This window comes from Girardinichthys multiradiatus, chromosome 18 (genome assembly GCF_021462225.1).
Source record: "Girardinichthys multiradiatus isolate DD_20200921_A chromosome 18, DD_fGirMul_XY1, whole genome shotgun sequence".
NCBI classification, from domain to species: Eukaryota; Metazoa; Chordata; class Actinopteri; order Cyprinodontiformes; family Goodeidae; genus Girardinichthys; species Girardinichthys multiradiatus.
Window position 1 is genome coordinate 19944254 of NC_061810.1, and position 72089 is coordinate 20016342.

The following is a 72089-nucleotide window of genomic DNA, read 5'->3' on the forward strand; positions in this document are numbered from 1 at the left end:
CAATGTTAGAAATTTGGAGAGAAAATGGCACTCTACAAACCTAGAGGATTCCTGCTTAATCTGGAAAAATAGCCTACTGTTGTATAAAAAGACACTTCGCCAAGCTAGAACAGCTTATTTCTCATCATTAATAGAAGAGAACAAGAATAATCCTAGGTTTCTCTTTAGTACAGTTGCTAAACTTACACAGTCATAGCCTTCCTCCCTCCCTGTTGGAGGGAGTAAGGGGGAGTCAGGTTTAGCCTAAACCGGCTCAGTTATGGTTGAGGTGCAAACACACCCTCCATTTCTGCTACCTGTATGACCCCTTCTCTTTTCCAATGGTTATAATCAGTCTGACAGAGGGAGGTATCCCAATCATTGTGGTTTTTAGTATAACAATGACCATCAGTGGGACCCTTTGTGAGGTGCCTTGAGACGACATTGTTGTAAATAAGCGCCGTTTAACTAAATAATCTGAACTGAAACTATATGTGTAGTTATGCTGCTATAGGCTTAGGCTGCTGGAGGACATAACGACCACTTTCACCCTCTTCGCTACATTCTCACACTACTCTCCAATTTTGCATTGTTTGCTGTTATTTCAGCTTTTAACCTTGTTCTCTCTTTTCTCTTCCAAGAAGCTACACCTGGCCTGGCTCTGTGTCTGCCTGTGACACCTTTCTGGAGAGGGGAATTGTCCGAGCTTCTGCTGGCAACAACTTAATGCTCACCCTCTACCGATGATCCACATAGCCCTGTCTTTTAGTGTTTAACCCTTTCTCTCTCCTAGACATGGAAATTGACTGAGCTTTTACTGTAACTAATTATATGTGCTCTCTTTCAGACTCTAACCTTGAAAACTGGCTCAGAGTTTATCTGTTCTTTCTTTCTAGGTGAAACGACTAAAGGAGCTACATCCATTAACATTTACTTTTCCTTCCCATAGAAAGTACTTCTGGATCAGTGCTTCTATGTTCTTTTTGTGTCTCTGCTCTGTTCTCTCAAACCCCCAGTCGGTTGTGGCAGATGGCCGCTCACACTGAGCCTGGTTCTGCTGGAGGTTTCTTCCTGTTAAAAGGGAGTTTTTCCTCTCCGCTGTCGCTACATGCATGCTTAGTATGAGGGATTGCTGCAAAGTCAACGCCAGTGACTGTCCACTGTCTCTACATGCTCATCCGGGAGGAGGGAATGCTGCAAGTCACTGACTGGATGCAATCTGCTGGGTTTCCTTAGATAGAAAAACTTTTTATCCAATTTGAATAAAAAGCTAACTCCGACTGCACTGTTCAATTGTTAGGATTAATTGGAATGTATGTACCTGACTGTTGTGAAGTGCCTTGAGACAACATGTGTTGTGAATTGGCGCTATATAAATAAAACTGAATTGAATACAAATAAAACTGAATTGTCAGTGTATCAACCACCCAGTCCTCTCAGGTCTTCTACTCTGCATACCCAGAACCAAACATGGAGAAGCAGCTTTTAGTTCTTATGCTCCGCTAATCTGGAATAAACTCCCAGAAAACTGTAAAATCGCCGAAACCCTAAATTGCTTTAAATCAAGATTAAAAACGTATTTGTTTAGAGTGGCCTTTGACTGTGCCATCTAAACATTATTAGTTACGTTTTCAGTTCAATTTTCCCTTCATTTTCTTATCCATCATTCTATTCTCTTTATTTTATTTTTCACTACCTCTGTTGTTTGATTTTCTGTATCATTGTAATATTTTTCAGTATGTACAGTGCCTTGAGTGCCTTGTTGCTGAAAAGTATTATATAAATAAACATGACTTGACTGTACTTGACTTTGGTCGCTTATTACCACCACCTACTGGACTGGAGGTGTAGTGTTGTTATCTTCAAAACTTCCCTAAACGTCATCAGGCTGATTTAAATAAATGTTCCGTGGCCTTTCAGAGCAGTGGAAACAGAAACCACACAAATTACCCAGATTCCTTTTAGCTGGGTAAAAAAAAAAAAAAAATCACAGGAATCCTGAGACTTTTGGTGAAAAAGGGGAAAATGAGTTTGTTCCTATGAAGTTTCAGACAGTTGTACTGTAATTACTGTAAAGACCATATTTTTTATCACATGGTTCTTTTCTATTGATTAACCCATGGGTACAGAGATGAATCAGCTTTTTCTTTGAGTTTGACACATTTAGTTGTGTTCAAGCCAATTTACTCTTATCAATCTTGATTTGATATAAAGTTATCATGTTAGAGTGGTATATTTGGAAACCAGTAAATAAGATGTCTCACATTGGTTACCACAGTTTTTCTGTTTTTCCAGTTCATCAGTTTTTAAATAAATTTCCTGCTCCAGCTCTGTTTTCTACCTTTCTCCCTCCCACCAACTGAAAATAGTTATGCCTGGATATAGCAAACACTTTACTCTCACTGTGAAGGTTATAGAAACCAAAATGTTTTAGAATTTTTTCTTGGTTCACATGTTGAGAAAGGCTGAGTTGAGAATACCTCTTAATGGTTTGATAGTAGTAAATGAGCAGGCTTTTACTCAAAAAATGAATTCAATGTTATTTTTCCCTGTGTTTTTTTCTTAACTTCCTATGCTCTTCCTTCATAACAGCAGATTGACATTAAAGGGACATGGGTGAAATTAACTTGTATGTTTGGGGGTTACATTTCACTACACAGCCTATTCTGAATATGCTGGAATGAGAGACATTCTCTCAAAGCCTCCCATCAAATGCCTGTCATTTCTTCCTTTAACCACCTAATCCCTGATGGTGTGTGGTTAGGATGGAGATGGTCCTGTTTTGCATTTCAAACAAATTGTCTCCTTCATCTCTATCTGTTTTTGGGTCTCTGTCTCCGTCTGTCCAATCATTCAACCTTCCTGCTGGGTTGTCCATGACAAAAAAGCCAAAACTCCCATAGACCCAATTCATATTGGTTGATGTCCAAGGTTGCATGCTGAAAGATGTAGAGACCTCTAGAAAGACATGGACAAATGCACAGAGTTGAGTAAAAGATGGAAAGCATAACCATGGAATCAGAACAATGTTCTCCTGGAACAGAATTGACTTGAGTCTATCCGGTGAAATTTAACATGCTAATTAATCTGACAAAAACATACTGATTCCTGTGTTCCTAACTTAATGTAATTTAACATTGCATCAGTAAGGAACATTTGGTTTATTTTTTATTTACATTTGAATTTAAAATACTATACATATATATAAAAGCAGTACTGTGCTGTCAAAAAGTATTTCCCCTTTTCAGTTTTGTTCAGCTATGTTGTAGGATTTTCAGGCATGAATGGCCTGTTTGAGGTCACGCCTCAACAGATCAATTGGTCTTAAGTCTGGACTTTGACTTGGCAACTTCAAAACATTTATTTTGCTCTTTTAAGTAATTCAAAAGTGGGCCTCCTGGTGTGCTTTATGTCACTGTCCTACTGCATAACCCATGTGGGCTTCTGTTTAAGGTCACAAGCAGACATTCTGGACATTCTCCTTCAGGATTTTCTGGTAGTCAGCAAGATTCATTGTTCCCAGTCACCCACATTCTAAAGCAGCAAAGCAGCCCCAGATCATCACACTATCACCACTATGTTTGACTGTAGGTATTATGTTCTTTTCTTAAATGCTGTGATATTTTTATCACACCTTATGTAACACCTTTAAAAAAGTAAAAATCTCTTTCTTTACTCCACAGAACATTTTCACAAAAGTTTTGGGGATCATCAAGATGTTCTACTGGTAAACGTGAGACAAGCACTCGTTTTCTTTGTGGTCAGGAGCGGATTTAGCCTTGAGCACTTCCCTGTTTGCTCAGTCTGACACATTAAGGTGTGGTAAAAACAGAATACAAATACTTTTTCACAACACTGCATATGCTTAGGACTACACAGGCAAAATATATCAACTTGTATACTTACACACTCAACACTCAAAATTCCCAAGAAGTTTATCTTTTTCTCCAGCTTTGCTATCTTGTTTAGCAGAAAAGCCAATCAAAGATAATTATAAAGCCTCAGAAAAAATAAGCACAGAGTAGCATGAGAAATAAACAACAGATTCAAGCAGGAAACAGGATATTCACTGTTAAAAGTTTTTTTTCCTTGGAGGTCACTGAAGGAATGTTTGTAAAAACAACTTTGATATTTCAGGTTAACACGATGATAGTTTTGCAGAGTCAACAATAATGTAATCTCAAACCCCCAAACAAAGTATGATTTTAACTACTTTTTTTTTTACTTCAGAAGGAAGTAATGTTGTTGTTCATTAGGACTGGACAGTAGGGTGTTGGTAAGCACTCACTAAACAGCAATTATTACCACATTTTAAACCTTGCAAGAGGCCTTTCTGTGTTGAGTTGGAGTACATGCATACTGTTTTTTCTGGTTCTCCTCCTTCTTTCTATAGTTCAAAACATGCGTGTCACAGTTCATGTAATATCTATGTAATATATAACTTTGATTTAATTTATTAGAATTTTATGCAACAAACCAACATATCTAACATATTTTGTTGAAGTATGAGGAAAACCATGGACATTTTTCCATTATTTTTGAAAAGTATCTAAAAAATATGTACTTACTTCCCCTGACTGAATTTTATTATCTCGTATATATAATATGAGATATATAACATAAAATATGCTATGTTCAGTCAAATTTGAGCAATTTTAAATTCTTGGTATATATTCTCAGTTGGATTTATCTCTGAACTGAGACAATTTTAACACACAGGTAAGCTTTGACCTGCAGCAAGGTGAACCTACACGCCAGTCTCAAGTCCTCCACAACCTCCACCAGTGTTTTTGTCTCACCTAATTTCTAATTTCCTGACCTGCATGCAGAATCACTGACAGAATACTGGTAGTAGAATACAAGGAGAATTTGTTTACAAGAACAATTTTGGAACGGAACTGGGAAGTGTGGGAACCTGGGAGCTCTGCAGGGTCTGGAAAGGAGAAGAACAGTTATGACAGGATATGCAGGTTCCGGCACAGGGACACTATGATATAGCAGGAAAAAAGGGATGAGCTTACTGCTTGGCGGTTGGAGCAAAGCAATGAAGGAGGGGTTGATGCTGAGTCTGTATTGCTGATGATTTAGCATGGTTTGTCTTGTTCCAGGAGGAGTTTGGGATGATTTGAGTGGGTGAGTTTTTTGTTTGCAGGAGTGAGCAGAGAGCTAGTGAGCCGGCAGGGAGATGTGAAAAAGGAGCTGCATGGGATGACCGTGGAGCAAGGAAGATTCTTGGACCGAGCGGTCATGGTGGTGACACGAAGGTAAAAGGTAAAGTAATATCCAGGACTGATGAGGTAACTTCAACCTGAGGAGCATGAAGAACATGGAGGAAGGCTGAATGAAGGTAAGTAGCACAGCAATACAAATAATCACAAGGAGTCCCTACAGAAAGCTTACGCTTAAAGGCTAGAATATACCAAATATATTGGACCATCAAGCAAAGAATGGTTGTACTGCAGCTCCATATATACATAGCAGCAGATGAGAAGAATTAGGAACTGTTGCGCTATCTGCAGCCGGCTGGCCACGCCTTCCAGGAGAGATTCTCTGCTCACAAGAACAAACAAACACATCAGGAACATGACAATGTTTACCTCACACCATCTTCCCATCAATCTTAATCCAGCTCCCCTGCCCTTAACCATAGACAAACCCCCCGCAACATGATGCTGGCACCACCACTTTTGTGTCCAGAATGATTTGTGGTGATTGTTTCCACCACACAAACAGCTTTTTATGCAGACCAAGACAATCCAGTCTGGTGTCATCTGACCACAGCATTTTCTTCCACGCTTACTTTGTCACTTTCCTGGTTTTCAATAAACAAAAAATTGAACATTATGACTTTATTTTAAAAAAATGCTTGTTTATTTAAACTTTTACATGAAGGCCTGTTTTGTGAAGTACCTGACTAATGGTTGTTGTAACTTGTTTCCATGGGCCTCTTTGCTGCTTCTCTGATTAACCCTCTCTTTGCCTGGCCTGTAAGTTCAAATACACAAACCATGTGTTGGGTTCACTAATAGGTGATTCCTGAAGGTAGCTGCTTGTACTACTGAGTAAAGGGTTCTGAATATATTTGAACCCTACACCTTTCAAATTTTGAAAAATCATCACAGTAAAATTCACTAAGGTTTCTGACAATATAGGAGAAGGTTCAAGGAGCATCAATGCTTTTGCAACGCACTCTTAATGAAACATGTGACTGTAAATCAAGGGTGTGTGTTAGCATGCCTATTGTTTTGCCTTGTGTGTCATTGTGTTGGATCTGTGATAAACTAGTGACCTGTCCTGGGTGTACCCCATCTTCTACCAACTGACTCAAGGGATAGACTCCAGTGTGCAGCATTTCTGATCTGAAATGACACAGATAAGAGGAGTGTACTAAGAACAAAACAAAAAAAAGTAAACATGAATGTGCATAACGAGGCGTTATGTTCTGTGTTCTATTTGGCTACATTTTAGACCAAATAAGTTACTAAAGAAGATGCCTTTGTGATGAGGATATACCTGTGGCAATGCATCAGAGGCAAGCAAATGCCTTTTGTATTATATTTTTGTTATAAAATGAGTATTGACCTTGAAAATATGTATATTGGAGGTAACATATATTCAATAATAATAATAAAAAATAATAATCAGTAATAAAAATAAACACTTATATTTTTTTTATTATTTGAAATTACTTTTTATGTTCTCTGTTTTCCCCAAAGTTACACACGGCCTGATGTTTCTTTGTTTAACTGCATGTCCTTCCTGGAAAGATCCATTAACTGAGTTATCGTTATCAAAAACATAAAATTCTTTGTAGTGGACACATTTTGTCCTGTCATTCTGTCTTAACCTTGTGTCTTTCCTGGACGAGGCAATTGAAAAAGTTACAGACTATATATACAACAAACTATATGTGCTCTCTTTGTCATCCCATAGATAGTATTGACTGAGCACTTAACTGTTGTGTTGTGCTTCTTTCATCAATCAAGCCACTAAAGAAGCTAATGCTGACATTAACTTCATTATATGTATTCAGATTTTAGTTTCTTATAAGTACTCCTGGCCCCGTGTGTTTTTGTGTGTCTCCTCCCTTCTCCCTTCAATCCTAAATTGGTCACGTCAGATGGCCGCCCATTCTGAACCTGGTTCTACATAAGGTATTTTCCTGTTAAAAGGGAGTTGTTCATCCCCACTGTTACCTCATGCTTGGTAAGGTAACTGTGGAATCAGCTGGGCTTCCTTTGATAGACAGCTTTTTACAATGCATTGTACTATAACTAGGATTGTGAGAATGAATTTGCTCTGTCTGTCCTTTAAAGTGTTCTGAGGGTGCATTTGTTGTGAATTGGCACTATAAAAATAAACTGAAATGAAATGAGTTGATCATTCATTTATTTATTTGTTTCTTTTATTTGTTTAGAATAAGTGACTAGATATGGTTTCATGCACGGTAGGTCTTTTCTGTCTTAAATATCAGTGTACACACACTCATGCGTGGCTGCAGCTGTTGTAGTCATATCATGAGAGGCGTTCAGGGACAGAGGGTTTACATGCCTTCCTGATCCCATTAAGGCTGTGTCCTGACTCACTACAGACACAACTTACTAATAACAAGGTAAGACAGGACTTAAACTTCATATAAATCAACTAATCAAGTTGCTGTGCCTGTATTTATAACATGCGTCTGCGGGCGGTTTTACGTCTTTAATGTGCTGTAGTATGCACAAGAAATATCCGTCACGACGTCGGAGTTTACCGATATCTTAAGTTTAAAGACGATGCAGAAGTACGAACACTGCCGCTGACGGTGCGGGGCGAGGGAGGAGAGGGGTGCAGTTTGACCCGCGGGACAATTGTCCCGGATCCAAGTTAGGGGAGCGGGGCAGAACTTGGCCCTCCAACTATCAAATTGTGGTCAATTTTATTTTATTTTATTTTTGTTAGTAAATTAAAATGTAGGTTTAATAAGTTACATAAACCTTTTTAATAAAATTATTTTATTTAAGTTTGGCTTCCTACTTGCCCTTGTAGTAGATACTGGTCAAGAACCACCCTCTCAACTCCCCATGAGCAGTCGGCAGACAGATAAAAATACGCAACTCCGATCTGTCCCTCCGCTCTGGATCAGGAGCCGCTCTGTCACTCATAAAAAAGATAAAGGTGCGGTGTCTGTCACTTCGGAATACGCCTCAAACTGCAGGTAAATCCTACAACAGGTTCGGTCCCCAATCCACTATCACCAACTTTACCTCTTTCATCTCTGTTTCCACTGCGCTAACAGACTCAGCAGTTTCTGTCAGAGGCGTGCTTTGTATTTTTGCTAATGGAAGTTAGAATTAGAACAGGTGTCCGACAGCTAACGCTTGGAGGCTGGTTAACGTTGATGGCTGCGCTGTTTCGTAACTTCCTCTAGATTATCATTGCTACCAGGCATGTCCTCGTCGCTGCACCTGCAGGATCTGGGCTGGAGGTGAGCGGCCGTGAATGGAGTAAAGATACTGCTATAGAACCTCAACGGCTAAAGGAAGGCTCTGCCCACGGCATTTGGAGCTCAATTCTTAACATGTAACACATGCAGTAGCCTAAAATCAGCAAACACCTAGTAAGTGTGGAAAGCCAAATGTGCAAAAATTCGCAAGATTAAAAAGTCCCAAAATAGTTTCCAATATGTGTTAAAAAAATAACATATCTTTATCTTAAATATCTTAAATAAATGTAAAAATATTTTGTATGTAAATTGTTTGCAATTATTTCATAAATTACAAATCAAAAACACAGCTAACATACTATTAAATAGGTGATTGGTCTGCAGCTGAGTTGCTGTGCAGGTTAACCAATCAAATGTTATGGTTTATTAAGTTAAACATAGCTGTTTAAATAGTAGTATATCATCAGGCACTTTAGCACAGTAGGCAAAAAAGTAATTTAGAAAGAAAGTTATTTTTATTATGATTTTAATATGTATTTAATTTAAAATTTAATTACTTCTTGTAGTAATATATTGACATCTTTAAAATATATTGAATATTTATTTGAGATGTATAACAATGTATTAAAAATGTATTAATTCTAGGGTTTACATGTCACAGTTAGCCTTCAATAGAATAATATTATCTAGAACCTGTTCTACAAAGGAAAACTAGTATGGGGCAGATAGGAGGGGGAAGAAAGGAAGAGGAGAGTAAGAGAGAATATGGAAGGAGAAAGAAGGAGACACAATACAGTGTCAGTAATGTCTTTAAATAGGAATTTATTTTCTATTAGTTATATAATACCATGGGTGGGGGCCCAACTAAGATTATTTTTTCCCCGAGGTCAGGCAAGGCTGTCAGCTGATCTGAGTAGTAGTACACCTGCTGCAGAATGGATCCTCTCAACTGGCTATGTGCCTGTGAAATGCACAGTACATGCCATTCACTCTGCCCACTTTCCCCAGGGTGAGGAGGCTCTGAAAGTAAGCTGGTTAATATGATAAACTATACGATTAAATTTGCTTGACTCTAAAACAAGAAGCATGGGTGTGTGTAATGTGTTCCAAAATCAGTAATGTAAGGCATAAATTACTGATTACATAATCTAACCCTAATTGTTTGTATTTAAAGTGAATGGCATGTGCTGTTTTACAAATATTTATTTGACTGTTTATCAAAAGACAAAAAAGTCTTGATTGAATAGCAAAGGATTTCACTTTCTTTGCCTTGTCTTTCCAAGATTTCCAATGGCAACTGCCTTCCAGGATTCACATGCTGTCAATTTGCTTCTGTTGCTTCCCATCCTGACTGCATCATTTGCCACTCAAGATGACCTTGTAATCAGCACCACATATGGGAAAGTTCAAGGGAAGCTATTGTCGGTGCCAAATGGTGAAGTTCGAGCATTTCTTGGAATTCCATATGCAAAGCCGCCTCTTGGAACACTGAGATTCCGTGCTCCAGAGCCTGTAGAGAAATGGGAAGGTGTGAAAGAGGCCAAGAAATTACCCAATTCTTGCTACCAGTTACCAGATACCACCTATCCAGGTATGACTCAGGTATATATAAATCAAGATATTTCAAACTAAGTTTAATTCAGTCTTATATTTATTAATTGGCTAATATCTCAGTAAACAAATTATTTATTGTTTAACATTGTGATGTGGTGGGTGTTCTGTCCTTTATATTGAAGAAACACATGAGAGTTAAACAAAAATAAGAAACAACAAAAAAGTGACCTTCTGTTGTTTGCAAGGGGGATATTTGGTCCTTAGATCAGTAAAATGTATTTGGCAAAGCTGAAGCAAACAACAAATTCTCAATTCGGCACAGTAATACCTACTCTGTTAGCCCAAACCACCTGCCTGCTCTATTTCAACCTGTTTATTATGCCAGTGTTGTATTATGGTGAAGTTGTATTAGACCCATGTGGAGAGCAGAGCCGAGGAGCATAATGGTGAGCAAAAAATGGTTTTAATAATAAATCTTTCAGCCAGGCTTTCAAAAGCACAATGATGAGCAACAGGCAGGTACATAGATCCGGGCAGGAAACCCCACTAAGAAACGGGGAGGTAAACATCAGGGTAGAAATCAGGAGGAACCAGTCAACTATAAAAACCAGAGAGGATAAATACTGAGTGAAGTGGAGAATGGACCAATGAACTGAGGAGGCTAATCAGGGAGAGGATCAGGAGCAGCTGGTGGAAGGGAGCGTAAAGAATTCTGAGGGAGAATGACTAATTAACAAAAATAAGCAGGGAGTGCAGGGAGGTAACCGAAAAACATCTAAATGACCTGAAGCAAGTAAACAATGAGAGTAAATAAAGAACATTAACAAGAGGGAACCAGATCTATAAGGAAAATATAAACTAGCACATCTAACCAGGAATGTAACAAACAACAGAATTAATCTAACAAACCTGAATGAACTAAAATAAAGCAAGTGCAGGACCTGGCACCGAAGAGAAGTAGAACTCAAAATTCAAAACACAGATATTACCACAAGACTCAGCATATGACATGAAGTGAGGGTGAACTTCCAAAGCTTGTAATCTGCCAGTCATATCCACAAGTTAATGTGTCTAATTAGTGTTGTGGAAATTAACTATTGTTTTGATATGAAATAATCATACCCTTTGACACAACATTGAGGTAATGTTAATTCCCATTTAATTGTACAAATGGAAATAAGTCATTGAAAACTACATTTAAAGTGAGTAAGTATGTATCATAAACAAAGCCTTACCAGTTTGCATTTGCTCTTAAACGTATACACACTGCTGTAAAATGCAATGGTGTGGTAACACAAAAAAATGTTTCCCACATACAATGTGACACAATGTGACATATCCAGCACAATTCTGCTGAAAAACAAGAAGGGAAAAATGTAGAAAAGAAAAAGGAGCACTAAAACACCAATTGCAAACCCTTATACTAAAACGGTTTGAAGCACATTCCAGCTTCTGCCTTCATTGTTATGGTCAGTCTTTTGACAGTCTCATTGAGTAGTTTTATCATTTTTCACATTTATTCTACTAACAGATTTGTTAGTTTTTCTAAAGTGTTGAAGATAATTTATCTTACATCTAGGTGGAAAAAGTTTTGAAATGATTTAGCATGTTCACATTTTTTATATTACAAAAACATAGGTGTGAACACATTTGATAGTCCCTGACAATGAAAAAGACATACAGTGACTTTCAAAAGTTATAATACCTCTTTTCGCATTTGGTCACACAATAATTATAAAACATTTTGTTGGTGGCTTTTGTGATAGACCAACACAAAGTAATACATAATTGTGAAGTGGAAGAAAAGGGATTCATGAGATCAGACAATTCTTTATATAATACAATTAAATTCATAACGTGCATATACAGGGGTTGGACAATGAAACTGAAACGCCTGGTTTTAGACCACAATAATTTATTAGTATGGTGTAGTGCCTCCTTTTGTGGCCAATACAGCGTCAATTCGTCTTGGGAATGACATATACAAGTCCTGCACAGTGGTCAGAGGGATTTTAAGCCATTCTTCTTGCAGGATAGTGGCCAGGTCACTACGTGATACTGGTGGAGGAAAACGTTTCCTGACTCGCTCCTCCAAAACACTCCAAAGTGGCTCAATAATATTTAGATCTGGTGACTGTGCAGGCCATGGGAGATGTTCAACTTCACTTTCATGTTCATCAAACCAATCTTTCACCTGTTTTGCTGTGTGTATTGGTGCATTGTCATCCTGATACACGGCACCGCCATCAGGATACAATGTTTGAACCATTGGATGCACATGGTCCTCAAGAATGGTTTGGTAGTCCTTGGCAGTGACGCGCCCATCTAGCACAAGTATTGGGCCAAGGGAATGCCATGATATGGCAGCCCAAACCATCACTGATCCACCCCCATGCTTCACTCTGGGCATGCAACAGTCTGGGTGGTACGCTTCTTTGGGGCTTCTCCACACTGTAACTCTCACGGATGTGGGGAAAACAGTAAAGGTGGACTCATCAGAGAACAATACATGTTTCACATTGTCCACAGCCCAAGATTTGCGCTCCTTGCACCATTGAAACCGACGTGTGGCATTGGCATGAGTGACCAATGGTTTGGCTATAGCAGCCTGGCTTTGTATATTGACCCTGTGGAGCTCCCGACGGACAGTTCTGGTGGAAACAGGAGAGTTGAGGTGCACATTTAATTCTGCCGTAATTTGGGCAGCCGTGGTTTTATGTTTTTTGCGTCCACAGTTAATCCTGTTGGATGTGGTTCGTCCTTCTTGGTGGTATGCTGACATTACCCTGGATACCGTGGCTCTTGATACATCACAAAGACTTGCTGTCTTGGTCACAGATGCACCAGCAAGACGTGCACCAACAATTTGTCCTCTTTTGAACTCTGGTATGTCACCCATAATGTTGTGTGCATTTCAATATTTTGACCAAAACTGTGCTCTTACCCTGCTAAGTGAACCTTCACACTCTGCTCTTACTGGTGCAATGTGCAAACAGTGAAGACTGGCTACTAGGCTGGTCTCATTTAGCCAATGGAACCTCCCACACTAAAATGACAGGTGTTTCAGTTTCATTGTCCAACCCCTGTATCTTCAGCCCCTTTTACTCTTACAGTTGCCTTCAAAAATCCATTAATAAGTGACCACCTGTGTGTTATTCAAAGATAAATATACATAAGTATAAATTCAACTGTACTATAAGGCGTCAGACCTTTGTTAGAGAACAAACGGTAACATGAGGATTAAACAACACATCAGATTGGTTAGGGATAAAGTTATGGTGGTGCTTTAAGCAGGGTTACATTATAAAACAATATCCTAAGTTATGCACATTTGAGGGATCACTGTTTCAGAAATTGATATATTATATGCAAAACTGCAAACCTACCACTGCCATCCACCTAAAAGACGGGCTGGACAAAGGCCAGTATTAATCAGAGAAGGCAAGAGGCTCTGGGGTAGCTGCAGAGATCTATTGTTTAGGTAAGACCCTCTTGACAGGACAACTATTAGTCATGCACTCCACATATCTGGCCTTTATGGAAGTGGCAAAATTATTGACTTGTTAAAAGAAAGTTGAAAGAATTACCCCTTCTAGTTTGCTTCAAGAAATTTGGAGATACAACATGAGGAAGAAGGTGCTCAGGTCAGACAACAGCTAAATTTAGCTTTTTCGTGTAAATTTAACAAAGTGAACTCACAATGTCGGTCATGCCAGCATCAAGCTGCTGTATTGAATATTTTCTTCAGCAGGACAGGAAAGATGGTCACAACTGATGGTAAGATAGATGGAGCTTAATGAATGGCAATCCTAGAAGAAAGCCTGACAGAAGCTGTGAAAGACTTAACAACTGGGTGGAGGTTCGCCTTTCAGCAGGACAAAATCCCTGAAAATTAAGCAGAAATTAAAAAGATGGATAAAAGCAGATGAATATGTTAGAATTGTCTAGACTGTCTAGATTGTCTAAATGAGAAAATTTGGCAAGACCTGAAAATTGAAGTTTCAATACTCCTTTCATCCAGTCTGACTCACCTTATGCTATATTTGCAAAGCATAATGGGGGAAAAATGACTGTCTATGTTGACACATAGCTCATAGAGACATATTCCACAAGACTTGCAGCTTTAGTTGCATAAGAAGGTGGTTCTACAAACTAGAAAATCAGAGCTGAACAGATATGCACACCAGACAATATGTTGAAAATTGTGGTTGTTACATTAAAAAATGTAAAAACATGTTCAGGCAGTATGAACACTTTTCCAAGGCAGTAAAATTTTTCTGAATTCATAAGATCAAATAAACAAACTCAAATAATGAAAGGCATGTTGTTGCCCCTCACCCAAGAGATGAACTGGGATCGGATGTTGGTATGTAACTATTTATACAAACAGGCATCTGTCAGGGACTGTTAGATGCCAACTTTAACCAAGGCACCAATATCTATAACCAAGGCATAAAATGTTTAAAGGCAATCTAAACCAAGATTTCTCTTACAGCAAATTGTGCACCATGTACCTAAAAAATGTGTCAAAACAGTTCAAGTAGACTTAAGATGTGTCAGCCATACATGTAAGAACAAGCTACTGCAGATGAGCAGTAAATTATGTCTTAAAAAATTGAATACATTTCAGAAAATAACTAACATTAAGCCTGAGAGCATCATATTTTAGTTGAATTTCTGCTGTATGTGACATTTATCACCTTGTGGTCCAGGAATCACATTCCTTTGAAAATAGTTAAAATGAACCAAAAATGACTGTGTTGAAAGTAATTGATAAAGTATCCAATGTCCAAAGAAAAGATTTCAAAGACATTCTAATAATGTATAGGTACATTGCTCAAGACTAATAACTTCCACCTCATATCCTCCTGGTTTGCAAAAGATAAAGAAAATAAGGAGTGACCAATATTTTTTTGTAAAACTGGCCTTTAACCTTAAGATAATTATATCTAAGAGCTAGCTCAGCATGTCTAATCTATAAAATGCTTTGTAATAAAGTTAAATGATGAACTGGGCCCAAACGTTAAAACAACTATCAGCTGTTGTTCTTGTAATCAAACTTTATTGTTAATAATGTTTTTTCTTTTGTTGCAGGGTTCAAAGGTGCAGAGATGTGGAATCCAAACACCCCTATGAGTGAGGATTGTCTGTACCTAAATGTTTGGTCACCTAATTTCAACAAAACCAAGTCGCCAACTCTTGCTCCTGTACTGGTTTGGATATATGGTGGTGGCTTTGTCACAGGAACGTCCTCCCTGGATCTCTACCAAGCCCACTTCCTGAGTAAAGCTGAGGGTGTTGTTGTGGTATCAATGAATTATAGGTCAGAGTAATTTAAGTTGAAACAACTAGTGTTACCCAATCCTAGTCCTTGCGACACACCACTACTAGTGTTACTCAATACTCGTCCTTGCGGCACACCTATGTTTGTTAAAAAAATACTAGTTTCAAAGGAATAAATTATATCAGCAGAATCAAGTTTCCAGAACTGCGGTCTAATGACTCATTTGTTCAGACATGGGAGTCTTCTGAAACACGCAAGGCAATATTGTGCACAAAAGACCAGGATTGAGGAAACACTGTTAAATACAGTAGCCATTGCCTGCCTGTTTGACCTTATAGAACTGGTTATATCACAATTTATGACCACCAGTCCAACAACTTAGAGAAATTAAAATGAACTTCCTGTTCCTGTTCACAGCTTACAACTTGAATTAGCCAAATATGTAGTCCCAACTTGAACTAGTTGATGTTTATTCATATGCTATATAGCCAAAGTCTTCATATTAAACAGGGAAGGCAAGTTTATTTGTATAACACATTTCAGCAACAAGACAATTCAAAGTACTTTACATGATGAACATATGAGAAAAGAAAACATAAGCAGTGTTCTGTAGAAGCTGCAGCTGTCTGACTGACTTTTTAGGCAGACCTGTGAAGACACTGTTGCAGTAATCATTTAAACTAAAGGTTTTGCATGGATACGTTTTTCAGCATCCTACAGGGAAATTGTTCCTTTAATCCCAGAAATGTTCACTGCAATTAGAAAACTATTGCAATTAGAAAACTGATAACTTTTTGCATCTTTTTGTTCCTCTCTTTGTTAGCATAATTGATCTAATTAGCGCTACATTTTCAATAAACTCTTCTCTAACATTGCTTTATCTACAAAGAGGATAACAATGGTCAGTTAGAGCACAAGATAGAAATTGCAATAAAAATGTGTAGAGCACAGCACAGACATATGTTGAATGCTTCTAGTACCTTTCTTCATTTTTATGGTCATGGTTTATAGAGTGGGAGCATTTGGCTTTCTGTCTCTTCCTGACAACAAACACATCCATGGAAATGCAGGTCTACTGGATCAGCGTTTGGCACTCAAATGGGTAGCCAATAACATTGCTGCATTTGGAGGTGATCCTTCCAAGGTAAAACGATTTTGTCCTTATCGTTTTCTAAAATCAAAGGACAACAAACAAACAAATTAATCTTCTACATTTGTACTTGCCTTTATTTCCAGGTGACAATATTTGGGGAGAGTGCTGGGTCAGCATCTGTGGGGTTTCACCTGCTCTCTCCAGGCAGCCATAGCCTCTTTCAAAGGGCTGTGATGCAGAGTGGCTCCCCTAATGCACCATGGGCCACAATAAGCCAGAGTGAAGTCTGGGACAGGTATTTGTGTTTAAGTATTCAGTTAGTTGGTCTGGGTTACTTCGTGTAGACAATTACATGGATTCCAGTGAACTAGTACAGTTACTTTTCAAAATGTCTTATGGCCATATAATTAAAATGGTTTGATACTGATCTGTAATTTTGGTCATGTTTGAGAGGAGGCCTGATACCTGGTACTGAAAGCAACTTTGAAATTAGGCCATAGAGAATATATTCACTGGAAGTTATTCTTTTGATTCTAAATATCCACACATATACAGGGCAGTGATTGGCAAAAAAAACTAGCATTTTAAAAACAAAATAGGTCTTGAAAAAGTATTTGTGCCCAACAGCTTTCTTTTGTTTTTTGGTTTTGTCACACTTAAATGTTTTTGTTCATCAAACAATTTTTTATATCAAACAATGACAACATTAGTAAATACAAAAAAAAAAAAAGTTTTCAGGTGATGATTTCAATTATTAAGGGAAAAAAGGTATTCAAACCAACTTGTCCTTTGGTTAAAAACTAATTGCCTGCATAAAAACCTAATAATTGGTTTTGCCACCCTTGTGTGTAACAACATTTCTGTCAAACATTTGTAAAAACTGGCACTAAAACGTTTACACCACACTCCCTTTCTGTACATCTGTCACCTATTTAAGATCCTGCCACAGTATCACAGTCAAATTTAATGATCTTCTCACAGTTATGTTTTTCACCACAACCACACAGCAAATACAAGTGAACAGGAACAATAAAATAAAATGAATACACATCTAAAATATTAGTTTAAGAAAAGTTTAGTTGATCAAAAACACATTTTTTGATTGCATTTTAAGCGAGATGTCGAAAATGCTCACCCTTAACATATATGGGAGATTATGTTGCAGGACAAAAACCTATGTTGCTAGCACTGTGAGATGTATGGAGGGTGTGTGATTTATTTCATTACCATCCACAAAATCTTTTTTTAGTTTGCTTTTATGTTTTGTTATAAAAAGGCCAAAATGTTGCACTGCACAGTTATGCAGTGTAATGATGCGGTGCGAGGTTGGAGAGAGCCAGTAACCTGTTATCCACCTCCTTAATCCAAAGAATTTGGCACAACTCACTGAGGAGGTTCCACACGGTCTCTTTATTAAAGCTTCTTATACGTTACAGAGAACTCATGCCTTAGCACTGCACCATGACTTATCCAGCTCTCTCTAAAAACATCAAAGAAAACTAAGAGCAGAAGAAGAGAAAGAAAAAAAGAAGGGGAGGAGGCGCCCCCTTGTGGTTGCATATAACCATCTCTAGGAAGTACAGGGGTTGGACAATGAAACTGAAACACATGTCATTTTAGTGTGGGAGGTTTCATGGCTACATTGGACCAGCCTGGTAGCCAGTCTTCATTGATTGCACATTGCACCAGTAAGAGCAGAGTGTGAAGGTTCAATTAGCAGGGTAAGAGCACAGTTTTGCTCAAAATATTGAAATGCACACAACATTATGGGTGACATACCAGAGTTCAAAAGAGGATAAATTGTTGGTGCACGTCTTGCTGGCACATCTGTGACCAAGACAGCAAGTCTTTGTGATGTATCAAGAGCCACGATATCCAGGGTAATGTCAGCATACCACCAAGAAGGACGAACCACATCCAACAGGATTAATTGTGGACGCAAGAGGAAGCTGTCTGAAAGAGACGTTCAGGTGCTAACCCGGATTGTATCCAAAAAACATAAAACCACGGCTGCCCAAATCACGGCAGAATTAAATGTGCACCTCAACTCTCCTGTTTCCACCAGAACTGTCCGTTGGGAGCTCCACAGGGTCAATATACACGGCCGGGCTGCTATAGCCAAACCTTTGGTCACTCATGCCAATGCCAATCGTCGGTTTCAATGGTGCAAGGAGCGCAAATCTTGGGCTGTGGACAATGTGAAACATGTATTGTTCTCTGATGAGTCCACCTTTACTATTTTCCCTACATCCGGGAGAGTTATGGTGTGGAGAAGCCCCAAAGAAGCGTACCACCCAGACTGTTGCATGCCCAGAGTGAAGCATGGGGGTGGGTTAGTGATGGTTTGAGCTGCCATATCATGGCATTCCCTTGGCCCAATAATGGGCTAGATGGGCGCGTCACTGCCAAGGACTACCGAACCATTCTTGAGGACCATGTGCATGCAATGGTTCAAACATTGTATCCTAAAGGTGGTGCCGTGTATCAGGATGACAATGCACCAATACATACTTACAGCAAGACTGGTGAAAGATTGGTTTGATGAACATGAAAGTGAAGTTGAACATCTCCCATGGCCTGCGCAGTCACCAGATCTAAATATTATTGAGCCACTTTGGAGTGTTTTGGAGGAGCGAGTCAGGAAACGTTTTCCTCCACCAGTATCACTTAGTGACCTGGCCACTATCCTGCAAGAAGAATGGCTTAAAATCCCTTTGACCACTGTGCAGGACTTGTATATGTCATTCCCAAGACAAATTGACGCTGTATTGGCCGCAAAAGTAGGCCCTACACCATACTAATAAATTATTGTGGTCTAAAACCAGGTGTTTCAGTTTCGTTGTCCAACCCCTGTAAGTACTGACTGTTACATATGCCCCCCTTGTAGATAAAGGCTGTCCTCAGCCATACACGACAATAGACACTTCCACAAAACTTACCAAAGCTACACATTGCCGTAAACTGCAGGTATATAAGGGAAAAGGTACCGGATCACACCAGGATACATATAGGTGGAAAACCAGAATATATAGCCAGTTTACTATTCAAAATACAAATCTAAAAACAGTGTGGAACACTTTTTCAAATTTTTTTTTTCTTCAATAACACAAACCTAGCAATGAACACACGAAGAACATTCAACAAAAATTCCACAAAAAGAAATGAAGATGGCTCTAAAATTACCGCCAACCTAACCCATCAGAGAAAACGTGCTGTTAACCTCAAAACTGACACAAAGCATAATGCATGTAAAATCACTTAAACATCATTCGAAAACTTATACTCTTTTAAGTCTGTCAGTATGATAACTATTTGTCCATTTATGATCTGCCCAACCAGTCGTGATTCTAGGGTGACGTGGGGCTCTCAGATTGTACTGTCCAGCACTACCTGAAGCACAATCAGGTTCAGCCACAGCAGAGTGGGCGTCAGCTACATCGGCAGGTGTCTGTGAGTGGCTAACGTCATTCGGCATGTCACAAAACGCATCAACTGAAGGGAGGTCAGGAATAACATTCTGAGAATTACTGTTGTTAAGGTCACTTTCCATGTGATCTGTTTGTGCAGCTGCACCAGCCTTTCTGTAACCGACAGAGTCCCAATTATGGAAAGGCTGCATTTTCACAACATGAAAAACTCCAGCATCCTTTCCATTTTCAACATCATTCAGTCTGTAATTCATGTCGCTGAGTTTCTGACTGACACAGAAAGGGCCTCTGAACAGTGGGGCCAATTTAGCTGTAAAATTAGCCAGTGCATCCGACCTTGGGTGAGACTTAACTCGAAGAAGATCACCGATCTCAAAGGCAGAATGATGGCGTCTCAAGTCAAAGTAGTGTTTCTGTCTTTTGTGGCTGAGGTCCAATGCAGCTCAGGCGTGGAGATGAGCATCCCTGAGGGTGGCTTTCAGAGTCTGGATAGGGCAAGCTCGGGTCATCCATGCCACCACAGCTTGGCTGTGTGATGAGGTCAAGAGGTGTGTCCAGCTCATGTCCATACAACATCATGGATGGGCTGAGACCAGCGCTATCATGTGGGGCTGTGCAAAGTGCAAAATAGATTTGCGCTAGAAACCTGTCCCATGTTGTGTGTTTGTCACCCACATAGGCACGGATAGCAGTTTTGAGTGTCCTATTTACACGTTCCATTGCATTCGTTTGCGGATGATAGGCTGTAGTTAGCCTGTGAGTTGAGCCTAACGCTGACACAACATGTTCAAATAACTCACTAACAAAGGGGACCCTCTGTCTGAAATGAGACATGTGGGACTACCATGCCTGGCAAATATTTCGCTTAAAAACTTGCCAGCTGCAACCTGAGCTGTGGCCTCTTTAACTGCGTACACCTCAATCCACTTAGAAAAATAGTCAATAAAGACCAGCAAATAAGCATTTCCTTACTGAGTGCGGGGCAAAGGACCCACAAAATCCACTCCGGTGTACTCACAAGGTTTTTGAGGCGCAATAGGGACCATGAGACCAGCTTGTTTTTGTTGGCTTGGTTTTGTGAGCTGACAGACTGAGCAAGATGCAACATAACGTTTAATGTCACCTGACACGCCAGGCCAAAAAAACCTGTGTCGAAGTCTCATCAGTGTTTTAGAAACACCAAGATGGCCAGCAGTGGGATGGTCATGATAGTAGCTCAACAGTGTTCCACGAAGAGATGTTGGGGCGAAAAGTTTGATACCTTTCAACGGGTCCAAACCGCACGTAGCCTTTGGGTCTTTGTAGTACAGCAAACTGTCATAGACAGCATATTGGTCTTGGTCTTTTTCGTTCATTTGAACTTGTGAGTCTGATTCCATAGCTTTGAGGAGCTGCACTGTCACAGGGTTGTCCGTTTGTAGCTGCCTCAAATGTGACCGATCTGACAGTAATACTGGGGGCAGGGAATGGAGGTCCAAATTGCCTATAACTGCATGTTCTGGCAGAATATCAATGGTGTGTCACTCACATTTGGCAAAGGATTCCTGGACAGACCATCAGGAATGGCGTTATGCGTTCCTGGCTTGTGGACTATTGAAAAGTCAATGTCTTGTAGTCTCAGAGACCAACTAGCCAGCCGGCCAGAGGGGTTCGGACGGGACATAAGCCACCTAAGGCTGTTGTGGTCTGTGAAAACAGTCACGTGAAAGCCTTCAACATGTGGTCTGAAGTGTTCTAAAGCCCAAATGACAGCCAAACATTCCTTCTTTGAGTACGGTTTTTCAGCCTTGTGTAGAGAACGACTTGCATATGTGACCACAATCTCTCGGTTCTCCTCATCTTTTTGCATCAAAGCGGCACCCAATCCAAGGTCACATGCATCAACATGAACATAGAAAGGTCGTCCAAAGTCTGGAAATCTATGAACGGGCGCTGAGGTGATCCGTTCTTTCAAAACATTAATGGCTTGCTGACACTTGTCTTCCCAGTGAAAGGTTGTGTCTTTTTGCATGAGTTTGTGAAGTGGGTCGGCATGTCTTGCATAATTTTGAACAAACCGCCGATAATAGCCAGCGAGTCCGAGAAACTGTCTGACCTGTTTCACTGTGGATGGCAACTGAAAATCAACGACAGCTTTAATTTTATCTGGGTCAGATTTTATCCCAGCAGGCATGATGCGATAGCCCAGAAACGTGAACTCACTCAGACAAAACTGACACTTTTTCAGTTTCACAGTGAGGCCAGCCACTTCTAACCTGCTCAAGATCTCCTCCAAATCTTCCAAATGCTGTTCAAATGTAGGAGAGGCCACCTCAATGTTATCAAGGTACACAGCACAAGTGTTATAAATCAGACCAGCCAGTACAGAGTTCATGAGCCTCTGAAATGTTGCTGGTGCATTACATAAGCCGAATGGCAGTACACAGAACTGGAAAAGTCCCCAGTGAGACACAAGAGCTGTCTTTTGTCAGGATTCTTCTGAAACAGAGACTTGCCAATATCCTCGAGCCAGATCTAGAGTAGAGATATACTTTCCTCTTGCCAAAAAGTCGAGGGATTCATCAATTCGTGGTAGTGGATAGGAGTCTTTTTGTGTCACTTGGTTCAGACCTTTATAGTCCACACAGAACCTTGGATCAGAACCAGGCCTGTTTACAATCACCACTGGAGCAGCCCATGGACTGGTGGATGGTTCAGTTATGTTGTCTTCCAGCATTCGTTGAACTTGTTCCTCAATCAAGCGCTTTTTAGTTGGTGATGTACGATAGGGAGGTAGGTTTATGGGTTTCGCAGTCCCAGTGTCAATCACATGTTCCGCCATTGTGGTGTGTCCAAGATGGCCATCGAAAATAGAGCTGAGTTGGGAAACTGTTCCAGAGTGTGGTCCTCATACTCGTCCATCACAGGACAGGCACTGTCATCAATAAAAACTGACCTAGTCCGTATATGGATAGTTACAGAGGCTCTCATCATAAAATCCATCCCTAAGATGAAAGGAGAAGACAGGTTTTGGATCATTGCGGAACGCTGATAGAAGCGCTTATTCATTGAGCCGATAGTCAGCCAAGTCATACCATCAGGAAGGCAAGGAGCATTGTCAACTAGATACACTGGAGGCCCAGCCACTGATGTGTTTTTTGTGGACAAACTCCATTACCTTTAATGAGATCAGCACGTACAGCCGAAAGCGCTGCATCTGTGTCCAGGGTCGCCTCAATGCAGGTTCCATTACAGTTCAGCTTAGTTTTAAATGGAGTGTTCCAGGGAGCTGTAGAGTCATTGTCCTCCACATGTCCAAGAATGTGGCCTTGGGGCTACAGAGTCTGCTGTCGGACTGAAGTCTCGATTTCCTATCCCAGCTTCAGGTTTGTCCATAGAGGTAGCAGGATGGAGTTCATTATGAGACTGAGCTGACACATGTCTATTAATGCGATCTTGGTTACAGCTGGGACAAGTTTTAGATGTATATCCAGGGCGTGAGCATTTATAACACTGTGGCTCAGCTCTCTGTTGCTTCCAGTGTGTCTTTGGAAGGTCCTGGTGACTATCAGCTCCCAGCACTGCGCGTAATTCATGAGTCCTTAGCAGCACCTCAGTCACAGAAGACATGGGTGAGCCATACAGCGCCACTCTGTATTTTTCAAGTGAATGTTTACATATTATTTAAATACGCTCCTGTTCAGGTGGTGGGCTCCTTGACTTGTTGAACTCACACAGCATATGAGCTACAAATGTCGGGAGGGGTTCATCAGCTGTCTGGACGCGGTCGAGTATGCCTCTAAAGATTCTTTCTTGGTTGTCAGTGGGTAGAAAAACTGTCCTGAAAAGTTTGCAGAAGTGTGTCCATGAACTGATGTGTGAACTGAGGGTCTTAAACAACTTACTTGGGTCTTTTTGTAGAAAATGGGGCAACTCATTCAGAATCTGTATATCAGTCAAATTCAGAGTGCTCATGTATGTTGACAAAGCCTGCAACCACTCTTCTGCATGCACTTCACCATCTCCAGCAAATACTGGGGGTTCCAGTTTAGCGTGATGTAGTGCAGCAGTAATCACCCTAGTGGTGTTAGTCAATTCAGTTGAATGAGCCTGTAGGAAAGAGCTATGTTGGGCCTCTTGAGTTCCAGGAGAAAGGCACGTGGTAGTTGATCGTCTCCCCCCAATCTCCCATGGGGGCACATACGGCGTCGAGGTGGCCACTGGAGACTGTTGTGCAGGGGTGTCACCCGGCCCACAGGAGTTTATTCTGTCTAGATGATCCATCATTTTCCGCTGCAGGGTCAAAGTGTCCTGAAGGACATCTTTTAGTTGTTTGACATCTTCTTTTAATTCCTTCACCTCCTGTCGGAGGGCTGAATCTCTGTGATGCTGTGCCACATATTGAAGTGGGTCAATGTCCATGATAGAGTCAAAAATAGGAATATCAGGTTCTAATGCCATCTTATCGTTCCAACTCTTTTGGAAGCATCCAAAAATGGTATAGATCCACAGTAAAAAAATTGTGCAAGCAGAAAAACTTATTTTGCGAAACACCAGTGCTGTTCAAAAATAATGCTGTATAAAAGATAGCTTATAGGAGATTAAATGTCCAAATACGGAACGTTAAGCGCTCGTAAATAGCAAAGCAAACGGCTTGATGATGATCCTTTTCCCTCTCTGCCATGCAAAAAGACAAAGATCCACAAAATAGTGGGTGTCTATTGAGTGTCTATTGAAAAGCAATCTCAAAAACTCAACAGGTCCTCCAGGAACAACAAATATATTGCGGCCTTGTCATTCGAGTATATCTTCTCCTCAGCAGATTATCATATGTACAGCACATGGGAACAATAATATTCGACAGGGACAGCTCACCATGGACTCCAATAAAATGCAGGCAAGGGTAGCTCACGTGAACTCCGACTCTGCTCATAAAGGGATCTCCGTAGAAACTATATGTCTCCCGGTACATCGACATCCACAAAAACTGGAAAAAAGTCACTTTTAAGGCCGGAAAAAAAACGGTAGTCCGGAGGAAAGGTCCAAAAATATGTTCAGGCGCCAATTGTAATGATGCAGTGCGAGGTTGGAGAGAGCCAGTTGTCCACCTCCTTAATCCAAAGAATTTGGCACAACTCACTGAGGAGGTTCCACACGGTCTCTTTATTAAAGCTTCTGATACGTTACAGAGAACTCATGCCTTAGCACTGCACCATGACTTATCCAGCTCTCTCTAAAAACATCAAAGAAAACTAAGAGCAGAAGAAGAGAAAGAAAAAGAGAATGGGAGGAGGTGCCCCCTTGTGGTTCTATATAACCATCTCTAGGAAGTACAGGGGTTGGACAATGAAACTGAAACACATGTCATTTTAGTGTGGGAGGTTTCATGGCTACATTGGACCAGCCTGGTTGCCAGTCTATGGTAATATGGTACAAGCACAATTACTGAAGTAAACAATCCGTCATGATACACTTCCAACAAACATTAAGTAGGAAGGGTCAACGGGGTGAGTGACATGCAGCCGCATTAGCAGGGAAAAAAAGAAGCATGGCGTTGCTCTTAACGGACTGGCTAACACATATGTGATAAGGTAAATTAGCCGCTTCATTCAGTTATTTTATAAGAAAGGACAAAGGACAGTAATCTTTCTCAACCTATTACCGTTAGATTTGTAGTCATAAAGGCCAAAGTTAAGGAGCATGCTGCTCTGGTAGACAACATGCATTTACATTTATATGAGCGTTCCTCAATAAAAAAAATGATCAGTTCAAATATTAATAAACATAAAAACACCACAGAAAATATATTTATTTCCTCAACACCAACAAAACCCTAATTTCATCTTACATAATAACCAAAATTGCTACAAATGATACAACATGCCAGTCTGGTTCACCAGACGCCAACTGCTCAGTCAGCTCATTTTTCCTAGTTTTTGCTCTTCCACCCCCTCATGTCCAAATAATAATATTAATATCTTCCTAATTAATTGCTTCTTTTCTGTCTCCAAATAAAATCCCTATGACATCCTGGCTGTACTCCTCATTATTGGTTACTTTTCAGCAGAAAGCCCTTATGCTGTCATATCAACAGTTCACCTCTCTTCCTCCTGCTGCACTGCCACCTGATGGGGAGCTTATACAAGTCCTTCTCAAAATATTAGCATATTGTGATAAAGTTAATTATTTTCCATAATGTCATGATTAAAATTTAACATTCATATATTTTAGATTTATTGCACACTAACTGAAATATTTCAGGTCTTTTATTGTCTTAATACGGATGATTTTGGCATACAGCTCATGAAAACCCAAAATTCCTATCTCACAAAATTAGCATATCATTAAAAGGGTCTCTAAACGAGCTATGAACCTAATCATCTGAATCAACGAGTTAACTCTAAACACCTGCAAAAGATTCATGGGGCCTTTAAAACTCCCATCCTGGTTCATCACTCAAAACCCCAATCATGGGTAAGACTGCCGACCTGACTGCTGTCCAGAAGGCCACTATTGACACCCTCAAGCAAGAGGGTAAGACACAGAAAGACATTTCTGTACGAATAGGCTGTTCCCAGAGTGCTGTATCAAGGCACCTCAGTGGGAAGTCTGTGGGAAGGAAAAAGTATGGCAGAAAACGCTGCACATCGAGAAGAGGTGACCAGACCCTGAGGAAGATTTTGGAGAAGGGCCGATTCCAGACCTTGGGGACCCGCGGAAGCAGTGGACTGAGTCTGGAGTAGAAACATCCAGAGCCACCGTGCACAGGTGTGTGCATGAAATGGGCTACAGGTGCCGCATTCCCCAGACCTGGGCTACAGAGAAGCAGCACTGGACTGTTGCTCAGTGGTCCAAAGTACTTTTTTCGGATTAAAGCAAATTCTGCATGTCATTCAGAAATCAAGGTGCCAGAGTCTGGAGGAAGACTGGGGAGAAGGAAATGCCAAAATGCCAGAAGTCCAGTGTCAAGTACCCACAGTCAGTGATGGTCTGGGGTGCCGTGTCAGCTGCTGGTGTTGGTCCACTGTGTTTTATCAAGGGCAGGGTCAATGCAGCTAGCTGTCAGGAGATTTTGGAGCACTTCATGCTTCCATCTGCTGAAAAGCTTTATGGAGATGAAGATTTCATTTTTCAGCACGACCTGGCACCTGCTCACAGTGCCAAAACCACTGGTAAATGGTTTACTGACCATGGTATCACTGTGCTCAATTGGCCTGCCAACTCTCCTGACCTGAACCCCATAGAGAATCTGTGGGATATTGTGAAGAGAACGTTGAGAGACTCAAGACCCAACACTCTGGATGAGCTAAAGGCCGCTATTGAAGCATCCTGGGCCTCCATAAGACCTCAGCAGTGCCACAGGCTGATTGCCTCCATGCCACGCCGCATTGAAGCAGTCATTTCTGCCAAAGGATTCCCGACCAAGTATTGAGTGCATAACTGTACATGATTATTTGAAGGTTGACGTTTTTTGTATTAAAAACACTTTTCTTTTATTGGTCGGATGAAATATGCTAATTTTGTGAGATAGGAATTTTGGGTTTTCATGAGCTGTATGCCAAAATCATCCGTATTAAGACAATTAAAGACCTGAAATATTTCAGTTAGTGTGCAATGAATCTAAAATATATGAATGTTAAATTTTCATCATGACATTATGGAAAATAATGAACTTTATCACAATATGCTAATATTTTGAGAAGGACCTGTACAGGTTTTCAGACATTTTCATTTCCCTGCCAAATATTATGGCTAACATGTTACTTTTTAAAAGCTGTGGTTTTGCCCAGCCTTTTTCTTCCTCATTGAATCATGTGCATTGAACCTTTCTGATGTATGTAAGGTGTGCAGTGCCATAGATGTCATTCTGGATCCCTTTGTCTTGAATAAGACATTGATTTGCACTTGGAGTAATTTTTGTAAATGTTGCACTGCCGGGACGTTTCACCACTGTTTAATGTTTTGTTTCTATTTGTAAATACCAGCTTTCAGTGTGGTTCATCTGAGTCCCAAAGCCTTACAACCGGTTTCGTAATCCATGGCAAACTGATTGATGGCAACTTTGTTGTCAAATGTTCTATAGATTGGGACATAATGTGTTGCTTTTGATATCTTTTATCCTACATCATCTTATGAGATCGTTTCTACTTAAGTGATTTCCTGATTCTACATATCAGGCAGCAGTCAGGTCTGGGTGTACCTACTGAATGTGAAGAGATTATTTCATTCATCATTGATGAATGAATTCATCTTTTAAAAACTGCTTTTTGTAGATATCCTTGTCTGTGGTAAAACTATTTACTAACCTGAAACATGTAAGTGTGATAAAAAAAGCAGCAAGAGGGAATCTGTAAAGAAGCAAATACATATTCACAGCAAATTCGTTATCAAAAAATTATTTCTAAAGTATTTCCACAATTTTGGTGAAAAGCTTGTTGATAAAGGGGAAAGGTTACCTTCAATTTGTTCCCCCAAAATGGGCAAAATTTTCTATTGATTCCTGGCTTTAATACCTCATGTATGACTAGGCTTTAGTCTCTACTATAAGTAGTAAATCCTGCTGTACAAAAGGTACAAAAGGTAGAATGAGCAACTTTTTACAGACCATTACAAACTACATCATTTAAGCATGTCAGTTTAAAGCAGAATTTTAATTTATAGTTAATGTTTCACATTCATAAAAACCTGATAATTTATCATTAAGGTAACCCCTGAACGTTTAGTTTTGGGTTCATTCAAAATGTGTCAAAGATATAGACTGCATTTTGTTAGCTGTCCAGTCATCACAACTAATAGTTTTTCCTCTTTATTTTTTTATGCTTACTGTTTTTCCAGGATTTTTTAAACTTCATTTGTGGTATTTACTTTACTACTTAGTGTTGCCATACTTCCTTGATGCTCATTTTATAAATTGCTTTATTGGCCTTCTTTTCCACAAACAGGTCCTTAATGCTAGCAAAAGTGCTGGACTGCCCTACGCATCATTCTGCTCATCTGGAAACTTGTCTGCAGCAGGCTGAGCCTCAAAAGATCTCAGTCAAACAATATGAAGTTATTTTACAGCCTTCAGTATTTTCCTTTCCTTTTGTCCCTAATGTTGATGGGAACTTCTTACCTGCTGAAGTTGAAGTAAGTTTCTAAATGTTTCTGTAACTGGTTTCTTTGGAAAGTGAAAATGTTGCACATAAATAGTATGTTTTAAACATAAAAGACACTATTGGACTTGTGTTAAATTGCTATTAGAAAAATTTGGTCAGCTATTGCTAAAGACCAGTAGAAAACCTTGGTTATGTGACCAAGACCCTCTAACCCTTACCTGTCATATAGAATCCCAAAACTAGAAAAGAAAAAGAAAATTGTTTTGCTGAAGTATGTTTAAAAAAAAAAATACAATAAATATGTACATTTTGTGTTAAATTCCGACATATAATTAAGCATTTGCAATACACAAACATAAAAAACAACGCAGAGACCAACAGCCTGACCCAATCCAAAGCACATTTTGGTATGAAAATCTGTCAGTTTAAAACTTTTAGGTTTAAGTTATATATTGCACATCAATTTACCAGAGACTCGGTGAGTTGTAAAAACATATTGTTTACTCAGAAATAAAAAAGTACAGTTTTTTGCTGTACCTATGGAGGTCTCCATGAATGTTTTAATTGTCTAGTGGGCGCAGAGCTGTTTCCTCAAGGGCTATGGTCATGATTACCAGGCCAGCAGCAGCATATAATTCCAGGAATTTTAATAGTGACAAGTTAACTTGAATACTGTTTATATAAGAAAAAAAACCATTATTAGACCAAAACATTCTGATGTCTCAAAATTACAGTTTACTTAATCAGTCCAATCCCACCTTGAAGCAATGCATGTTGGAGAGCTCAAAAGTCTCTAAAGAGCCATCTCTTTCTTCTCCCAATTTTGTTCTGTGCTAGGTCTCGTTGTAGCACTATAATCAACTTTGCATTAAAACTTCATAGTAAGAATGATACCGCAGGCTAATCAACTACCACATCTTTCTTCCTGTAGATAACATCTCTGAGCACGGCAGCTAGCAGCTTCTCAGTCAATCCAGCTAACTACAAATAAAACATACAGGCTAAGCTCTGATTGGTGGTTCCTACAGCAGTTGGGGTTTTTCATAAACCTTATAATTACAAAATGTGTTTTGATTTGTCCTAAAATATCTCAGTAATTTCTTAGGCCTCAGACAGAGCCTAGAAGTCCCTAACTTTTCCATTTGCAAAAGACTAATAAAATAAAAACAAAAACAGCTGAAGGAAAGAAATGGTAGGGAGCCCAAAACTAGGGGTTATTTTTGTGAAATCGAATTCAAATAATAAATAAATAGCCTTAAAATTGTAAAAAATTAAGTAATTGCTTGTGATGTGGTTGTAGCAATGATGTGCTGTCTGGAAAGTCCTGAATCATATTTGAACTGATTTTGCTAGAGCTGGCACTGCATTGATGAAACTAAAGGAGTTGGCTTTTTAACAGTTGTGGGGAATTAGTATAAGCAAAATGTTGACAAAAAAGACACGGTTCATAATTTTATTTACCCTATAGCAGACAACATTTTGTTCATGAGTTAAACAAGTTAACCCCTGTTAATACTGTACTCACTGGGGAAGTGAGGTTCATGCCCAACACATTCCTAATATGATTTTAATACTTAAGTATTTTAATCACATCTTTTTTTTATCTACAGGTGATGCTTAATGGCAGTAACCTTCCCAAAAAAGAACTGATGATAGGCTTGAATAAAGATGAAGGGACCTACTTTCTTCCCTATGGAATGCCTGGGTTCAGCAACACTGGTCAGAGTCTCATCAGCAGAAATGACTTTCTGAAAGGTGTGCCACTAGCAATGACTGATGCAAGTCTTGTTGCTAGAGAAGCAGCTATTTTTCACTACACTGATTGGACTGATGAGAACAATGGGATGAAAAACCGGGCCTCACTTGGTAGTTTAGTTGGAGATCAGCATTTTTTTTGTCCTACACTGGACTTTGCTCACAGGTAAGTTTCAAGTCTCAAGTTAATTACGTCATATGATTGGCCTAATAGCAAGTTTGTGATACATTGTAAGGTTTTCATAGATTTTTAGAGATACAAAAAGATGTCTAATGTCTAAGTGTGGTATACATGTTTTGATCCCTGATAGTAATACCAAACTTTGAAACTCATCCAAAGTTACCATGGGAATCTTCGTTATCGTCTTTGTTGTGTTCCACTTCATCCGGAACTGAGTTGCGGCAGCAGACTCAGTAGAGTCAGACAAGCCGAGAGACATCCCTCGGTCCCTCGGGCCTACTCCTGGTGGGACGGACCTGGAACACCTCCCGAGGGAGGCATCCAGGATGCATCCGATACAGATGCCCGAGCCACCTCAACTGGCTCCTCACGATGTGGAGGAGCAGAGGCTCTACTCTGAGCTCCTCCCTGGTGGGCGAGCTCCTCACACTATCTCTAAGGGAGTGCCCAGCCACCCTGCAAAGGAAGCTCATTTCAGCCGCTTGTATACGGGATATCGTTCTTTCAGTTATGACCCAAAGTTCATGCCCATAGGTGAGGGTAGGAACGTAGACCGACCATAGAATCGAGAGTTTCGCTTTTCAGCTCAGCTCTCTCTTCACTACAACGGACTGGCACAGAGTCCTCATTACTGCAGCAGCTGCATCGATCCGTCTTGTCAATCTCCCGCTCCTTTCTTCCCTCACTCGTGATCAAGACCCTGTGATACTTGAACTCCTCCACTTATGGCAGGAACTCCCCTCCAAGGAGTGCAAGCCACCCTTTTCCTGTCGAGAACCATGTCCTCGGACTTAGAGGAGCTGATTCTCATCCTAGCCGCTTCACACTCCGCTGCACACCACCCCAGTGAATGCTGTAGATCTTGGCTAGAGGGAGCAAGCAGAACCATATCATCTGCAAAAAGAAGAGACTAAATTCACTGGTGCCCAAACCAGACCCCCTCTGGCCATTGGCTGTGCCTAGAAATTCTCTCCATGGGAATCTTGGCTATATGCATTTCTCTGATTAATACTGTTCTTACCTGGCCTGTCAGTTTAGATGCATGGCCATAGCTCGATAGGTCTGAAGTTGTTCCATACTTTTTCCATTTTCAGATGACAGATTAAACAGAGCTCAGTGAGATGTTCAAAGGTTGGGATATTGTATTATAACCTAACTTTGCTTTACAGTTCTCCACAAATGTATCAGTGACCTGTCTGCTGTGTTCCTTGTTCTTCACGTTCCTGGTTGTTTAGTTTTGTTGCCTAACAAACCTGTAAGGCCCACGTACAACAGCTATATACTGATTAACTATATATTTACTAACTAGGTGACTTTTATAGGAAAATAGTTGCACTGGAATTTAGGGGTGTCATATTAAAGCAGCCTGAATACAAATGCATTCTAAACTTTTCAGATTTTCATTCCTAAGAAAAAAAAATAATCCGTGCATTATTTTCTTTCAACTTCAGAACTATTTACTACTTTGTGTTGGTCTGACATAAATTCCCAATAAAATACAGTCATGTTTAATAAATTGGAATATGCGTTCAGATGTATGATTAAATGTACCTTTTGAAAATAACAACAAAAATATAGAAGGCACTGAATGTTTCCTGATTTTTCCAAATATATTAGCCAAACAAAGGAAACATTTTCTGTCTAGCCTACTTACAGTAATGTACATATTACAGAATATTACATAACTGTAAAAAAATTATTGAAGTCAAAACCCTATAGAAGACAAAACTTTATTTAATGCAATCAATGAGTGAAATATGCAAATACATTATGATGGATGTTTTAATTCAATTTAGTTTATTTATATATCGCCAGTTCACAACACATGTCATCTCAAGGCACTTCACAAAGGTCAGGTACATACATTCCAGTTAATCCTAACCATTGAACAGTGCAGTCAGATTCAGTTATTTATTCAAATTGGATAAAAAGTTTTTCTGTCTAAGGAAACCCAGCAGATTGCATCCAGCCATTGACTTGCAGCATTCCCTCCTCCCAGATGAGCATGTAGAGACAGTGGACAGTCACTGGCGTTGACTTTGCAGCAATCCCTCATACTGAGCATGCATGTAGCGACAGTGGAGAGGAAAAACTCCCTTTTAACAGCACGAAACCTCCAGCAGAACCAGGCTCAGTGTGAGCGGCCATCTGCCACGACCGACTGGGGGTTTGAGAGAACAGAGCAGAGACACAAAGAGAAAAAAGAAGCACTGATCCAGGAGTCTTTTCTATGGGAAGGAAAAGTAAATGTTAATGGATGTAGCTCCTTTAGTCGTTTCACCCAGAGAGAAAAAACAGATAAACTCTGAGTCAGTTTTCAAGGTTAGAGTCTGAAAGAGAGCACATAGAGTTAGTCACAGTAAAAGCTCAGTCAATTGCCATGTCTAGGAGAGAGAAAGGGTTAAACACTGAAAGACAGGGCCATGTGGGTTATCGGTAGAGGGTGAGCATTAAGTTGTTGCCAGCAGAAGCCTGGACAATGCCCCTCTCCAGAAAGGTGTCACAGGTAGACACAGAGTCAGGTCAGGTGGCCAGGTGTAGCTTGTAGGAAGAGAAAAGAGGGAGAACATGAAGTTAAAAACTGAAATAACAGCAAATAATGCAGAATTAGAGAGTAGTGTGAGAATGTAGCAAAGATGGTGAAAGTGGTCATTATGTCCTCCGGCAGCTTAAGCCTATATCAGCATAACTACAGATAGCTCAAGATAACCTAAGCCACTCTAACTATAAGCTTTACCAAAAAGGAAAGTTTTAAGCCTAGCCTTAAAAGTAGACAAGTTGTCTGCCTCACAGACTAAAAGTGGGAGCTGGTTCCACAGGAGAGGAGCCTGATAACTAAAAGATCTCCTTCCCATTCTACTTCTAGAGACTCTAGGAACCACAAGTAAACCTGCAGTCTGAGAACAAAGTGCTCTGTTAGGAACGTATGGAACAATCAGATCTCTGATGTATGATGGAGCTAAATCATTAAGGGCTTTATATGTGAGGAGGAGAATTTTAAATTATATTCTGGATTTAACAGGGAGCCAATGAAGGGAAGCTAAAGTAGGGGAAATATGATTTTGGCAATGTTCCGGAGATGAAAGAAGGAAATCCTAGAAACCTGTTTAATAGGGGATTTAAATGACATGTCCTGGTCAAAAATAACACCAAGGATTTTTACTTTATTATCGGAGGTCAATTTAATGTCATCCAGGTTAAGTGATTGACTAAGCAGTTTCTTTTTTAAAGACTCCAGTCCAAAGACAACCACTTCTGTCTTGTCTGAATTTAGAAGCAGAAAATGTAAAGTCATCCAAGTTTGTATGTCTTCAAGACATGCTTGTAGTCTATCTAACTGGTTGGGCTCATCAGGATTCATGGATAAGTAAAGCTGAGTGTCATCAGCGTAACAGTGAAAATTGATTCTATGCTGCCTGATAATTTTACCTATTGGAAGCATATATATAGTAAAGAGAAATGGCCCAAGTACTGAACCCTGTGGTACTCCACAATTAACCCTGGAGTTTAAAGATGATTTATCATTTACATGAACAAACTGGAACTTGTCAGACAAATAAGATTTAAACCAGCCTAGCGCTGTTCCCCTGATTCCTACAGCATATTCCAGCCTTTCTAAGAGAATATTGTGATCGACTGTATCAAATGCAGAACAGGACAAGTACAGACACAAGTCCATTATCTGAGGCAATAAGAATATCATTAGTGACTTTCAGCAGAGCTGTTTCAGTGCTTTGATGAACTCTGAAGCCTGACTGAAACTCTTCAAACAGGTCATTGCTGTATAAATGCTCACACATTTGATTAGCACATTTGATTTCAGATGCTGCTTGACGGACAGACAGACAGACAGTGTCTATGATATCCAAAAAAAATAGATCTGATGTGGCTCAATGCATTTCTTTTAGTACCATGACATTCTGGATATGGCGTGTTGCTGTAAGAGTGGGATGCAATCTGAATTCTTGAGTCCTATTTTGAGGAAAGAGTTTCAATTGCCTAAGGCTTTATGAGCCATGAAATAAATGAGTCACCTCTGAACTTTTTAGTACTGTGACAGTAATTCTAACTTTTATCGCTACAAAAAAAACAAAAACAAAAAAACAATCAACTTATATCAACTGTCTTTTGCATCTGTTTAGGCTAGCAGTAGTGCCTACTGCAAGGTAAAACATTTTTTTTGTAAATTTGTTATATTAATGACTTTATGACTTTTTTAGGTACTCACAAGGTGGAGGTAAGACCTTTCTATATTTCTTTGACCACATGTCATCCATTAATCCCTGGCCAGTCTGGATGGGCGTAATGCATGGCTACGAGATAGAATTTGTCTTTGGAATGCCTCTGGATGCTTCCCTTGGATACACGAACAATGAACGAAACATGACCAAAAAGTTTATGAAGCACTGGGCTAACTTTGCCCGCACTGGGTAAGCTAAACAGGATTAGTTATGCAGAGGTTCTGAAAAACTTGAAGACACTTCTGTGAGTTTTATTTTATCTTTTCAGGAATCCAGGGATTGATGGGTCTGCTTGGCCAGTATTTACCGCCGAACGTCAGGAGTACATCACTTTGAACTACAATCATCCAGAACAAAAGAGCATGATGAGAGCTAAAGAATGTCATCTCTGGAAGAAATTGCTGCCTCGAATTCAGAAGACCTCAGGTTAGAAATGAACGTCCATAAGTCCCTTGGAACACACTGACAACTAAATCCACAAACACACTAAGTTCCATGTAGAGCATCTTTAGTTGGAAACACTCCCAAAGAGGTGTTTTGCCTGTGGACACTTGCCATTCTGGTTTGTGCCCAAATTTGTTTACAACAAATGTTGGTTCAAATTAGGTTCATATTCAAATAAGCCAATAGTGCAGTTTTGTACATTTAAAGAGAATAGAGAAAATAGGATATAGAGAAAAACAATGACAGAAGTATACATTCTTATATATAAATTAATGATTTTTTTGCTGCTAAAAATTTTAAGATATTCTTTATACGCAAGGCGTCTTTATGTTCTCTTCCTCAATATGATTGACTACTGCTAGTAGCTGTGAGTCAACATAAACATTTCTTTGACAGAACTTGGTTCACTGATTAAAAGGCAGTATGAAGCCCTGACCTCAACTAAATCAAGAACATGTACAAACATATCTAAATTTATTTGAACACAGTAATTTCTAAAAAATTACTCATAGCAAAATCTGTAGCAACTTCATGTAAATTTGAAAACCCATCTAGGTGAAGCTTGCAAGGCTTTGTTCATCCATTTTGATTAATGAGAATTACCATTTGTTGTACCTTGTTTACTCCAGACAACCTAAATATTAGAGAAATCTTTGCATCAGATTGTTTTTCTAAGAAAGATGTGGGTTCTATAGCCATTTTACTGAAACAAAAATTCTGCTTAAAGAAGAAATTATAGCATGTAACTAAAACTATCCCTTGTGAAAAATTACTTCACTATCCCTCTGCTGTTTTTCTTTTACAGATGAGCTGCAGTCATGTAACGCAAGTGGGATTATCATCCGCTGTAGTTGGCTATTCATTATTTTATTAGCTATAAGTTTGTTGATGTAAAAGGTGGTTACCAGTTGCTCTTATATCTGACAAATGTTATCAGACCACCACCTGAAGCCAATAGCTTGTTTTTCAAATCAGTTCTGGCTTACTACCATTGTAAGATCCACCTATTTAATTATCCACAGATATAAAACAGAAGTAACTTACTGCTTACACAAAGCAAGCTTACATTTCTGAATTAGCTGGATACAAACAGTATTGTTAGTAATACTTACTATGTAGCTACAATAGTTGCTTGGGTGAATAAGTAAAAAAGTCCCCTTATATTTGAGTTCTGTAGTTCCACTTAAGGGCTCAGCTGAAACATGTTTTAAAAAAGGCCTATATTTATGTGGATGCAAAAAAAAATTTTTACACTGATTGAGTTACTTACTATACTAATTAGCAATGACCATTGAATGAAAACTAAATATGTTAATGTATGGTTGTAAAATGGTAGGTTATTATTAAAACAAGTTTATTCTGTGTCCTGCTTTGACTGTTTTTTTTATTTGTCACTTATTCTTTCTAATCTGTTTTGTATATGCCTTGTTAACTCTAGATTTTAAACACCAATGTGAAATTGAAGGATTAACAACAGAATTGGCCAATATCTTTAAAAAAAAATCAGATTTAAGCTGATGGTCAGTACTTTCACTACAATACCAAACTCATCTCTAAGCTCTAAGTCCTGTTCTCCTCATGTCAAGCTGTACGTTTTTGCCTGTTTTTTATCATGAAAAATTATTCAACTCACTGTACTGCTCCTGCATTCCTGTCTGCACTTGAGTCCTACTCCAAAAGCAGTACATCTTTACAGGATGTATTATTTTTTACACTTTTCTTTTGATTTTAAATAACATTTTAATTTAGGATCTGGTTATTGATCTGCTGTGTTGGAAAAAGGTTTTAAAAAATACATTACCACATCATAGTTACATAAACAAAAAAAACAAACAAAAAAAACAATCATTGCTTTACTGGTACCAACTATTAAGAACAAAGCGTGATCTGCAGAGTTATAACTCTTTCTTCCCCACCTATTTTGCTATTTTGTTTCATTCTGACCTGCAATTTAAATGTTTTTCAATCTTGTTTAATGTAATGGGTATGAACAAAATAGTCTCAAGTTAGTGCAGTAAAAAAAAAATATATATTATATAGAAAAAAAAAAGAAAAACATTGAAAATTGTCATGTCCATATGTATCCACTGTCATACTGGCTTGTGTTTTGAGTTTGTGTTTTGTTCAATTATTTGGTCTAGTCCTTTGTTCTCTGTCTCGCTGCACCCCAAGCCCACACCTGTTCTGTGTTTTTCCCAGATTCTTTGGTCACGTTTGTCATTGTTTCCCCCTGCTGTTCAGTTTTGTATTTAAGCCCCTTTGATTCCGTTGTTACCCGCAGGTTCCTTGTGCGTGTTTGCGTGTGATTGCTACCCTGTCTGTTCCTACCATGAACATTAAAGTCTCGTTTTACCTGCAAACCTTGAGCTTCAGGAGTTCATCACTGCATATTGGTCAATCAAAAACCCATATTATGACAAAAGGAACCAGCCAACGGGACCAAGTAGGGAGAATGGAGAGGGAATTCAAAAGGGGTGAGATTCTGGTCAAGTTGTTTTCTCACCTAGTGACCTCTCCCATCTCACAAGCAAACAAGATGGCGCCGCAGATGGTCGCCTCAGCGTGTTGGTGCGCATTGTTTTGTTTTGTTTTTTGCTTTAAAACGGTCTTCTGTGATGGTACCCGGAGCTCTCTCACCAGAGAAGAACTCATGAACATCAGGGCTACTACACCAGAGGAGTTATTTCCCACTTTTCTGCCTACTGCTCTGGAATTTTTGGACATTCTGGTCAAAGGTGCGCTCACCTTTGTTCACGCGGTGAAACGCCGGAAGAGAGGGAAACGGGCTGGGGTGCTGGTACGACTTCGCCAGCATGGACTACGAACACCGTTACCTGGAATATTTCTCTCTAACGTGCGCTCACTTCCCAACAAAATTGAGGAACTACAACTGCTGTTGGGGAAAAACAGGGACTTTTATTCATCGGCAGTTTTGTGCTTCACGGAGACGTGGCTGTGTGGATTAATACCGGACTCTGCGCTGCAGCTGGCAGGATTCCAGCTCTACAGAGCAGACAGAGACACAGAACTCTCCGGCAAAGCAAAAGGTGGAGGAATCTGTTTTTACCTCAACAGTGGTTGGTGCAACGACGTGACAGTGATTCAGCAGCACTGTTCTCCAGACCTGGAAGCCTTCATCATAAACTGTAAGCCTTTCTATTCCCCCCGTGAGTTCGCTTCGTTCATCCTGGTCGGTGTTTACATCCCGCCGCAAGCTAACGTGCAGGTCGCACAGCGCATGCTCGCCGACCAGATACTGAGTGTGGAGCGGACCAACCCGGACTCCTTAGTAATCGTCGTTGGTGACTTTAACAAAGGTAATCTGACCCACGAACTCCCCAAATATAGACAGTTTATAAAATGTCCGACCAGAGAGGACAACATTCTGGATCACTGTTACACCACCATCAGAGACGCTTATCACGCCGTCCCACGTGCTGCACTGGGCCAATCCGACCACATAATGGTCCACCTGATTCCTGCATACAGGCAGAAACTAAAGCTCTGCAAACCTGTTGTGAGGACGACAAGGAAGTGGAGCAGTGAAGCTGTGGAGAATCTCCAGGCGTGTTTAGGCTGTACAGACTGGGATGTGTTCAGGACTACTACCAACAGTCTGGACGAGTACACAGAGGCTGTGACTTCCTACATCAGCTTCTGTGAGGACAGCTGTGTACCATCATGCACCAGGGTGAGTTACAACAACGACAAACCCTGGTTCACAGCTAAACTCAAAAGGTTAAGACTGGATAAGTAAGAGGCCTTCAGGAGTGGGGACAAAGACATATACAGAGAGGCAAAGTACAAGTTTGGCAAGGCAGTGAAAGAGGCCAAACGACTGTACTCTGAGAAGCTCCAAAACCAGTTCTCAGCCAACGACTCTGCGTCTGTCTGGAAAGGGCTCAAGCAAATCACCAACTACAAGCCGAAAGCCCCCCACTCCATCAACGACCGATGCCTCGCCAACGACCTGAACGAGTTCTACTGCCGCTTTGAAAGACAAAGGGACAGTCCTGCAACCATCCCCCACGACACCCCCCAACAGCTGCAGCCACAATCCACCACCCCCATCTCTCCAACCTCAAGAGGGGCCTTGGCACCTCCAACCCCCACCCTGAAGTTCCCCCCCACCAGCCCCCTACCCACGCCGAGGACGGCTCTTTCCATCCAGGAGAGGGACGTAAACAAACTCTTCAGGAGACAGAACCCCCGGAAAGCTGCTGGTCCGGATTCTGTCTCACCAGCCAGCCTAAAGCACTGTGCTGATCAGCTGTCTCCAGTCTTCACAGACATTTTTAACACCTCACTGGAGACATGTCATGTGCCAGCCTGCTTCAAGTCCTCCACCATCGTCCTTGTTCCCAAGAAGCCAAGGACCACAGGGCTTAATGACTTCAGACCCGTCGCCCTGACCTCTGTGGTGATGAAGTCCTTTGAGCGCCTTGTGCTCTCACACCTAAAAGACATCACCGACCCCCTCCTGGACCCCTTGCAGTTTGCCTACAGAGCCAACAGGTCTGTAGACGATGCAGTCAACCTAGCCCTTCACTTCATCCTCCGGCACCTGGACTCCACAGGAACCTATGCCAGGATCCTGTTTGTGGATTTCAGCTCTGCCTTCAACACCATCATCCCAGTTCTGCTACAGGAGAAGCTCTCCCAGCTGAGTGTGCCCGACTCCACCTGCAGGTGGATCACTGACTTCCTGTCTGACAGGAAGCAGCGCGTGAGGCTGGGGAAGCACGTCTCTGACTCCCTGACCATCAGCACCGGTTCCCCCCAAGGCTGTGTTCTCTCTCCTCTGCTCTTCTCCCTGTACACCAACAGCTGCACCTCCAGTCACCAGTCTGTCAAGCTTCTGAAGTTTGCGGACGACACCACCCTGATCGGACTCATCTCTGATGGTGACGAGTCCGCGTACAGATGGGAGGTGGACCATCTGTTGGACTGGTGCAGCCAGAACAACCTTGAGCTCAACGCTCTAAAGACAGTGGAGATGGTTGTGGACTTCAGGCAGAACCCAGCCCCACCTGCCCCCATCACCCTCTGTGACTCCACAATTGACACTGTGGAATCTTTCCGCTTCCTGGGAACCATCATCTCCCAGGATCTCAAGTGGGAGCCAAACATCAGCTCCCTCATCAAGAAAGCCCAGCAGAGGATGTTCTTCCTGCGGCAGCTGAAGAAATTCAACCTGCCGAAGACTATGATGGTGCACTTCTACACAGCCATCATTGAGTCCATCCTCACCTCCTCCATCACCATCTGGTACGCCGCTGCTACAGCCAAGGATAAGGGCAGGCTGCAGCGTGTCATTCGGTCTGCTGAGAAGGTGATTGGCTGCAGTCTACTGTCGCTCCAGGAACTGTACACCTCCAGGACCCTGAAACGGGCAGGGAAGATTCTGGCTGATCCCTCCCACCCCGGTCACAGACTCTTTGAGACTCTCCCCTCTGGCAGGAGGCTGCGGTCCATCCGGACCAAAACCTCACGCCACAAGAACAGTTTTTTCCCATCTGCCACCAGCCTTGTTAACAAAGCCCGGAAACCCTCTCTCCCCCCCCCCCCCCCCCCCCCCCTCCCTTTTTTTTTTTGCTGACAGGACACTTGTAACCTGTAACTCTATGCGTTACATTAACGCTCAGCTTGGACTCCTGCTTTACTTGCACTGCCATACTTGCACACTGATCATCTGCACTGTTGTATTGCTCTTGCATCTTATACTGCTCTACATTTACTCTCACTCACTTAAAACTGTGCACATATATTTATATTATATTGTAGATATGTTTATACTGTTTAATTTGTATTGTATTGCACCGACTACGCCAAAACAAATTCCTTGTATGTCCAAAAACGTACTTGGCAATAAAGCTTTTCTGATTCTGATTCTGATTCTGATTCTGATGAAGGAGTTGGAAATAGCTGGCACCCTTCAAGACTGGATGGAGGCATGGAAGGATTATTTTTTTTCAAGATCCTCGGATCCACCACACCATCGAGGCCCAGCGTCAAATGGCCCTGGGTGAAATCGCCACATCTATGAGGAGGCCTCCTGCTCCCTCCTCCCCTCGCCTCTCCACCGAAGCTCGAGGCGACTTTTCAACTCATTGCTTCGCTCCTAAGAAGCCATCGCCGCTGCCCCCAACTCCTAGTGCTGTTCCTGGTCCTATTCCGGAGGAGTTCATGGATGAACTGCCTTCATACCCTAATCCTGTTCCTGGTCCTGTTCCAGAGGGGTCCCAAGCTGAGCCGCCCTCACACTCTGTTCCTGTCCGTGAGGGGCTCGTGGATGAGCTGTCTCCACTTCCTGTTCCTGTCCCTGAGGGGTGCAAGGATGCACCTTCTCTGCCTGCTGTGCCTCGGTGGCTCCACCGAAGATCTCCACGGCCTCGCCAAAGATCCCATTGGTCTCTGCACCACTCACCTGGGTTCCAGCGGTTTCCGCACAGCGCCTCTGAGCTCCACCGTGGGTTCTCTTGGTCCCGCCGCCAGCCTTCTGATCTCCAGCTCCTGCGTCGCTGGCCTGCAGACCACCATCTCCTGCGTCGCCGGCCTGCAGGCCGCCAGCTCCTGGGTCAGCGGCCTCCTGATCGCCTGCTCCTACGTCGGCAGCCTACTGATCAAACCTCGAGCTTCAGGAGTTCTTCACTGCATATTGGTCCATCAAAAACCCATATTATGACATCCACCCCCTTTGTTATTATTGTTATATATATATATATAACAATATATATATATATATATATATATAACTATATATATATATATATATATATATATATATATATATATATATATATATATACACAGGGGTTGGACAATGAAACTGAAACACCTGGTTTTAGACCACAATAATTTATTAGTATGGTGTAGGGCCTCCTTTTGCGGCGTCAATTTGTCTTGGGAATGACATACACAAGTCCTGCACAGTGGTCAGAGGGATTTTAAGCCATTCTTCTTGCAGGATAGTGGCCAGGTCACTACGTCATACTGTTGGAGGAAAACGTTTCCTGACTTGCTCCTCCAAAACACCCCAAAGTGGCTCAATAATATTTAGATCTGGTGACTGTGCAGGCCATGGGAGATGTTCAACTTCACTTTCATGTTCATCAAACCAATCTTTCAGTTCAGTTTTCAATTCAGTTTTATTTATATAGCGCCAATTCACAACACATGTTGTCTCAAGGCACTTCTCAACAGTCAGGTACATACATTCCAATGAATCCTAACAATTGAACAGTGCAGTCGGAGTTAGCTTTTTATTCAAATTGGATAAAAAGTTTTTCTATCTAAGGAAACCCAGCAGATTGCATCCAGTCAGTGACTTGCAGCATTCCCTCCTCCCGGATGAGCATGTAGAGACAGTGGACAGTCACTGGCGTTGACTTTGCAGCAATCCCTCATACTAAGCATGCATGTAGCGACAGCGGAGAGGAAAAACTCCCTTTTAACAGGAAGAAACCTCCAGCAGAACCAGGCTCAGTGTGAGCGGCCATCTGCCACGACCGACTGGGGGTTTGAGAGAACAGAGCAGAGACACAAAAAGAACACAGAAGCACTGATCCAGAAGTACTTTCTATGGGAAGGAAAAGTAAATGTTAATGGATGTAGCTCCTTTAGTCGTTTCACCTAGAAAGAAAGAACAGATAAACTCTGAGCCAGTTTTCAAGGTTAGAGTCTGAAAGAGAGCACATATAATTAGTTACAGTAAAAGCTCAGTCAATTTCCATGTCTAGGAGAGAGAAAGGGTTAAACACTAAAAGACAGGGCCATGTGGATCATCGGTAGAGGGTGAGCATTGAGTTGTTGCCAGCAGAATCTCGGACGATTCCCCTCTCCAGAAAGGTGTCACAGGCAGACACAGAGCCAGGCCAGGTGTAGCTTCTAGGAAGAGAAAAGAAAGAACAAGGTTAAAAGCTGAAATAACAGCAAACAATGCAAAATTGGAGAGTAGTGTGAGAATGTAGCGAAGAGGGTGAAAGTGGTCGTTATGTCCTCCAGCAGCCTAAGCCTATAGCAGCATAACTACACAGATAGTTTCTGTTCAGATTATTTAGTTAAACTGCGCTTATTTACAACAATGTCGTCTAAAGGCACCTCACAAAGGGTCCCACTGATGGTCATTGTTATACTAAAAACCACAATGATTGAGATACCTCCCTCTGTCAGACTGATTATAACCATTGGAAAAGAGAAGGGGTCATACAGGTAGCAGAAATGGAGGGTGTGTTTGCACCTCAACCATAACTGAGCCGGTTTAGGCCAAACCTGACTCCCCCTTACTCTGTCCAACAGGGAGGGAAGAAGACGGAGGTAAAAAATAAGGAAGATAGCTCAGGATAAACTAAGCCACTCTAACTATAAGCTTTATGAAAAAGGAAAGTTTTAAGCCTAGCCTTAAAAGTAGACAGGGTGTCTGCCTCACGGACTAAAGCTGGGAGCTGGTTCCACAGGAGAGGAGCCTGATAACTTTCACCAGTCTTGTTGTGTGTATTGGTGCACTGCCTTCAGGATACAATGCTTGGATGCACATGGTCCTCAAGAATGGTTTGGTAGTCCTTGGCAGTGACACGCCCATCTAGCACAAGTATTGGGCCAAGGGAATGCCATGATATGGCAGCCCAAACCATCACTGATCCACCCCCATGCTTCACTCTGGGTATGCAACAGTCTGGGTGGTATGCTTCTTTGGGGCTTCTCCACACCGTAACTCTCCCGGATGTGGGGAAAACAGTAAAGGTGGACTCATCAGAGAACAATACATGTTTCACATTGTCACCCATAATGTTGTCTGCATTTCAATATTTTGAGCAAAACTGTGCTCTTACCCTGCTGATTGAACCTTCACACTATGCTCTTACTGGTGCAATATGCAATCAATGAAGACTGGCCACCAGGCTGGTCCAATTTAGCCTTGAAACCTCCCACACTAAAATGACAGGTGTTTCAGTTTCATTGTCCAACCCCTGTATATATATATATGTATATATAAAAATCGTACTTCTGCTTTATCCGGGACCGGGTTTCAGGGGCAACAGACTCAGCAAAGATGCCCAGACGTCCCTCTTCCCAGACACCCTCCAGCTATTCCGGGGGAGCCCAAGGCGTTCCCAGGCCAACCGAGAGACATAGTCCCTCCAGTGTGTCCTGGGCCTCCTCCCGGTCGGACGTTCCTGGAACACCTCCCGAGGAAGGCGTCCAGGAGGCATCCAATATAGATGCCCGAGCCACCTCAACTGGCTTCTCTCGATGTGGAGGAACAGCGGCTCTACCCCGAGCCCCTCCCGGATGGCTCCTCACCCTATCTCTAAGGGAGTGCCCGGCCACCCTACGGAGGAAGCTCATTTCAGCCACTTGTATCCGGGATCTCGTTCTTTCGGTCACGCCCCAAAGTTCATGGCCATAGGTGAGGGTAGGAATGTAGACCGACCGGTAAATTGAGAGGTTCGCTTTTCGGTTCAGCTCTCTCTTCACCACAATGGACCGGCAAAGTGCCCCCATTACTGTGGCAGCCACATCGATCCATCTGTCGATCTCCTGCTCCATTCTTCTTCCCTCACTCGTGAACAAGACCCCGAGATACCTGAAGAGGACAAGCCACCCTTTTTCGGTTGAGAACCATGGCCTCGGACTTGGAGGAGCTGATCTTCATCCCAGTGACAAAGGGCAGCCCTGCTGGACTCCAACATGCACCGGGAACAGGTCAAACTTAGTGCCGGCAATGCCGACCAAACTCCTGCTCCTGCTTGTACAGAGACCGGATGGCCCCTAATAAAGGGCCCCCGATTCCATACTCCTGGAGCAACCACCACAGGGCACCACGATAGACACAGTCGAATGCCTTCTCCAGGTTCACAAAACGTGGACCGGTTGGGCAAACTCCCATAGACCCTCAAGTACCCTCTAGAGGGTATAGAGCTGGTCCAGTGTTCCACGGCCGGGATGAAAACCACATTGCTCCTCCCGAAGCCGAGGTTCTACTATCGGCCGGACTCTCTTCTCCAATACCCTGGCGTAGGCCTTACCAGGGAGAAGGAGGAGTGTGATCCCGCTGTAGTTGGAACACACTCTCCGGTCACCCTTCTTATGAAGTGTGACCACCACCCCAGTCTGCCAGTCCAGAGGCACTGTCCCCGACTGCCACGCATTGTTGAAGAGTGTCAACCATGACAGCCCTACAACATCCAGAGGCTTGAGGTACTCAGGGCAGATCTCATCCACCCGCGAAGCCCTGCCACAGCTGAGCATTTTGACCACCTCGGTGACTTCAGCCTGGGTGATGAAAGAGCCTAACCCCCGAGTCCCCAGCCTCTGTTTCCGTCAGGGAATGCATAATGGCAGGGTTGAGGAGATCCTCGAAGTACTCATTCCGCTGCCCGATAATGTCCCCAGTCGAGGTCAGCAGCCTTCAACCCCCACTGTAAACAGTATTGGTGAAGCACGGTTTCCCCCTCCTGAGGTGCTGGACGGTTTGCCAGAATCACTTCGAGGCCAACCGGTAATCCTTCTGCATGGCCTCACATAACTCCTCCCAGGCCCAGGTTTTGCCTCTGCCACTGCCCAGGCCACGGCACGCTTTGCCTCACGGTACCCGTCAGCCGCCTCAGGAGTCCCACAAGCCAACCACAGCCGATAGGATTCCTTCTTCAGCTTGACAGCGTCCCTTACCCAAGTGCACTGATGAACACGCTTATGCTTGAACATGGTGTTCATTATGGACAATCCGTGACTAGCACAGAAGTCCAATAATGAAACATCACTTGGATTCAGATTGGGGAGGCCATTCTTCCCGATCATGCCTCTCCAGGTGTCACTGTTGTTTCTCATGCGGGCGTTGAAGTCCCCCAGAAGAATAATGGAGTCCCCAGGATGAGCACTATCCAGCACCCCCGACAGGGACGCCAAGAAGGCCGGGTACTCCGCACTACCTCCCGGCCCATAGACCGAAACGACAATCAGAGACCTGTCCCCAACCTGAAGGTGCAGGGATTCGACCCTCTGATCCACTGGGGTAAACCCCAACACGAGACAGCTGAGCTGCGGGGCAACAAGCAAACCCACCCCAGCCCACCGCCTCTCCCACTCCAGAGTAGAAGAGAGTCCAGCCTCTCTCGAAGAGATGGGTTCCAGAGCCCACACTTTGCGTGGAGATGAGCCCAACTATTTCTAGTCGATATCTCTGGCCACATTTTATTGTCATACGTACATTGTGAATTCACAATACTTTTGGGTGGGAATGTAGAAGGGACAAAATGACCAAGGAAGAAAAAAAAGAAATTGGAAGTCCACTCTGTTACATAGTATTGTCAAATTGCTGCCTGTGATATTGTTTCCAATAAAAAAAATGAAACAAATCATCAGTAACACCTACAGTGATAACAGAGGTGCAGTCAAGTCATTGTACCACTAAGCACAGTCACAGCAACTGAGCTTATAAAACTACACAACCAGTATGAAGAAACTCAATGGTAAAAAAGACCAGCCCACATTACAAACCTTGCTTAGATTTTCATTGAAAACCAGTGGTATTTCTGAACAGTCAACAAATCCATAAATGTGGTTTGAAGAAATCAAATTCAGTTTGATCAGCTCAAATAGGTTTAAATGTATTTGGACTGAACCTGAAGAAATGAGTGGATAATGTATAGGTCAATTGGTAAAAATTTAAGGTGCAGCATGACAGCAGATATTGAAATACCAAGTTTAAAAGTACTGGCAGCCAATGTGAGAATCCATATCCAGAGGTTAAAGAATCACCAAAACATCCATGCCCGATTTGAAGGATGGGTCGTGAGTATCCTTCGCAGCCCATCATTTCCCATCATTCATTGCGGGTCGAAGCGGATTGGTCAAGCGGGAAGCCATGGCGGACCATAGCAACAAAAGCTGTGAGTAAATTGTGGAAAATTACACTTTCTGTGACAAAAATTAATTTCTACAATGTTTTTAGAGCGGGAATATAATTATGCAGACGTGAAATATCTGCTTGATTTATCTAGACATCACTTAATTTCAAACGTGGTCCGACGTGTTCGAAGTTTTCCGTTCCCGGCGTAGTAACTGGCTCGCCTCGCCAGCCCTACCGGCGGTGAGGCGAGCTAAACTTGGGAGATATCTGACCGGACTCCCGGCACTAAGCTCCCGCTGGCAGTCATCACAGTGAACGTTTAACACAAGTAATTTCTAACAGTTTATGTTATTATTTTAATTGTTACTGAAAATCAATTTGACATTTCAGGTGATAATAAGGTTAACCAGAATAAATGGACAGTTTTATGTAATCCAACTGTATTGCTGGAGAGTGTGATTGAGAATAAATAAGCTTTTCAATATTAAATTTTAATGAAGAAATGTGCTATACGTTTTAAAAGTTTATTTATAATTCAGTTAGCATTATAATTTCTGATTCCAGGTAAACCCGACGAGGAATACACCTCCAAATGTAAGTGAATTTCAGTAAAGAAGTGAAAAGTTTTAAAGATCTTGTTTTAGACATTTGCATAGAAATATTTTAATATTTTCTTCAAATTAAGACAAATGTAAAATTAAAAAAGGCTTTATTTTTGCTCTGATATTAAGCAATATGTTTTTTTTGGGGGGTATTTTCACATTTTTTTTAGGTACAAAGGAGCAGACGCGCCAGTTTATTAAGATCAGGGATGAGAACCACCACCTTTTTACTGGAGCTAAAACTCAGCCACCGTGGTTTGGAGGTACAATAACAACATTCTTTGCAGTCAGTTTCTGTCCAGTTTCAATAACTCCTATCTTTCTAACTTTCATAAATATCCATCCAGTGATTAACATACTTCTTTCGGTTTAGGACAATTCTGGAGAAGATGGACAAACAGGGGAAGTTTCACCCCCTTTGCAGGCCAAAACAATGTGGGACAATTTGAAGAAAAAAAAAGAATTTAGATTATGTTCAGAACTTCTCATGTCACACACAAATAAAAAAATATTTCTAAAAGTCTTGTTGGTTTCTCGGTTTAGTCAATTTTTTTTTTTTTATTCCATCTAACTTTAGGATTCTAAGTATCCAGGGTCAGGAGAGGGAGTCAGTGAAAAGCCCACTGCTGCTATTGGCCCTGGTTTGTCCTTATGGATGAGGTGTTGGGTCAGAGGTCTTCCACAACACCTCCTGTCCTAATTGCCTCCATCCCTGAGGACACTCCAGGGCCAAGCGGAGCGGTGGGCAACCAGATGGAGAAGGAAGACAGTGAGCCAGCAGGAAGGGGTCAGAAAAGAAAGAGGGACAGAGATGATGGAGTTGATCAGAGAGGACATGATGGCACAGAGAGAAGCAGAGGAGAAGAGGGTACAGAGAATGGACAGACTGTTTTCCAAAGAATGGCACCAAAATAAGATGCTACATAAGAAATATTAAGTTTTGTTCAGATTGTTTCTTAAAGTTTTAAGGTGTTCTAATAAATTTCAAAAGTGTTTTTGTCACTAATGTTATTTACATTTGATCTAACAATACATCAACTTCATTTAAATTTATAAACAGAATTTATAATGAAAAATACAAACAGCACTTTAAACAGAATGGGGGAAGAAAACATTCAAACAGATCAAGATTACAAGACAAAAGGCATAAAATAAAACTATGTACAAGTATTTACAATGGCAACAGCAGGATCAACTTGAGTGATGGTCACTCAGATGTCTTTCTGAACAGAAAGTCTCTGGCGATGTGGCTAAATCTCTCACAAGGTCAGAGACTTGGATGGGATGCTGCAACTGAGACCTGTGGTTAGTCTTTCTGGATGGTGAGCGAAGCATCACACAGGTGGTCTGCAGATGTTTATGATGCCTCTCTCCGCTGTCCACGGTATCGTCCATCAAGTGGGTTTAAAGGGCTGGCTGAATTGACGGCTGCCACATTCTGGTAATTGGAAAAATGCAGAATTAGAAGATGGTGCTCACAAAATATTACAATTAGTTATACCCCTCAAAAATTTATCACTTCTATAATATTATACTTGGCTGACACAGTAGTCATGTTCTGGTGGTACCTTCTCCAGGGCAGACACCTCAGCTGAAAGCTGGTCCCGCCAGAGAGCAACGCTGACTGTCTCAGTCCCGACCTCACCCTCATCCTCTTCTACAGCCTCCTCTGGGTCATCCTCTGGGGCCATGACATCCCAAGCACCAAGGCAGATGTTGTGGAGGATGGCGCATGCTGTTATGACCTGAAAACAATTTAAAAGAGGGTGCACATATGTGTATGTGTATATATTGTGTATAATGTATATATAAAATGGATCTAGGTCAAAACCTACGTGAGGTACAAAGGTGTCGTGCACCTCCAGCGCTTGCAGGAAGATGGCCCTGAATCTGGTCTTCATCATTCCAAAAACACGCACCCACAGGTTTAAGAAAAGCTCTGTGGCGTGCCAGCCCTGCAAACTCACGGGACACTGCCTTAAGTCCTAATGGGTCTTTAGAAGGTAGATGACCTGGTGACGAATAGCCACGATCTCCTCTGTAACTCTGTGGACGATGCGATGGACAGTAGAGCGAGGCATCCCAAACACTCTGCAGACCACTCTGTAGGATGTGCCACTTGCCAGCCAGAAAAGAAAAACCAAGGTCTCAATAGTAGCACCCCATCCATGTCGCCTGTCCTGGTGCAAAAGATTAAGCAGCACTGCCAGAGACTCCCTGCTCAGCCGAAAATCAGGCCTGGTGTCCTCCTGGTTGAAGAAGCGTTTCAGGACTGGGACACTCAGGTTGATCCTGCAGTAAAGGAGTCTGGTCTAGAAAAGGGAAGAATGGAGATGGAAAAACACTTTATTTTTAAGGCATGCTTCTGGATATTTTAAGTGATCAAAGCAAGAAGATACTAATACACCAAAAACACTGCATTATTATATAATTATCTAAGAACAGCCAGAAGGAATCAAATACTTTATAATTCCCATCTATCTTAAAATTGAAAGTTGTTGTTTATATACATATATAAAATATGTCGACATACATTAGCCATAAAGTTGCTATCTCTTTGTTTATTGGCTAGTTAAATCAAACATCTTTTTTACCTGAACATGATTGTCTCTGGCTTGTACCTGGAATCAGAAATTATAATGCTAACTGAATTATAAATAAACTTTTAAAACATATAGCACATTTCTTCATTAAAATTTTATATTGAAAAGCTTATTTATTCTCAATCACACTCTCCAGCAATACAGTAGGATTACATAAAACTGTCCATTTATTCTGGTTAACCTTAATGTCACCTGAATGTCAAATTGATTTTCAGTAACAATTAAAATAATAACATAAACTGTTAGAAATCACTTGTGTTAAACGTTCACTGTGATGACTGCCAGCGGGAGCTTAGTGCTGGGAGTCCGGTCAGATATTTCCCAAGTTACTACGCCAGGAACGGAAAACTCCAAACACGTCGCAGCACGTTTGAAATTAAGCGATGTCTAGATGAATCAAGCAGATTTTTCACGTCTACATAGTTATATTCCCGCTCTAAAAACATTGTAGAAGTTCATTTGTGTCACAGAAAGTGTAATTTTCCACAATTTACTCAAAGCTTTTGTTGCTATGGTCCGCCATGGCTTTCCCTGCTTGACCAATCCGCTTCGACCCGCAATGAATGATGGGAAATGATGGGCCGCAAAGGATACTCACTACCCATCCTTCAAATCGGGCACATTTGTCGGACACATTTGTCGGCCGCATTTGAGGGAGTCATGATTCATGAATTGGGACAGCCTTCGTCGCCGCGCTGTAACGTAATCGGCCTACAAATACGGCCTTCGAAGGATGCAGCCTCTGAGGCTGACTTCCGGGTCAGCCTCGGCGTTGGTACATTCCCTTTCCAGTTGATTTTCTGAAATGTAAAAGTGTTTTCTGAAATGTAAAAGTGTTTTCTGAAATGTAAATTTGTTTTCTGAAATGTAAAAGTGTTTTCTGAAATGTAAATTTGTTTTCTGAAATGTAAAAGTGTTTTCTGAAATGTTAAAGTGTTTTCTGAAATGTAAATTTGTTTTCTGAAATGTAAATTTGTTTCGCATCTTGTTAAATTGTTTTCTGAAATGTAAATTTGTTTTCTGAAATGTAAATTTGTTTTCTGCAATGTAAATTTGTTTTGGTACTTGTAAAAGTGTTTTGCACCCCCTGGCTACCGTAGTAAGGGGTCTGTCGATGCTCCAGCATCTGTTCTTGTTGGGGTCCGACCTGACGCTCCAGCATCTATTCGCGCTGGGGGTCAGTTGATCGCAAAAGCTCTGGTTCTCACTGGAGATCGACCAGACCTCTCAGAAACAGCTCCATCGCCATCTTCTGCTCAGCTACCGAAGAACCCAGCTCAGCCGGCTCATCTTCTGGGGTTTTTATGGGTCGTCCTTTCTGAGGTTTTCAGCCTGCCATCCCAAGCCTCTGCTGGAGTTCAGCCGGACACTCCAGCCTCAGTTCCACCAGTCCGTGTCAAGGGTCCGAAAACGGTCTGAGGGAGGACTGCCCCCCAGCCAAGTCTCTATGTTTCGAGAGGGATCCAAGGATGGACCACCTCTCATCCAGTTTCCTGAGTTTCAAGAGGGGTTCGAGGACGAACCGCCTCTACTCCCTTTTCTGGAGGGGTTCGGGGACCCAGGGCCCACTGACTGTGCTCCTGGTATGATTGACTCTGGCCAGATGGACTCCTGAGCCGACCGACGGTGTTCCAGGGCCGACTGACTCTATTCCTGACGACTCTACTCCTGCCGACTCTACGCCTTCCAGGCCTCCCTCTGCCCACCCTGGTTGGGTTATTTTGTGTTTCCGGCTTACCTCCAGTTTCTCAGTTTCCTTTAGTTCATGTTTATTCTTGATTCTATGTTTTATTTATTTTGGTCTATAGTTTTGCTTAGGTCTGTGTCTCTTTATTATTTATTAGTCCCTTCGCCCATGTTTTAGTCTATGCATTAGTTTCACCTGTTCCTTCAGCTTCCCTGCCTCCTTGTCACACCTGTTCCTGGTTCCTTTGATTACCTGCCCTTTGTTACCCTCTGTATATTTGTTAGTCTAGTTTCTTTGTTCTTTGCTGGTTTGTCATTTGTCTCTTCGTCTCCCTTGGTGTTACCTTCGCTACGTCTAGCTACTTTGTTTAGTACTTTGTTCTGACCTGGATGCCTAGATGTATTTGTCGCATCCTGCTTGCCTGCTTTGATTTTTGCCTAAGTCTGGATTGAAATAAATCATTGTTCTGCTCACCATGCCGTCTCCTCGCCTGCATCTGCACTTTGGTCCGCAACAAAAACCTCCACATATGACAGATACCATAAATGTGTGGTATTTTACTCAAGGTCAGCTTACCTTGAGAATCTTATACCACTGCCAAAACAGCTCACAGTTTTCAAAAAACATTAAACTATAGCTTTTACATTTACTCAACAATCTTCTGTGTAATTTATTATGTATTGTTTAGCAATAATTTTTACTGGCTGTATTGTGGCACTCGCAACCGACATGGCAATTTAAAAAAGACTACAATTGGGTAGTTGAATGGTAAGGTAAATTTCAGACATCTCTTAAAGTTAACTGGGAAATCCCATTCAACACCACAGCATAGCAGAAATCAACCTTGACCTCCATTGTCAGTTGAGACAAATAGCCCCATCATTCAAAAGAGACAGGCAATCAGGAAGAGGCAATTCCAAATAGCTCCACAGAAACAGGAAGCATTAAAAATGTAGATTTCAGAGAGGAAGAAAGGAAAGATGATGATGGGTCGTGAAAATCATTTAAAAGCAACTGGTTTTGGTTCAGATGCTGAAAGTTTGAAAAAAAACGGGGAGGGTGTGATCAGTGTTCCCACAGAAAGTGACTGAAAGGTGGTAAGAGAAGGAACATCAGTTGTTTTCACAACTGAGTAAGAAAATATGTACAAACACAAATATCTGCGTGCCAATAAAAAAAAAAAGAAAAGAAAACATCAATGTACGAAGACTGCTGAGTTTATAAAATGAGATCAGATTTTATAACTGAGGGATACATGAACTTGCTTCCTTTCATCAGTCCACTGATGACTTCAGGCAAAGAAATATAAAAGTGATAGTCAAAGAAAATTTTAAAAGGCTCGGATTTTTTTTTTTAAACAAACTGTATAGTTTCCTGTTTTGGGGCAGAAAAGACAAATAATTTCTGTAAAAAGCAAATGTGAAATACATTTTGTAATTTTGTTAAGGTCTGCACACATGAATTATTGCAGCCAATGTTCCCTCTAATTTTTCCTGTTTTCATACACACAAGCTACTCGAGCACACTGAGGACCATTGTTAGATACATCAGATGTGTACGCTGTGGCCACACACCAGTATCAAACCTGTTCAAAACCTGGGATCATAGCAAGTTACATGGCTTATTAAAAGAATCAAATTACAACAGTGATTTTCATTAGTTTACTTTCAAAGGATTTGGCCCACTTAAAATGCGCCCTACCGCAGTAAAGCACCAATCCCCTTTCCCATCTTGAGTCTTTGTACAATTGTGACAGCTTTCAAATAATGTGACGCTTGAGGTAGTCCAACTTCCATTGAGTCCACATTAAAAATCTCCTCCAGTTTCATTGTTTGATCTTCTGTTTGCACATACTCCGATATCCATTCCATTTCATAAGAACTGCATTTCTTTTTTACTTGGGTTTGGTAAATAGATGTGTGACTGTCCATTCGTTTTGCCATTATAAGTTGGTTAGCGCTTGCGTCTCTTAACTCCACCGCACTGCTAACCAAGCTAACCTGCACGGTGCATATGGACAGGGCACATATGCAAGCATTGTCAATGCTATGATTGGCTGCGTAGCGTAAGTGAACGGTGTCGTGTCATTGGCAGGACACGTGTCACTCACTGACTTACGTTGCAAAAGGGTACAGAAAAAGGTCTTATATGTCCATTGTACCTCTTTTTTGTTGCAATTTCATGTGTTATAGTCCATAGAAAAAAAAATTATTCAGCCAGAATCAGAATTAGTTGGTCAGAAGGGAAAGCCTCATCAGTGTAGCTGTAGATATTTCCAAAATATTTCTTGTTAACATCCAGACTTTATTTCAAACCTTTCCTCCATGTAGAAAATAAGGATTTTTAATCCCAAAGACCAAGGCCACGTGAAATGGAAAGCTACCAGCCCCTGGTGGCATGAAAACAATGTGTCCATAATGAGTATGAATACAATTGGTTAAAAAGGGGAGCACTGATAGCTCCAATACCCCCCAAAAACCCAAGTCTGGCAATGCAAGACAATATTTTACTTTGGCTATACAGGAACCTAATATAGTTCACTTCTGGAGCACCCTCCACAAGACAAGACAAATAGCATGACATAAATCTCGTACGACTAAAACACAAAAACAATAATTGGTTAGGTGAACTCTCACTTAAATATTTTTGAAGGTGTAAAGTACTTGTCCAGAATTCCACTATAGGAAAGAAAGCTACATTTCCACCCTAACTAACCCTAAGGGAATTGACTAAACTGTAGTTTCTACAACTCTTGCTAAAACAAACGTACAGAAATTTAGTGTGATCTCCTTTGAGGTATTACAAACTCTTCTAACTTCTCGTTTTAAAAAAAGGACGAGAATCCTCGTCACTCCAACCGCACTGCCTGTAACCTCCAGTCAACTGTAATCGATAATGGAAACCAACTCACCCGGCAAAAACACGCACACAAGAAGAACGTTACCCACCTGTGGGACCAAGCCACCACAGATTATTAGTACTTAGGCAACTGAAGGCTATTCAAAAAGCAAGATTATTTTCCCTAATTCCCCATTTTCTATATCCATTATATCAGTTGAGAAGATTCTCTCAAGTATTCCTTACATCTGAGGTGCATGTCCAAAGTTTGGCTCAAGAGGTTTTATCTAACCTCTAAATTGGAAGAATGATTGTATAATTCTCCCACTTCCAGTAGGGAGAACAATTATTTGATACACTGACGATTTTGCAGGTTTTCCCAGTTGCAAAGCATGTAGAAGTCTTCAATTTTTATTATAGGTACTCTTCAACTGTGACGGAATCTAAAACAAAGACCCAGAAAATCACATTGTTTGATTTTTAAGTAATTAATTTGCAGTTTATTGCATGACATAAGTATTTGATACATCAGAAAAACAAAATTTAATATTTGGTAGAGAAACCTTTGTTTAGAATTACAGATGTCAGGCATTTCCTGTAGCTCTTGACGAGGTTTGCACACACTGCAGCAGGGATTCTGGACCACTCCTCCATGCAGATCTTCTCCAGATCCTCCAGGTTTCGGGGATGTCGCTGGGAAATACGGACGTTCAGCTCCCTACAAAGATTTTTGATTGTGTTCAGGTCTGGAGGCGTGCTAGGCCAGGACCTTGAGATACTTTTTATGGAACTACTCCTTAGTTGCCCTGGCTGTGTGCTTCGGCATGTCATGCTGAAAGACCCAGCCATGACCCATCTTTGATGCCTTTGATCCATCCTCCCCTCAATATGCTGCAGTTTTCCTGTTGATTTAGCAGAAAAGCATCCCAAAGCATGTTTCCATCTCCATGCTTCATGGTAGGCATGGTGTTCTTGGAGTTGTACTCATCCTTCTTCTTCCTCAAAACACGGCGAGTGGAGATTAGACCAAATAGCTCTATTTTTGACTCATCAGACCAATTTACCTTCTCCTGTTCCTCCTCTGAATCATCCAGATGGTCATTGGCAAACTTCAGATGGGCTGGCTTGAGCAGGGGGACCTTATGTGCGCTGCAGGATTTCAATCCATGGCGGTTTAGTGTAGGACTAATGGTCTTCTTTGAGAATGTGGTCCCAGCTCTCTTCAGGTCATTGATTAGGTACTGCCGTGTAGTTCTGAGCTGATCCCTCACCTTTCTCATGATCATTGATGCCCCACAAAGTGAGATCTTGCATGGTGTTGTGATTATTAATCTGAGAATATTATTTAATATTTAATATCAATATTTTAATATTTTATAAAATAATATTTCGGTCTGTTGAGGGTTATCCTGTGAATACCAGCCCAGTAAGGCGATGGTATTAGGACAAAATAGAAAGGTGTGAGATGAGCTCTGACATTATTGAACAGCATAAACTCTGCACACACATGGAATGAATTCACACAATTTCTTAAAATACAAGAATTTATTAACAAAAATAAGTCAACTCAAAGTCAAACATATTTCAATCAACAAACTCTTTATTATGCTAAAACAATCCAACTAAACTACCAAGCAGAATGAAAGAATAGGGAAGATTAATGGGCTATGTACAATATAAACAAGTTTATTAAAGATGATTGGAAATTGTGACCAAAAGAGTGATGCAACATTAGCATGCAATGTTTATATTTGAGAACCAAGGATTATCTTGAAGGATCTGGAAATGAAGTTAAGTTAGTCTTGGAACCAACTTAGGGAATAATCAGCAACATTTAGACAACCAATCACAATGCAAGATCAGATAAAATATTATTTTAATAAAATAATGTTTTAAATAATGATCTGCTGAATAAAAACCAACCTTCTGGATGACCATTTCTCAATGGTGGCTAATTAGCTGCCTTTATTTATTGAAATAATATTTGAAAAAATATTATTAAGAGAGCATTTTGAAAAAGAGCCAAATCTTTCTGGAGAAATGGGGCTTAATGGTGTTTACTTAGTAATCAAATCTAGTAAATGATGTTCACGGACCATTATTCACTAGCTTGAAAACTAACAACCTTTCTGTTGTTAGAATTATGATTATTGATTAATTAATCTTTATCAATAATTATAATTAAAAATCATAATTTGACAAAATTTATTTCTTAACCAAAATCCTCATTTATGAATTGAGACCAGAGATGTCTTCTGGTGTTGTAATTGTGGCTCAACGCCTTTGATAATTACAACTGTTAAATACTCAGTAATAATTAACTACTATTACCAGAGATGTCACTGTTTAATCGACCGTTTCTGCCAAAACGTGGAGAACTTCAACCTTATCTTGACTGACGAATCACTCTTGCACAAAATAAACACAAAACGCCTTCTCTTTATCTATGTGAATATTTATTAAATCACAGCCTGATACAATCCGTTCTTACGATTTAATAATTTTCACCTACTCAAACATGCAAAGTTCTACACAAAAGGGGTAAATATCTAACTAAACAAAATAAAGCAAAATAGCAGTGGCTGTGTATGAGATCAAACCAGCAGTTATGGCAAAAATGATAATATGACAAAGGGATGTGGTGGTGAGTGGAGGTTGGGGCGCAGCTCCAACTGTAACTCAGTTATACTCAGCCATAAATCCTCCCCCAACGCTAGGCGAGGTGAGCAGACAAAGGGTTATAAAACGTTTGGCGGCAAGCTGGTAAGCAGTAAGGTTGAAGTCAAAGAAAATGGGGAATTTCACCATGAGGTTATTATAGCAGTCCAGTCTCACAGCGCATATGCGCTTGCTCTCAGGTGTTCAACAACCCCACAAAACGCACACAAAGCTGGGTAGCGCAGCGACTTCCAGGCATCCAACACGGCACATCAAAGTTTCAATAAAAAGGTTACATGCACATATCATTCAAAACGCATTAGATTAAATAGCGAATCTCATCGCACTAAAACCTCCTGTACCCTGCCCAGACTTTCTAAGAAAGAAATAAAAATAAAGGATGGGTTTTACTTGTTGTCTTCCTTCTGAGCGGGGTTGAGAGAGAGTGGGATGGAAGTTGGAAGTTAATGTGCGTCCACAGTTAACTTCAGGAAAAGCGGTCAATCTTCGTCTTCTGGCCTCCTTGGCGAAATGGATACGATCTGACCATCACAGTCGACTAGAACAAAAACAAGGTGGCAATTTGTCTCCTTGAAACTCTGTGGTTTTTTTTGGTTACGTGCGTGTTAAGCTCGCGTCTTCGAACAGCAAAGTGAAATTTCTGGCCTTCTTATTCCAGAAACCTCTTTTATTAATTTTTTTTGTTGGCCAACGAAGGAGAATAAATGAAATCCACTCGGGACTCTTCTCCAGGTGATGCTTCAGATGTTGGTAACCGTGTCACGGTTTCCAGCTGAAGGCAAATGGTGGGTCGTCTCATCCTCTGTTATATAGTTGACGGTGACCTCAGGGCTGCGACGCCCCTGTCTTATCAGCCGCGGGGGCCGACGGGATCTGTAGGAACGGACTGTCCTGGATACAAAATGGCCGAAAACGCCAGGAGGCCTGGTGGCGTCCAGCAATGTGCAAATGGTCCAATATTCAGCAAACAAGTGGTCCAACACTGTTAAATACTCTTTAGTTGCAAGCACGTGTTCTTGCCAGTTAGCAATTGAGCTAACAAAAGAAGCTAATAGCTTAGCACCAGAATCAACACATACCTTTAAAATACCATTAATAAAAGGGTTAAAATGCATACGCGCGGATGGCGCGTTATGATCAATCTTCTGTTTAAAATCACCCTTCAAGTAAAGTTTGTCTTAACTTTAAAAACACACATGAACACCGGTGTGGAAGAGTGCGGATGTAGCAACAGCTGTGCTTTTAATTTGGGTAGCGTTGTCACAGGAAGTCCGCAGTTATCCCGTTTCCTGGCTGTGCCGGAAGAAGGTTAATGAACTTTATTTTGAAAGTTCCAGAAAAGTCCGTACCGGAGTTTAATGTTGAAATCCATGGCTGTGGGTCCCAACAATGAAGTCACAGCCTTGTGCAGGTCTACTATTTTATTCCTGATATCCTTACACAGCTCTCTGATCTAAGCCATTATGGAGAGGTTGGAGTTTGTTTGATTGAAGTCTGTGGACAGGTGTCATTTATACAGATAACGGGTTCAAACAGGTGTAGTTAATACAGGTGAGTGGAGAACAGGAGGGCTTTTTAAAGAAGAACTAACAGGCCTGTGAGAGCCAGGATTCTTACTAGTCATTAGGAGATCAACAAAAATACAGAAAATTACACATTGTGTAATTTTCTGTATTTTTGTTTTAGATTCCATCACTCACAGTTGAAGAGTACCTATGATAAAAATTTTGGACTTCTACGTGCTTTGCAAGTGGGAAAACCTGCAAAATAGGCAATGTATCAAATAATGGCTGGGATTTGTTTGGGTTTGAGTAAAAGTATTGTACTATAGATATACCACAAATCTTTAACAATTGCTAAAACCAAATTTTTGTCTCACAGTACTTTAATATTTTTAGGATTCTTTACTTTTGGGCTGATAGATCCCTTTACCTAAAGTCTCTAACACTGTGTTTAGGGATTACTGACATGGCAAACACTAACAAGACTTTATATTTTGTCAAAGCTACATGAACAATGACATCCTAGAATGCTGCCAGTTCAGACTAAATGTCATGCTTTAGCATTTACGTTTTTCAGTCATGTCTGCTAGCAACTTGGATAAATTTAATTAATTTTAAAGTTCTTCTGCAAACTTTTTTTCACTTAAAAAAAAAAGATTATTTTCTAATCTGTTCTAAACTGTTTGAAAAGTTTTGAAGTTCCTCAACTCTATTATTTTTCCGATATATAGATAAAAAGACAAATATACCCCTCTTGCTTCATCCCTCTGTTTTCTCCTTTCAGTGCTCTGCATTTTCCAGGCATCTTAGTGCTGAGCTGCTCTCTTTTCAGTACCGCTGATTAAAAATGTCTGATGCATCAACACAACTAAGCTGATTACAGATTTTGTTTCACTGAGCAAAGGTTTCTAAAGAAAGGAAAAGTGAGCAAAAAATGAGCTATGTCAGGGCACACACTGAGTCAAAGTGGTTAAACTGTGTTGAGTTTAATTTTTCTGAAGTGTGTGTAAAAGGAGAAGCATTTAGGTATGTGTCTGTGCAAATTGCTTTGAGTGTGACTGAATGTGATGTGTCATTTTAAGAGGCAAACCACTCAGGAAGGAAGAGATTAAACAAGAGTTTGCAAGTATATGTGATATTTTGCAGAGAGAAACCTGATAAATATCAAAACATCATCGAAAGGACTCTCATTCATCAAACGTTTTGGTTTTTTAACTCTAATATGTTCAGTACATCTCTCATCGAGTCCCATAGTTCTATACATTGGGTGATTTGGGAGGATCTAATCTATTATATGAAACATTCTGACCGGACCACATGCTTGGAGCTTCCTTGCTTTTGAAGCTACTAGTGTGGTTCTTTTTTAAAAGATTGTAGGAATTTGTGAATATCAGACACCCTCTTCCTCGCCTCTGGCTAGATAGAGCTATGACACTAAGTATCAGTAAGCTCTGCCCTGAAGCTGTGTGCACCCAGGTGCCCACTCCAACTTGAGCAGAGAGAACAGCTGTCTCTGATGGGAAATGATTAGCGGGAGAAAAAAAATCTGACCTATTTCACATCTGATATTTGCTTTGAAGTGTTGTTGGATCGAACAAATGTTGTAGTGGTAATACACATGAATCTTTTAGTTGCTACTTTGCATGGGGACTCTCTAATGCAAATCAGGCTTATAAGATTACTTTTTGATGCCCCAGAAACTAGACAGAATCCACTCTGACTGGTGATGCTGATGCAGGTTCTGAAAGGTTGTGGTTGCTGGATTTGCTTTTGTATTAAAAATTCCCATTGGCGCTGCCAAGTATGATTTTTATTAATGTTATAAAACAAGTTTAAGTTGCAAGGAATTGAGCTGAAATTTCGATTTATTGTATTTGTAGAATGACTATATCGCTTTCTCCTCGGTTAATTTAAAGCAGTCACAAACCTAAATTGGTCCAAATGTCCAAACTGATTCATAAACAAGGCAAGAAAACAACACAAAAAGTGAAGATGAGTAATAAAAAAGGCAGAAAATGTGCTTATAAAGAAAGCAATATTTGATGATAGCCTGCTTTTGGATTAGCTGTAGATGTCATTCATCACTCTTTTAATCTTTGAAAACATATTAAAATGAAAATAAATAAATACAAGTTTAAAGAAAGGTATATGAACTTGAATAAATCATGAAACCTAAAATATTCAAATTGAGCCATCTAAACAATTTGTCAGCAAAATGCGTTGTCTACAGTACAAAGGATTTATACCCCTTATCTAAAGAGTCAGCGAAGTCAGAGAAGGACAAAATGCTGAACAATGATTTAGAAGCTTTTACATGGTAGAAAAGCTATGGAGGTTGAAATTGCATTTAAAAACAATGTCCACTGCCTTTCAAAAGTATTCACACACCTTTAACCTTTTCACATTTAGGCACATAACAACCATAAACTGCAATGTAATTTATAACGAATTTTTTTTACAGACCCACACAAAGTGGTGAATTACTGTGATCTGGAAGGAAAAGGATACATGGTTTTAAATAGTTTTACAAATAAAAATCAGAAAATTCTCAGTGGTGTTTAATTAGCTGGCCTTATCCAGCACAATAATATCTAAAGAAATATTAAAATAATATTTGAGGAAATCAGGCAGTCAGCCATTTTCTCTACCGCTTCTTCCATAGTGGGTCGCGGGGAAGCTGGTGCCTATTTCAAGCAGTCTGTAGGCGGGGTACACCATGGACAGGTTGCCAGTCCATCACAGGACAACACACAAAAAACCATGCACACACTCATTCACACACCTAAGGGCAATTTAGAGAGACCAATTAAACTAACAGGCATGGCTTTGGACTGTGGGAGGAAGCCATAATACCCGGTGAGAACCCACGCATGCACGGGGAGAAATTGCAAACTCCATGCAGAAAGACCGCCGGCTGGGAGTTGAACCCAGGACCTTCTTGTTGCAAGGCAACAGTGCTACCAACTGCACAGCCATACAGCCCTCTATTTATGGAAATATTATTTGAATAAGAACCAAACTTTTCTTGATAGCTGGATCTTAATAGACTCCTAAGTGTCGTGTTACCTTAGCCGATAGTTGTTAAGCTAAGAAAAGAAGCTTATAGCTTGTTATCATCTCTTTGAAATTGAACATGTACCTTTGAAATACCATCAATAAGTATATAAGGAGTTATGGTTCATTATGCCCTATCTGTGTTTAAAAAACACCTTTTAAATAAACTTTGTCTTAACTTTAAAAACATGTCGGGGCTGGAGTTTCTGTTGTATGTTTTTGTCTGTGTTTTTTGACTCCTAGTAGGCGCTAGTGCTCAGCAGTGGTGGAGACAGGTGTTTTCCATCTCGGTGATTGAGTCCTGGAGTACTTAGCAGGAAGCAGCCAGCATCTCATCGCTCAAGTATTAGCCTCTGTGGTAGCTACTCAGCCGGCCTCGTATTAATTAAGTTTGTGTACTTTGCCTTCGACAACGTTTAACTTGTTCTTTGTTCTTCTTAGTGAACTGAACCGGCAACTACCTGGAGGTTACCTAAGCTGGCCCCAGTGGCTTCGTTCAAACACTAACTATTGTCTCCATATTCACTTCTTCTCCAGTCCGAATCCCTTTCCTCTTGGCGGATTGCCTACTCCCTCCTAGTAAGAGACATTTCACATTTAAGTTCCGGTTTCGTTTATTGTGCCACTTACCTGTCGTTTTTCCTTACAGTTGTTCCTGCACACATAACCGATCCATTCTCCTTAAATAAACCTTTTTCAAACTTGTACCTGTTTTCCCTTGAGCGTGATTCTGCATGTGGGTCAGAACCATACGTAACACTATAACACAACATGGAACACATCATTAGCTAAGCAGCTATTCTGCTGGCACTTAGCTGAGTTTTCTCAACACAAACAAAAAAAAACAATCAAACATCATTAAATGAACAGTATTTAGATTATTTAACTCTAAGCTAATCTCTGCCAAAACAGTACCTTTTACGTGAACTGTGCTGAGGAAAAGGTTTCCAGGCGACGAGATGAAGGACGTTCGCTCATCCACGTGTGGACTGAAAGGGACTAATGTTGCAGCTAAACTCATTAGCTGTAAGTTGTCGGCTTTTAGCCGGCCCTGCCGAACCATACGACAAAGGCACGTTTGGCTCCTTAAGTGGCCATGGTGAGGGGGGGGGGGGGGGGGGGGGGGGGGTTAAGTCTTGCTACCTGGATGTGCATGCAGGAAGGCGTGCGATGTAGTCCCGGCCTTCTTTTCCAGGCCATGGGGAAAATCTGCTTCTGGAGGCCTCAAAAGAAAAGTCAAGCAACACTTCTTTTGTTACACCTTTATATGAATGAATGCCGGATACTCGAACATCAAATCATTACTTAACTTTGTTGCATGTGATCTGCATGATTGTAGAAACTTTTAAGTCCAAGTTGAAGAGTCATGTCTGTTTGCCAGGAAGGAGACATTCGTGCGTGAAGCCTCTCCTGTCCGGTTCCCTTCCGAGATCCACATGGAAAGAGGCCGCTATGTTGGAGCACAGTGTTTTTGTTCAGCTTTGACTCCTCCTCTTCCTGGGCTGAGCTGGAAGTAAGTTAATCCTTTATGATCGGCGGAAGCGCTGGCGCTCCCATTTGCATATCTATTTTTAAACGCCTGTACAATTGTGACCAAAAAAGCTAGAGCAATACTTTTTTTTGTAAATGAAACCGGAGAGTTCAACTTAAATATTCTACTCACCATGTGTCCCAGAGCACAGTTTTTATTTTCCAGAAACTGTTGCAGAAATCCAGTAAAAAATCACAAAAAACAAACATTAAAAGCTTCTAGACCGCAGTGTACTCTCTACATCGGAATATGTGTGATGACATTGGTGGATGAACTTTCGCATGGTTTTCTTTCACACCAATGCCCGCAACCACCGGAAGTCATGTCATTTCCCTGGTGTTTTTTTCCCGGGAGTGGTCTTTTTTTCCCCAGAAGTTGTAGTTTTTCCAAGGTAAAGTTGCATGCACTTTTGCTTTCATTTTCCTTGTTTTTTGCACTTTTTATTGTTTGAAGATGGTCTTAAGAACATATGTGTGCTCATAGGTATTTGGCACACTTAGAGATTTAATTACACTTCTGTAAATAGTTTATTTTGATGTACTTATTATCTTTTCTCAAACTGTTCACAATGTACATTTTATGTTTGTTTTTGTCTCTGTTCATACAAATTTGTGTATTTCAAAAATGAAGTTATGGACACACCAAATACATTTCCTGTGGTTTGAAAGGATTGTGTGCAACTTTTTTACATTGCAATTTTTGAGGGATACAGCTATATTTCTGTATGTGCAAAAAAACCTATTTTAATTTTTCTGGTGGTTAATTGCACTTTTTAGCAATTTATTTAGTTAATATGGAGTTATTATATACAAAATATTAAGATTTAGGATGTAAGGGTTGTATCAATGTATAGCAAATTGAAATCCTCCAAAAAATGGCTCTACAGCATGTACAAATGTAAAAATATGCTCTGACGAGCTTGTACTACGGTAGGTCATAAAGGGTTAATGTGATTTAATTTTAAAGTTCTCAAAAAGTTCTTGATGGCCTTTAATGTTGTAACCCATGGCTGGGATCCCAACAGTTGTCATCGTAGGATGCAGAAAAAAAAAATGTAAACACTGGGGATTTACTGTGCACGTTGCAGCAACAGGATGAGGAAATATTTTCAAATGGCTAGAGGTGCATACAGTGCTTGTTTTATCCTTCAGGCACAGTTGCAGATTCATTGTAAAATACTTCATGTTTAGTGTAAGTATTTTCAAGTCACCAAGCCCACGTCACGAGTCATTGGTGTGAAAGTCCATGTAAAGTCCTAAGTCTTTTGTGATTTGATTAAGTCGAGACTGAAGTCTTTAAATTTGTGATTGGAGCCTGACTCAATTCCAGGACACAAGACACTTGTCCACACCTATGCAATATACACTCACAGGTTGCTTTATCAGGTTCACCATTTCAATTGCATTTTCACACTAAGAGACAATCAGTCAATCAAATAGGAGCATGTCAGTGCATTTCATCACTAGACACAGAGGATGGGAGAGAAGCATGGGAAAGAAGGGGGACTACTTTTGTTGTGATTATGAATCTGAGAATATTATTTAATATTAATATTTTAATATTTTATCAAATAATATTTCTGTCTCTTAAGGGTTATCCTGTGAATACCAGCCCAGTAAGGCGGTGGTAATAGGACAAAATTGAAAGGTGTGAGCCAAGCTCTGACATTATTGAACAGCCAAACTCTGCACACACATGGAATGAATTCACACAATTTTTTAAAATACAAGAATTTATTAACAAAAATAAGTCAACTCAGAGTCAAATATATTTCAATTAATAAACTCTTTACCATGCTAAAACAATCCAACTAAACTACCAAGCAGAATTAAAGAATAAGGAAGACTAATAGGCTTTGTACAATATAAACAAGTTGATTAAAGATGATTGGAAATCATGACCAAAAAGAGTGATGCAACTCTACCATGCAATGTTATTTATGTTTGAGAACCAAGGATTATCTTGAAGAATCTGGAAGTTAAGTTAAGTAAGTCTTGGAACCAACTTAGGCAGTAATCATTACCCCCTTTAGACAACCATTCACAATGCAAGATCAGATAAAATATTATTTTAATAAAGAATGATCTGGTGAATAAAACCAACAATGACCATTTCTCAACGGTGTCTAATTAGCTGCCTTTATTTATTGAAATAATATTTGAAGAAATATTATTAAGGGAATATTTTGGAAAAGAGCCAAATCTTTCTGGAGAAATGGGGCTTAATGGTGTTTACTTAGATATCAGATTTAGTAAAATAATGTTTAGGGACTATTATTTACTAGCTTGAAAACTAACAATTTCTGTTAAATATTCTTTAGCAGGCAAGCACGTGTTCTAAGCTGTTAGCAGTTAAAGCTAACAATGCAGCTGATAGTTTGGCACCAGAATCAAACACACACCTTTAAAAATATCATCAATAAAAGGGTTAAAACGCATAAGCGCAGACGACGCGTTATGGCCGATCTGTGTTTAAAAATCACCCTTTAAATAAAGTTTGTCTTAACTTTAAAAACGCACAAACACAGACCACAAAGCTGAGCACGTGTGCTACAAATAGCCTGCTAGCACCAAGATAGCCGAGTTCAACACAAACAAATCAAACTTCATAAAATGAAAAACCTTTAGATCATTTCAACCTAAATATCTCTCTGCCCAAACTCTAACCTCGTATGTGAACCGTGCTGAGGAGGAGTTGTCCGGGCGACGATGAAGTTTGAAGAAAGCTCTGAACAAAAGGGTTAGCTTCAGCTAACCTTCGTAGCTGTTTGATGGCACGGCTCGCTCTGTCTGCTGACCAAACGGCAAGTTACTGGTGACCACGGTGATGTGTCCGTTGTCCTCCTTTGGGAAACTGCTCCACTCTGTGTCGGGAACTTTCTATAACACAGCTTGATTCTGTAGGGCTCAGAGAGAAAAGTCAAGCCAGGCTTGTACCTTAATTCCCGTTCATGAATTAATCTATCGGATACACGAACAGTGATTAATTTGTACTTATCTAAATGCATATGATCAATGATCGTATGACACTCTCGAATCCATTTTGAAGAGTTTATGTCTGTTTGCCAGCAAAGAGACATTCATGCGCTGGGTCTCTCTGTCCAGGTGTCTGTGTGACCCACGTAGAAGAGGCAGGATGTAGAGAGAGCGGTGCTTTTATTTGGACAGTGATGTCACAGGAAGTCCGCAGTTACCCCGTTTCCTGGCTGTGCCAGAAGTAGGTTAATGCAATTTATTTTGAAAGTTCCAGGAAAGTCTGTATTGGCCTTTTACGTTGTAACCATGGCTGTGGTCACAACACTTCCATTGGCAAATCATTGTTAATGTCAGATAGGATGATCTGAGTGTGAAACTGTTGATCTACTGGGATTTTCAGAAGGTCCGGGAAAAATGAGCAGTGTAATTACATATGATATAAAGGCAATAGTAGCTCGAAAAAGCTACTGATTACAACCAAGTTATGCAGAACCCCTCCTCTGCATCCACAGCATGTGGAACCTTAAAGTAGATGGGCCAAAGGAGAAGACCAAAAAAATAGACACATCTCCTTTCAAGTGACTGAGTCTTCAGTTTGAACAGGCTTATGAAGCTTTGACAATAACAGGCAGGAAAATTGTTACCTTGTCCAATGAGCCTTGATTTAAGCTGCAGCATTCAGATAGTAGATTTATAATTTAGAGTTACATGAAAGCAAGGATCCATCCTGCCATGTATCAACAGTTCAGGCTACTGCTGGTGGTGTAATGATGCGTTTTCTTGACACAATTTGGTTCCATTAGTACCAATTAAGCATTGTTTTTAAACACCACAGCCTACCTGAGTAATGTTGCAGAGCATGTCCATCACTTTATAACAACAGTGTACCAATCTATTGATGGCTACTTCCAGAGGAAAAATGCAGTGTGTAACAAAGCTCTAATCATCAAATACTGATTTCCTGAACATGAGTTTTCTGGTTTCCTGGTTTCTTCGGTTACTAGATCTCAGTCAAACAGAGTTGCTTTAGGATGTGGTAAAACAAAATATTAGCATTATTCATGTGAAGATGATAAATTATGTAAATGTGAACCAGAATCTCAGAGTAATGTTTCAGACACCTTGTTTATATCTTTTCCACAACAAAATGAGGCACCTCTGTAAGTAGAAGCAGGTCTAACCTTACACAAGTAAGGTTTACCTAATGAACTGGCCAGCAAGTGTGTTAGCAGAGCAAATTGATTTGGATTTACACTTCACCTTAACAATCTAAGTGTTTAAAAATCAGATTTTGACATCTTTTTACTATGTATTGTGTATGTGTATAGTTTAGTTACACACTGCTCAAAAAAATAAAGGGAACACTTAAACAACACAATATAACTCCAAGTAAATCAAAGTTCTGTTAAATCTAACTGTCCACTTAGGAAGTGTTGAGGTCAAATAATGCTATCACTGATATTCTTGCGGCCTCATCCTCTCCCAGTCCGGATGTCGTGAGAAAGAACAGATGAAGAGCAGGAAATTAAGATTAATGCAAGTTTAATTTGGAAGATAATAAGTCCAATGATTTCTAATGCAAAATGAATATACAAAACAACACAAGAAATAAAATTACATAAAGGAAAGAATAATTTACATAAGGGCCCTTACGGAGAGAGATGGATTTTCAGCAAAGCGTGGCTGTTTTTACCCAGATGTCTCTGTCATTTCAAGTTCCAGGTACATCTTTATACTGTGGACTTCAAAGCTTATTGACTGTGCCTTCCCTTTTTCCATCAGGTGTTGTAAATCAGCCAAGCTCCCTTGTGGCATCTATACCACGGCCAAAAGTTGACATTTATTGTTTTATTGTCCCTACAGCCAGCTTTTACGGCTTGCAGCTGCCGAGACCCTTCTAACCCCTGTTTCACCCTGACCCCTGTGCTTACTGACTCTCTCCCCAAGACTCACTCATGTTAAATCTCATGTTCTCACATGCAAACCAAATTAATAACAGGAAATTACATGATTTTAATTCTCAACAATTGCCCCTTTTGACCTCTGCAAAAGAAGTCAATATTCAAAAATTTAGGAATTATAGTAACAAATGCACACCAAAAGATTAGTACTCTGCGAAGTGACAAAGGAAAACCATGAATTACAACTGGGCCATTAATTCCCAACCTTCAGTAACAACATTTTGCATCATATTATATGGAGTTGCATGAGTGCGTGCCCTTTTTCAATAGTTGACGTTATGAGTCTTACTGTAAGGGAGCGAATACATGGCACACACAAACATCCACACGTTACTAGAATACCAAAAATACAGACAATGAATTCAGCAATGAGATACTTACCAAAGGTGTTGGTGAACCACCTCTCCAGTCCCCTGCCAATTTCTGAATATTCATGCATTTTCTTAGTATGTAAGCCTTCTAATGCTCGAGTCCCTGAACCATCAGGAGCAGAATTGGAGCACATGTCACCAAATATTGTACACACACCCCCTTTTCAGCCAACAACATGTCCAGAGCCAATCTATTCTGCACAGCCATAAGAGAAGTAGGCGCCAACTGTTCTGCCAACCTTTCAACCGCATCTCGTATCAGATTTGCCAACCTTAAGACATTGTAATGTATGCAATTGATCCTGTCTACATTTTATTTGGGGTTATAGGAAAAACTGCTGAAATTACTGGTAAATTTTCAAACCCCGCTGCCACTTGGTCAACTAATTTAAATTGTTCTGGAACTCCATGTGGAATACTAATTGCATCAATATAAGTTAACGAGCTGTCCATAAGATCAAAGGATTCCTCACCATTCCTCCATGTGGTGATTTCTCCCCCCACAGCAGTAAGGGAGCCACTAGCCGCACCATTGCACAACTTCCTACTGCCCTAGGAGAAATTTGGGCTAATAAAACACTTCCACCACAATAGTAATATAAACCTTCTCGGGCCCAGTGTCCTACTACAGTGCCAGCTGGGTAAGTTTTGTTGCACCATGATGGAGAGACAATTCCCAATTTTAACTGTGGTTCTTCAGTAACCCCTGTAAAATTGAAACAGGGGTAATCATATCCCTCACTCTGAGGAGAAAAAGGGCCTACCAGTGAGCTATTACTAATAACCGGAAACACCTTTGCTAAGGTATGACATGCAGGGTTTTCTTTACCATGAGTTCACAGCATCATGCATTTAAATCCTAGTGGATCCGCGTTCTCATATGGGAGCAGGCACAGTGACCACAGTGGGTCTAGCAGCCGCACATGCAATACAATTGCTCATGGCCGACTCACGTGCTGTCTGAGCCATCCACAAATTGGACTCTGTAAATCCCAGAGCCCCTTGGATAACATCTTCCGGGGTTAAGGTGTTATAGTCTATCTGAACCACAGGAGGTTTCTCTTTACCCCCTTTGGCCATAACAGAAACAAGATTAATTCTAACAATTCTACCCTGATCTCGTGCGAGCCATCCTGGCAAATTTACTCCTAAATACATATAAAATCTGGAACTCATATTTCCACATCTAAGAGTAGGTGGCCTTACTGTAATATTAGGGTTGTGGTAGGGGTTGCTCTGTATTCTTCCAATGCTGAGTAATATTGGATTAATACCTCCAGTTGTCAATTCACCCTTTGCTTGTCTTCTAGCCAAGGTCACCAAATGCTGAAATGTTTCTGCATATGGATTATCTGACAGTATTCGTCCCTGTTTAGTGTCCCAAATGACAAAACCCTGGGCTGGCATGCCGATGTTCTCCATACCATCCACCGCACCTTTCTGATAGATACTCAGATACACATTATATTTAGTCCAGGCTAGCTCACTACCCTCACATGTAAACACAGAACAGAGATCAAACTGAAATGTGGTGTCCGAGCCAAGTACATAATCTAATTCAATACCTCCATGTCTTTTAATGCATGTGTCCGATATTTCAGTCATTTTCCGGAGTAGATGATGACAACTGCGGAAATTGGCACTGGAGGGGTGCTCACCACTCTGGAAAACATCACATGTCAAGAACACAATTATTCCCACCAGTGTCATTATCAAACCTCCTCCCCCATATTTCCATTTAAAACTAACATCCCAACCATGCATCACCATTTTTATTTTTTGGATCAGATCAATTCCACTTACCCAGGAGCTTATAACCTTCACACACTGTGGGATTTACTCAAGAAATGTTGATTCAAAGCCATACATCAAGTACATAAAAAAACAATAGCATAACCAATGCTCCAAAGATTAATTGACAGAGAACACACCACATTCAATGATCACACAATCAAAATCAAGAGTTACATATGTTCCAATTTCCAATTCTGAATCTATCTGTTGATTAGTTGAATAGAATGACTCCTTGTAGTGGATAAATCCTCTTGAAAACCAAAAGAAAAAGTCTCTGGAGTGGATAAATCCTTTTTAGCTCATTGCGATTACACCGGTGAGCCTCCAGGGGATTATAAAGCCCCTTTATGACACCTCTGGTGCTTGTGACTTTGTAGGCTCCTCAGCTGGTGCACCCCTTTTCCTCTCAGACGAACAGCATGAGATGTTTTTTCCAGGACTTGGAACGGGCCTGTGAATCTGGGTTCCTGCCACTTCTGCTTGATGCCATACCCAGTTTGCATCAAGCCATCTGACCATCAGCACCGGTTCCCCCCAAGGCTGTGTTCTCTCTCTTCTGCTCTTCTCCCTGTACACCAACAGCTGCACCTCCAGTCACCAGTCTGTCAAGCTTCTGAAGTTTGCGGACGACACCACCCTGATCGGACTCATCTCAGATGGTGATGAGTCCGCGTACAGATGGGAGGTGGACCATCTGTTGGACTGGTGCAGCCAGAACAACCTTGAGCTCAACGCTCTAAAGACAGTGGAGATGGTTGTGGACTTCAGGCAGAACCCAGCCCCACCTGCCCCCATCACCCTCTGTGACTCCACAATTGACACTGTGGAATCTTTCCGCTTCCTGGGAACCATCATCTCCCAGGATCTCAAGTGGGAGCCAAACATCAGCTCCCTCATCAAGAAAGCCCAGCAGAGGATGTTCTTCCTGCGGCAGCTGAAGAAATTCAACCTGCCGAAGACTATGGTGCACTTCTACACAGCCATCATTGAGTCCATCCTCACCTCCTCCATCACCATCTGGTACGCCGCTGCTACAGCCAAGGATAAGGGCAGGCTGCAGCGTGTCATTCGGTCTGCTGAGAAGGTGATTGGCTGCAGTCTACTGTCGCTCCAGGAACTGTACACCTCCAGGACCCTGAAGCGGGCAGGGAAGATTCTGGCTGATCCCTCCCACCCCGGT

At 40.9% G+C, this 72089-nt stretch overlaps 1 protein-coding gene and 2 long non-coding RNA genes across 5 annotated transcripts; 2 read left to right on the top strand and 1 right to left on the bottom strand.

The window, feature by feature from the left end:
• Positions 1–3125: 3125 nt before the first annotated feature.
• Positions 3126–5632, bottom strand: LOC124884578. The gene is made up of 3 exons (XR_007042470.1): positions 5380–5632; positions 5001–5287; positions 3126–4912 (listed from the first exon to the last, which is right to left on the bottom strand). It is a non-coding gene; the product is annotated as an uncharacterized LOC124884578 (long non-coding RNA).
• Positions 5633–7485: 1853 nt separating this feature from the next.
• On the top strand, positions 7486–36823 carry LOC124883561 (acetylcholinesterase-like). Of its 3 annotated transcripts, none has more exons than XM_047390716.1 (10): positions 7486–7591; positions 9688–9995; positions 15053–15281; positions 16254–16386; positions 16479–16630; positions 28685–28871; positions 30451–30761; positions 34997–35206; positions 35286–35443; positions 36267–36823. In XM_047390716.1, exons 2-10 carry the CDS (start codon positions 9695–9697, stop codon positions 36353–36355), a joined length of 1770 nt encoding a protein of 589 aa, XP_047246672.1. In that variant the 5' UTR covers positions 7486–7591; positions 9688–9694; the 3' UTR covers positions 36356–36823. The 3 variants fall into 3 exon arrangements, with proteins under 3 accessions (XP_047246672.1, XP_047246670.1, XP_047246671.1); XM_047390714.1 differs by lacking the exon at positions 7486–7591 and adding an exon at positions 8028–8176; XM_047390715.1 differs by lacking the exon at positions 7486–7591 and adding an exon at positions 8394–8446.
• Positions 36824–47875: 11052 nt separating this feature from the next.
• Positions 47876–48350, top strand: LOC124883724. Its single transcript, XR_007042297.1, has 3 exons — positions 47876–47906; positions 48085–48177; positions 48288–48350. It is a non-coding gene; the product is annotated as an uncharacterized LOC124883724 (long non-coding RNA).
• Positions 48351–72089: the final 23739 nt, after the last annotated feature.

Excerpts from the sequence above, each read along its gene's own strand:
- LOC124883561 (XM_047390714.1), top strand. The coding sequence starts at position 8,043 with ATGAGCAGTCGGCAGACAGATAAAAATACGCAACTCCGATCTGTCCCT. Across the intron at positions 8,177-9,687 it reads GAATACGCCTCAAACTGCAG|ATTTCCAATGGCAACTGCCT; the intron begins GTAAATCCTACA and ends TGTCTTTCCAAG. Across the intron at positions 30,762-34,996 it reads ACACTGGACTTTGCTCACAG|GTACTCACAAGGTGGAGGTA; the intron begins GTAAGTTTCAAG and ends TGACTTTTTTAG.